The sequence below is a fragment of the Scardinius erythrophthalmus genome, assembly GCF_964197995.2.
Source record: "Scardinius erythrophthalmus genome assembly, chromosome: 9".
Taxonomy (NCBI): Eukaryota; Metazoa; Chordata; class Actinopteri; order Cypriniformes; family Leuciscidae; genus Scardinius; species Scardinius erythrophthalmus.
This window is the reverse complement of record NC_138229.1, coordinates 7,227,362-7,299,450: the sequence shown is the minus strand read 5'-3', so window position 1 is coordinate 7,299,450 and position 72,089 is coordinate 7,227,362. Positions and strand designations below refer to the sequence as shown.

Sequence of the window (72,089 nt, the reverse complement as noted above, 5' to 3'; positions counted from 1 at the left end):
TTGAATTATGTATGTTTGTTTTATATGATTTGTTTTGTAAGACTTTCTACACACAGTCATATAAAAATCATGTTCAGTATTTGGTTGTAAGATTTTATTTAGCATTTTTTGTATGATTAATTGAATAACAAATTTCTCCCTGTAATACATTTTTTTGATGGCCCTTAAAGGGTTAGTTCACCCAAAAATGGACAACATGAGGGTGAGTAATTACTGACAGAATTTTCATTTTTGGGTGAACTAACCCTTTAAGAACTGTTGGTTGGAATTTTACTTGATAGTGTCTTTTTGTGAATTATCCTTTTCTATGTGAATTCTTTTCTTTTCTTCTTGTTCTCTGTTTCTGTTCTCCATGACAATTTTCTTCTTTTCTTCTTCTCTCAATCTCTGGAAATCTTTTTCTTGTTGTAGTCTATTAAGTTCTGCTTGAACTTGATTGCGCTGTCGCTCTGCTTCATTGCGCTCTTGCTCTGCTCTTTCTCTTCCAGCTCTTTCCTTCGCAGAGTCATTCCCCATTTTCAGTGAGTCCTTCTATTGAAATACTGCTTTGATGATTTTTTTATGTGAGACTTAAAAGGAAAAAGACAAAGAGAATTTTTATCACAAAGTAAAATAATGTTTTTCACAAAATTCAAATTTATAGCACAAATGATTTTTGCTGTTGTTAATAATATATATTCATCGGATTCAGAAGCATGTGGTGATCTTCTAAAATGAAAAATGCTGATTAATACGGTATACATTTTATTTTATGTGTAAATAGCTTCTAGCTATGTGGAATAGAATTTATGTACATTATTAACTGGAAAACAGGCTAGAAAAACTAGAATAGTTTTGATATATTTTATTTGTGTACAATGTTTTTTAGCAACATTACTTTTATTTAAAACAATTTTTAAATAAATAGCAATGTTTTTTTTTTACATTGCTTCAAAAATAACTATAAAGTAACAAGAATATTTGCAGCTTTAATTTACTGCCAAATATGGTATGTGGAGCTTGTGACTCATTTACAAAATAACTATTAGAACCTAATTTTTAACAAAAAGAGAATAAATTGAAATAAATATGTACTAACAATGTAAGCAACATACCCAGTTCTCCTTGATACATTAGTGGTTTTCAGTGTCTTTGCCCCTTCAGATCTCAGCTGGAGTTTATAGACTGCTAGAACACTGCACCTTTATAGGGTGGTGTGGTGTTGCAATGCTGTGATTTGATAGATGATAGTTCAGACCAGCCAATTGGACTGCAATGTTAAAAGATTAGAAATTGTACCATATTTTCACAGAGAACTCATTTTTATTAATTTTATGTGTTTTGCATAAACACTGTTAAATCTTGAAGACTCAAAAACCTATTGTTAGATATCATACTGTAATGATTCCTGTCTTGTGTTCCCCTTGTCTTGTGTGGACTTTTGTTATTTCCTGTTCTGTGCCATGTTTTGTAGTCCTTTGTAGTTTTTCTTGTTTATTAGTCTCCCAGGTGTTTCTGATTAACCACACCCTCTTGTTATCTTGTTTAGCTTGTTTGCCTGTGTATATCTCTCTGCTTCAGTTGTTGTTTGTCGGTCGTTGTAGCTGTTTCAGGTCCTGAATTCTGTATTCTGTTGTCTACCTGGTTTTTCTGTTTTGTTTGATTAAAGTATGCTTGCATATGGATTCTCTCTCCGCTTCTTTCGTGCCTCATCGTAACAGAACGACCGACCAAAGATGAATCCAGCAGCATTAAGCGGGAATCTCCAGCCAAGTAGGTGGCCACGCCTGATTCTGATTCCCAGGATGGCCGCCGCCATGACGCCTGAGTGTCTCCAGCCAAGAAGGCAGCCACGCCTGATTCTTATCCCAAGGATGCCTGCCGCCACATCTGCAAAGCTTGAGTCTCTTCGCATCATGCCTGCAAAGCTTGAGTCTCTTCACGTCACGTCTGCCGATCCAGAGACTGTTCACGTCACTTCTGCCGATCCAGAGACTGTTCACGTCACTTCTGCCGATCCAGAGACTGTTCACGTCACTTCTGCCGATCCAGAGACTGTTCACGTCACGTCTGCCGATCCAGAGACTGTTCACGTCACGTCTGCCGATCCAGAGACTGTTCACGTCACGTCTGCCGATCCAGAGACTGTTCACGTCACTTCTGCCGATCCAGAGACTGTTCACGTCACGTCACGCCCGCCGCCGAGCCAGTGTTTCCGGACAAGATGGCCGCCGTCGAGCCTGTGTTTGTTCCAGTGTCTCCAGACAAGATGGCCACCGCTGAACCAGTGTCTCCGGACAAGATGGCCGCCGCCGAGCCAGTGTCTCCAGACAAGATGGCCGCCGCCGAGCCTGTGTGTGTTCCTGTTCCTGTGTCTGTTCCAGTGTCTCCAGACAAAATGGCCACCGCCGAGCCAAAGTCGGCTTAAAGCCCTCTTCACCGCTGGTCCTGCCCAGCTCAAAGCCCTCTTCGCCGATTAAAGTATGCTTGCATATGGATTCTCTCTCCGCTTCTTTCGTGCCTCATTGTAACACATACGGTCACATTTTTAGGGTCTTTTATGCATTTTGGGAAGAGTTGTCAATATATTTACCTCTGATCTTAGTCTGGTTGATTAAGGATTGCTACATGTAAATAGAGTTCCCTTTCGTGGTCACTCCGAGTTACGTCGGATGACGACGATTGTGGTTTCGCTTAGAAGCCTATCACCTTCGAGTATATAAAACGAGCCAATGGCAATGAAATGCCATGGGTCTGCGGAATTTGCATAGCGTATCTCCGCCCGCCGCAGGGGGTATATAAGGAAGTACGCCGGCAAAATGCAGATATGTTTTTTCGCTTCGGAGCCGAGAACTTCTCCACTCCTGCAAGCCAAAAATTCTGAGTTATTCTTCTCATCCCTTCGAGACGAGCGAACTCTCCGGTGTTGGTGTGACGGCGATTTCAGCGAGTGCTCACTACCCTGCTGATCTGTTCAGTGATCTAACAGATAGTGTGATTTCTCCCTGTTCGCTTCAACATCCGCAGAGTTTTTCCTCTCACAAAAAGAGCATTGCACGCGGCACGTCTTTTTAAAGATGCCTCGCCCGTGCACTTCTGGTTTTGGTGGCAATGTATTCTTTGCTGATGGGCACGATCTCTGCTTAGCGTGTTTGGGCGTTGATCACGCTAGAGCAGCGTTCGTGGATGACTCATGTTCTCACTGCGGGAACATGACCATCTCCATGCTGCGGTCGAGACTCAATGAGCTCACCAGAGCGAGAGTCCCCCTACCCACACCCCGATCTACTGACTCCCAGAGAGCTAGTACTTCGGCTGGTGGCCGGGGTGACCTGAGGGTGACTGTGTGGAGCACACCGCCGACACGTCCACGGTCCACACACCCCTCTTCAGCATCGGAACCCGCGAGTGTTCAGACGGAAGCCGCTGGTCCCTCTACGGAGGCCCCGCGTATTTCGTTTGGAGCTCCAGCAGAGGATGCAATGTCCATCACTGCATCACAAGGTGGGCATGAGTCCTCGGGAAGTGAGGATTCGGCTGTGTTGCCGCCCCCGGGCGTGCCAGCATTGCCCGAGTCTGATCCCGAGCTGACTGCCATGCTTTCCCGGGCAGCCGCAGCCATTGGGCTCGAGTGGTCCCCGCCACCCGACCCAGTGCGCTCGCGGCTGGATGATTGGTTTTTGGGAGCGGCCGCTGACACTCGTCGCCGCCCAACCCCAACACCATTCTTCCCGGAAGTGCATGAGGAAGTCACGCGGTCCTGGAAGGCTCCCATGTCTTCCCGTGATCGTTCGTCGGCTTTCTCCGCCTTTCCTCCCCTCGATAAGGCTGATGCTTGTGGGTACACTGGGATTCCCCCGGTGGAACGTTCTGTCGCGATGCAGCTGTGTCCGGCAAGCGCTTCATCGCGTGGTGATCCTAAGCACCAATCCAAAGCCTGTAGATTTTCGTCTACCATGGTGGCGAAGTCTTACAGAGCGGCGGGACAGGCAGCTGCCTCTTTGCATGCCATGGCCATCTTACAGGTCTACCAGGCCAAGATGCTCCGTGACATGCACGAGGGTAGGACAGACCCAGGGCTCTTTGATGAGCTGCGCGCCGCCACCGACCTCGCTCTCCGAGCGACGAAGGTGACCGCGCGCTCCCTGGGTCTGGTGATGTCCACAGCTGTGGTCCAGGAGCGACATCTTTGGCTGAACCTGGCCGATATGCGTGAGCCCGAGCGGACTCGTCTGCTTGACGCTCCCATATCCCAGGCCGGCCTTTTCGGCGGTGCCGTCGAGGACTTTGCCCAGCAGTTCTCGACTGCCCAGAAGCAGACTGAGGCCATTAAACACATTCTGCCCCGACGCTCCGCTGCTCAGCCGTCGGCTCAGAATCCTCAGCCTGCTCGCCGCCGAGGGCGCCCTCCTGCGGCTCCCGCCCCTCCCGCACGGCCCCAGCAGCAGCCTCCATCTGGGCCGCGTCGTGGAGGAAGCCGCAGGAAGGCGCCACAGCCCTCTCCAGCCCCGCAGCCCGCTAAAAGACGGGCCGCTCAGGATTGGCTTTCTTTTCTGTTCAGGAGGTGGTAGCAGGGCCACTCCTTCCCCCGGTGGAGAATCTTTTGTTCTCCACTCCTCGCTGCTCGTCCAACGGTGAGCAGCACCCTAATGTGGTTAAAGACAGAATTGAATTCCCCAATCCTGAGCCAACAGAGTCCGAGGGCCGCAGTGCGCGCCACCCTCGGGTCCCGCCACTTCCGCCCTCCTCTGTTCCAGAGGTGTGGGATGACAGCACGCGCCGCCCACGGGCCACGCTCCTCTCATTCCCCTCTGTCGCCAGACCCCTGCCAGAGCACGCCCCCGTGGGACGCGCGCCCTCCCCTGGCCTCCTCTGGCAGGACGCGGTTAATGACCGTGCCCCCGCACAGGGCCGCTATGCCACCCTCGCCGGTGCCGGTCATTCCGCCTCGCTGCCCCACCGACGGTACGTCTGTGGTTCGTATGACCCCGCTGGTGCACTTTCTGGAGGCCTGGCTAGAGCTTCCCAGACTGTCCCGCTGGGTCGCGAGAACCATCAGATTCGGCTACGCGATTCAGTTCGCGATATCTCCTCCCCGCTTCAGGGGAGTCCGCTTCACTATGGTCGGTGGCAATGCCCCTGTCATGAGAGCGGAGGTCGCCACCCTACTGGCGAAGGGTGCGATCGAGATTGTCCCTCCAGCCGAGATGAAGTCCGGCTTCTACAGCCCTTACTTCATTGTACCCAAGAAGTCCGGTGGGTTACGGCCAATCCTCGACCTGCGCGTCTTGAACCGCTCCCTTCACAGGCTGCCGTTCAAGATGCTAACGGCCAAACACATCATCCAGTGTGTGCGGCCGCAGGATTGGTTTGCAGCGATCGACCTGAAGGACGCCTACTTCCATGTCTCCATTTTACCTCGACACAGACCATTTCTACGGTTTGCTTTCGAGGGGCAGGCATACCAGTACGCGGTTCTCCCTTTCGGGCTAGCCCTGTCTCCTCGCGTCTTTACGAAGGTCGTCGAGGCAGCCCTTGTTCCCCTCCGGGAACACGGGGTTCGCATCCTGAACTATCTCGACGACTGGCTGATCCTAGCTCACTCTCGAGACCAGGTTTGCGAACACAGGGACCTAGTGCTCCGGCACCTAGCTCGTCTGGGCCTTCGGGTCAACTGGGAGAAGAGCAAACTCTGCCCCGCGCAGAGGATCTCTTTTCTCGGTATGGAGATCGACTCGGTCGCCATGTGCGCGCAGCTTACGAGCGAGCGCGCGCAGTCACTGCTGACTTGTCTTCGTCAGTTCGAGGGCAAGAGTGCGGTTCCACTGAAACTTTTTCAGAGGCTCCTGGGGCATATGGCATCCGCAGCCGCAGTAACGCCGCTGGGATTGCTTCATATGAGACCGCTTCAGCTTTGGCTCCGCGATCGAGTCCCGAGGTGGGCATGGCAACACGGCACGCTCAGAGTCCCAGTGACTCCAGCCTGCCGTCAGACCTTCACCCCGTGGTCGAACCTCAAGTTTCTACGGGCCGGAGTGCCCCTAGAACGAGTTTCCCGGCATGTTGTTGTGTCAACAGATGCCTCCACCACGGGCTGGGGCGCCATGTGCAATGGACATGCTGCCACGGGCTCCTGGACAGGACCTCAGCGCCTTTGGCATGTCAATTGCCTCGAGTTGCTGGCTGTACGTCTCGCCCTGCACCGCTTCCATGCGCTGCTCAAGGGTCAGCACGTACTAGTCCGTTCAGACAATACCGCGACAGTAGCGTACATCAACCACCAGGGTGGTCTACGCTCCCGCCGTATGTCGCAACTCGCTCGCCACCTCCTCATATGGAGTCAGAAGCATCTGAGGTCGCTTCGAGCCATTTATATCCCGGGACACCTGAACCAGGCGGCCGACGAGCTGTCTCGAGTTCGGCCTCTCGCTGGAGAATGGCGACTCCATCCCCAGTCGGTCCAGCTGATTTGGGATCAGTTCGGCGACGCACAGGTAGACCTGTTTGCCTCCCACGACTCGTCCCATTGCGACCTGTATTATTCCCTGACCGAGGGCACGCTCGGCACGGATGCACTGGCGCACAGCTGGCCGCGGGGCCTACGCAAGTATGCGTTTCCCCCAGTGAGCCTTCTTGCGCAGACCTTGCGCAAGATCAGGGAGGACGAGGAGCAGGTCATTTTGGTTGCCCCATATTGGCACAACCGGACCTGGTTCTCCGAACTAGTACTCCTCCCTGGCCAATTCCTCTGAGGAAGGACCTCCTTTCTCAGGGACGGGGCACCCTTTGGCACCCTCGTCCCGATCTTTGGAACCTCCACGTGTGGCTCCTGGACGGGACGAGGCAGGTTTGAGTACCCTACCACCTGCGGTGGTGGCTACCATCACTTCCGCTAGAGCATCGTCCACGAGACATGCCTATGCGTTGAAGTGGAACCTCTTCGTCAACTGGTGTTCTTCTAAACATCAAGAACCCACGAAATGCCCGATCAGTGTCGTGCTTTCCTTCCTGCAAGAAGGGTTGGATCCCTCCACCCTGAAAGTGTATGTTGCCGCCATTGCCGCACATCACGACGCAGTTGATGGTAAGTCTCTGGGAAAGCACGACCTGATCATCAGGTTCCTGAGGGGAGCGAGGAGACTGAATCCTCCTCGTCCTCCCCTCGTACCCTCTTGGGACCTCTCAGTGGTTCTAACTGCCCTGCAGAGTGCTCCATTTGAGCCTTTGCAATCAGTAGAGCTTAAGTTCCTGTCTATGAAGACAGCGCTCCTGGTTGCATTGGCCTCCATCAAGAGGGTAGGGGACCTGCAGGCATTTTCAGTTGACGAAGCGTGCCTGGAATTCGGGCCGGCTAATTCTCACGTGATCCTGAGACCCCGGCCTGGATATGTGCCCAAGGTTCCTACCACACCCTTTCGAGACCAGGTAGTGAACCTGCAAGCGCTGCCCTTGGAGGAGGCAGACCCAGCCTTGGCACTGCTCTGTCCAGTACGCGCCCTTCGTGCTTACGTAGACAGAACGCAGTGTTTCAGGACCTCAGACCAGCTCTTTGTCTGTTATGGTGGGAAGCTGAAGGGAAAGGCTCTCTCAAAGCAAAGGTTATCTCACTGGATAGTGGATACCATTGCTTTGGCATACCAGCAGCAAGGTCGTCAGTGCCCCCTTGGTGTGAAAGCCCACTCCACTCGTAGTGTGGCTTCCTCTTGGGCTCTAGCGCATGGCGCCTCGCTAACAGACATTTGCAGAGCTGCAGGCTGGGCGACACCCAACACATTCGCGAGATTCTATAATCTCCGAGTAGAGCCAGTTTCTACTCATGTACTCGCTCAAACCAGCCGGTACTAGATTCTGCTCATGTGTCTTCGCTTGCTCGCCATTCCTCTCCACGGACGGGATACGTGCGATTTCTTCTCAGGTGAGTCTGATAAGCTCTGAGTTTCCTCTAGCACCGGTGACATCAGCGCCTGACTTATGCCAATCTGCCATAACGCAGCTTTTGCGCTTGACTAGGTGCCTCCATGTGCATGGTCCCCCCTCTGGGCGACCCCCACATGTCTATTCCACTGTAAGTCTCTTTGAGCGTGTGTCTTTCCCTTGGCAAGCCACCTTGCCACCCCTGGGGTTTAAATATTCCACCTGCGGCTGGACACCTCAGCGATACTCCATATGCATCCCTCTGGGTCATATGTGTCTCTCAAGTCCCCCCCTTATGGTTGGGCATAATTGCATATTTCTCCTGAGATATGCTTCCCAGTGTACCTTGGTATTCCTGTGTTAAGTAGGACTCCTTCGTTAGTTCTAGTCTCACAACAGGGAGATCAGACTTACGCAGGGCACTGGATGACAGCCGAGGTGGCGTGATTAGACTGGAACCCCAATCGTCGTCATCCGACGTAACTCGGAGTGACCACGAAAGGGAACGTCTCGGTTACGTATGTAACCCTCGTTCCCTGAGTAGGGAACGGAGACGTTACGTCTTCCTGCCACTTCCGCTGTATCGCTGAAAAACGCCTGGGTCCAGTCTCGACTCCTCAGCGAAGACATATCTGCATTTTGCCGGCGTACTTCCTTATATACCCCCTGCGGCGGGCGGAGATACGCTATGCAAATTCCGCAGACCCATGGCATTTCATTGCCATTGGCTCGTTTTATATACTCGAAGGTGATAGGCTTCTAAGCGAAACCCCAATCGTCGTCATCCGACGTAACGTCTCCGTTCCCTACTCAGGGAAACGAGGGTTACATACGTAACCGAGACGTTATTGGTTCCATTTACTCTAGGGGTATTTATTGGCACACTAATTTTAACACAGTGTCTGTAAAATTAACTGTGCAGATTTTTCCTTAATCATGATACAAGAGCACTGATGTTTTAATGGCCAGTGAGTGTTGTATTTCCCAAGGGGTATATAAAATGCATGTTTAAACAAAACAGTTGATGGCAGGTAGTTTATAGACTACTACAAAATTGCTTTCATTTATTTAGTTAGTTGTTTTGCATTCATAATTGTCTTAAAGGCCTAAACATTTGGTTTAAGATAAAATAAAAGTCATGGGTAAAATAAAATGATTAAAGGGTCCCAATTATGGATTTTTGAAAATTACCTTTCATGTAGTGTGTAACATAGCTCTAAGTGAATGAAACCATCCTGCAAAGTTTTAAATTTGAAAGTGCACCGTATAGTTATTGTCTTTCAAAAGTAAGAGTCGACTCTGAGTCAATTACATGAATCGTTTTTCAAACGAGTCATAATCCGTTTCGTTGTGACGTCAAGATGAAACATTGACATATTTCCCGCCCACTTATTGCATGCAAAGACACCAGGGAAAACTTGAATCTCTAACATGCAGTTGATTCCTGTGGATACTGGACAGCATCATGTCGAGAATACTCTGTGCTCTATAATGTGAAGGTAAAGCCAGTTTTTTTCACAGCCCAAGGACGAGCATGTGAAGAATCAGTGGTTTAAAATTAATCTTTACCATGATACCACAGCAGTATAATCCTAAACTTTTGCTGTGTTCCCTTTATTTTACTGACAACTGCTTCTCAAATCTCGGGGTTCAATGCAGGATTCACAAAACGCTTTCTCTAGAAAGATGATGTTAAAAATACTTAGTTTTGAGTATTATATTGTGTTGGTCTCCTGCTAACTGGCTAACTCTAGTTATCACTGTCTTACTGAAATTCTTAATCAGTTTGTGGACCACTATTACCTAAAACTGTGTAGATTATCTGTCGTTCTCACTACTTTAAGTAGTGAGGAAAGATTAAGCATGGAGCAAGATCTGTTTTACCAATGTTTGTTACATCAGTCATTCACATCATATCACTCACTCTAGAGCTCGGTTAATGTATACATTGCATACAGTACATGTCATGCACTGTTATTGAAACAGTTTACACATGTTCACCGCAATATATTAGAAAAATACTCTGTAAATAAATTATTATAAGTAAAATAATCGGTTTGTTGATGGACATGCTCTTGTTAATGCTGATGGTGAGGAATTACAGTTGCAACATCTCATAATGTACCTCAAACTGAGTAGTGTATCACTGCGAAACGTCCTGCTCGAGTCGTCCTTGCGATGGAGGTTCGGGTGCAATATCTAGGCCTAGTTCTTCCAGTGTTTCATCATCGGACTTGCGCTCGGATTGATATGGTAAAATCTACGACATTTTTCATTACTGCCTTTAGTTTACGGTGTAGGAAGCCTCAGGACACGCAGAGCTGACGTTGTTATGGCAATGGGCGTTTTTGTTTTTCGACGCAAGCACTGTACACTGTAAACCAATCACAACAGACTGAGCTCTCTGGCCAATCAGAGCAGAGTAGCTCGCGGAAAGGAGGGATTTAGAGAGAGTGATTCATCTGACGAGTCGTTTGAGAATTATTGAAAATGTGGTGATGTGCAAATGTATATTATGAGGAAATTAAACAGTTTTTTTTACCTTTGATGCATGTAAACCTGTTGTAGGAGACTCCAAAACAACATTAGGAAACTTTAAAATAGCATAATAGGGGCACTTTAAAAAATGTGTGTGTGTGTGTGTGTGTGTGTGTGTGTGTGTGTGTGTGTGTGTGTGTGTGTGTGTGTGTGTGTGTGTGTGTGTGTTTGTACTTGCAACCAAAATTATTGACAACCCCCCCCAACCTATCCCCCCGCCCCCAAGATATTCTGGATACAGAACTGTGAAAAAAGCTTAAACTAAGGTCATCAATAAACCGTCAAAAAGTTTATCAATACAGATTTGAGTGATTCTGAGAACGTAAAGTTGTTATTGATGTCATATGAAAAAAAAATCTAATTAACTCTAAACGTGTATATACAAAATGATTAAACTCCAAAAGTGTAGGGAATCCTTTTCTCTTTCTAAACTCAAATAAATGTTGCCTGTCTGACACTCTTTACTGGAAACTTAGGCCATTCTTTGTGTGCATGCATAAGATTTTAGCTCACTGATGTTCTTTGGTTTCCATGCTGCCACTGCTTTCATCAAATCTCACCAAAGATTTCCAATGGAATTTAAATCTGGAGACTGAGCTGGGCACTCAAGATCATTCCAGGCCCAATCCCCGAACCAAGCTTTGATAGATTTGGATGTATCACTGTAAAAAAATAAATCCCGTAAAAAAAACGGTAAAAGTCTGGTAGGAGAGTTTCCAGATGATGCCGTTAAATTACAGCAAATAACCATTTCACAAAATTACATGCAAAAACATAAAAATAAAGAATTGACTTTACAGTCAAAATTATTTTACTGTTGTTAATGGCTTATTAATAGCTTATAAAAACAGATAAATTATATCAAATTACATTAAAAAACATTTAACTTTCAGGTTAAACTGTAAATTTAGGGTTTTATAAAGTTATTTTATAATAATGCTGTCTATCCACAGTAATTTTCTTTTAATATATAGTTTTTCTGTGAAAAATAACTAAGAAGTTATGCAATAAGTACATAAATTCAAATACAAAGTTTGTATATTTCATTTTTATTTTTTATTTTTACAGATTCAATTTCACAACTTTGACCAATCTCTAATTAAGTACTTAATAATAGCAACTTTACAGTCAATTTCTGTTAAATTAACTAAATGTATAAGTTCAGAATACCTGCACATTTACAATATTAGTTATTAAACATAAACACTGAACATCAATATACATGAATGATAAGAAATACAAGCTTAGTATATAATTTAGAACATGTAAAAAATCCACATTAAAATGCAATTGCTGCATACCTTTTTATTCTAATATAACTTATTATTTTATACATTTACAATTATATTTTATCCAGAGTGACTTACCAATTAAGAGAACAATAGAAGGAACAAGTGCAGTGACAAGTCCCAGTTAGTTTAGCACAGTACACATAGCAAGTTTTTTTTTTTTTTTTTTTTTTATTAAAACAAAAATGTAGTATTATTGGGTCAAGTGTTTATGAAAAAGATGGATCTTTAGCAGTTTCTTGAAAATGTGTTGAGTTGGGCAGGTCATCCCACCAGCAGGGAACAGTCCAGGTAAAGGTCAGAGAAAGACATTTTGTGTTTCTTTAGGATGATGGCACCACAAGCATGGCCGTAGCCAGCTATGAGGTCACCGAGGTCTGGACCTCGGTCATTTTTTTATATTCAAAAATAAAATGTCAAGCTCTCTGAATGATTAATTAGCCGTTTAAACCGCGTCATATGTGTGTTTGCAATTTATGTCGCTGCGAGAAGGTAGATCAGTGAACGGGGCTTGAGAGCGTGTTGTAAGCATAGACTATAAAAAATGCGGCAGAGCGCTTTATGTCACTTTATTATAATTTGTAAATAAAGCGCAAAAGAAACTACAAGCATGATGCAACAACATATAGTTGATGTCAATTTGTAATTCATGAAATGACCAAAAAGTGCCAATGAACTTTTTTTTTCTTTTACATTTCCGATAATGGAGCAAAAAAAAGACACCTTCTACTAAATAGCTACAGTGGCATGGGTCGTTGGGCGTGCGTGAGGTGCTTGAAACTCTGAAGCGTTCGACTCGAGTTCGAATCCGCCTTTTGCCGAACTCGCTCTTCTCCCTTTTCCCAATACACATGAGATGTAAAATGTATAGCCTAACATAAAGGTCTCTAGCGTTATATTTTGCCAACGAACTAATATCGAAACCGTGATATGGTTTTGTGCTTTTATAAAACAGCACAAGAATTTAAGTATCCTATAGGCATTATGTTTGTGCTGCGTTATTTAAAGAAAAGTGCGCACTTTGCTCACGCGATCAAAGAGTTTATTTCTTGCAAGTGAAGACATTAGGACAAAAGTATTGTAATTTTCCTATAGTGTAATGTAAAGTATACTTTTGAAATATTCATTTTCATTATAGGCTATATGGATTTTAAGTCATAGGAATAATTATCTAAATCATTATTATATTATTATTATACTAATTGTTTGGCATACTAAAACACCAGTTATAATGTAATGTAGACTGAAACTCCATATCATAACTAAAAAATATGTTTGAGCCCCCTTTAATGTCCAGGTACAAGTCAATGTTTTTTCTTTGTGCACAGTTCATGGGTTGAAGCCCGTTGAAGCTCTTAATTTTGAGCTCTCAAAGAGCACCAGATTGATGCATTTAACCTTAAAATGTACAAAATTTTCTTACGGGGGAGCATGCCCCCGAACCCCCCTAGAGGGACAGAGGTTTACCCAACATAGTTTTACAAAATCCTATGGGAAAGATCGATCATTTATGAACTTTACTCCAGCATAGTACAACAAAGTTCCTTTTAAGTCAGTAAACTAAAACTCTTAATGCAAAATTAAAATGTCCTTGGACAAACTATACATTTGGCCTACCTAAGGGGGGCATAAGACATTGATTGTGGCCAGGGGCCTCTGAATTCTTAATCCGGCCCTGCACCTCACCCCGGACCTCACTAATTTTCAAACCCTGGTTACGGCCTTGACCACAAGGTGCCGTCCACCTATGCAGATCTAAAGAGTGACTTGGAACATGTTTAGGCATGCAAGAATGGAGATTGTTCATTCCTTGCAACAGTTTTGTGTTTTTGTGTTTGTGAGAGCGAGTGTGTGTGTGTGCGCGCATGTGTGTGTTTGAGTGTGTGTGTGAGTGAGAGTGTGTGTGTGAGTGAGAGTGTGTGTTTTGTGTTGACTAAGTCACAGTCGATGACAGGGTTAATTTGTAAATTTTGTAATTGATTGAAGCGCTCACACTTCAGATCTTATCTGTTTTTTATGATGTTTTTGTTAGTGGTATGTTGGGAAATCAGGGGACCTCTGATTTTCCAATCACCCCAATAACAATCGGAAAGTTTGAACATTTTGAAATTTGATAGCAGGTCTGTCTCTGCTTGATAATTTGCATCATTGACTTGTGACTGTAGCCATTCATATGTGTATTGCAGTGTTTTCCCATGAGTTGGCAGTGTGTTGAGAATAGCATATGCTATGTGTGTCTCTGTTAGACCGTGATCATGGGATCAGCTTTACCATCCTATGTGTGTGAATCTATCTGGATCTGTTAGTGTGACGATGGACAGTAGATCTTTAGTGAAGTGACACTTTTGGACTCTACGTCATCTTTATCTTCTTGTTCAGCCTGGATAGACTTGATCTATTCCAGGTGATGATGTTGTGAGGGTGTAGTGATGGAGGTGTGTGTTCAGTGTTCATGTCTAGGAGATGAGTGGAATCTAATCTATAACAATTGTGTTGCAAATTTATTTCCTGTTCTATACTGGGAGGCCATATTTACGCAGTGATGTACTATTGTGAGATGTGAACAGCCTCTTGAAGTGTCTTTTCACCCATCTCCCGAGTCTCAGTTATGTTCTAACAATTCCGCTGTCCTGGCTCTGATCCAGGTGGTGTCCGGCCCGTCCTGGCATCTGTCCTCCGAGGAATTTGCAGAAGTAAACCTGAGACAGAAGCAAATGCAGAGAGAACCACAGTTAATTCTGATATTTTCAACAACTTAAAATTCAGACATGTTGAATTCTTTTACTTGCTCCATTATCATGTCCATTGCAATTTTAATTCCAGTTGTCACATGAAACCGAGTTTCATTGACCAAGTCTGAATTATTGCTGTTGTTTCAGTGCATTGTGTGACACCTGAAGCTGCTCTTGCAGTTCAGCCTTCACAGTCTGCTGTGTCTTATGAGCATTAGAAATTAATCTGAGTTTTTATCACTCGTAGTGTCATGAGTTCCAGTGAGTCAATGCTCATGGCTTTACTTCAAGTTGCTCTCATTACAGCCAGATCTGTGGGTTGCCTGTGTTAATGAAAAATTCATTGTTCTTGTGTCCATTCATTTAAAACTTGTTGATTTCATTTGAGTGTGTGTAAAAGCATTTCTAACAGCTGAATTGGGGGTAGGAAAGAGCAGATGTAATAAACCAGATAGCCCGGGGAGATAACAAACACCTAGGCACGAGAAAGAATCTTAGTCGAAGAATACAGGATGTCATATAGTAGGGTCCCAGGCCCCCTCCTGAGGAAAGCAGGAGGTCATTTAGACTGTAAATGAAGGCCTTTTGGCTTCTCAGGGACAAAGAACAGCATGACCTGCCCAGGGGGGGGGGGGGGGGGGGGTAGAACCAGTCCATACTAGATGTCTTTAAGGAAATTTACAGAGACTGGGAAAGGAGGAGTCAAGAATGTCAGAAACCTGTATAAAATGTCTCAGTTTTATTATGTCAGTAGGCTTTCTGTTTCACATCTGGGTGGCTGCGGTTGCGAAAAGATTCCTCAAAGAATAAAGCCTTTTCTTCTATATTACAATTTTGCCTTTTGAGTGTTGTCTTACACCTGTGATGCTGTTTTTCCAAGTGAGATAAAAATTGCTTTTACAGCTGGTGTCAAGAAGAGGGATCCTGTGCGGACGCTTCTTCTCCTGGTCCTGAGAACGGATTTGACGGGAAAGTGCACGACCTCGGCAGCAACAGGCGGCCGTCTCATACCTCGACGGTTTGAGATAGAAACTCAACAGATTACGAGAGAGAGAGGCAAAACCCCGCACTCAGGGCCAGTGAAAGAAAACTCCCACCAGGATTAAAAAATCCGCGACGATTGCGAGAAAAAAAAAAAAAACAGAAAAGCATCTCTGGGTAAGAAACGGCAAATTGTTTTATTGAAGTTTAAGTGTGGATTGATAATTGTGAGTGAACTGAACATGAACCAGGTTGGCTGAGCTTGCTTTTGGTACGAGTGTGAGGGTGATTCAGATAATCACAATTTTTGAGGGAGAAATCGATCTGACAGATTCGGACCGGTTTTCGGCCTCACTCAGCTCGTTAGTGGACGGGGATCCACCGTGATTCAGATAATCACAACTGTTATTGATTAATTAGTTTTACTCAAAGGCGCTAGTAACCCAATATTAATTTGATTAAGTGGACAGAGGAGCCACATCAAATTTAATTAAGTGAACGGAGGAGTCACGTCAAATCAGAATTAATCGAGCGCTAGAAAGTGCTTATAGGAAGTTTTTGAGTAAAACGTAATTACAAACCACCCGACCGATCTTGGGGTAAGGGAAAGATCGGGTCTGTTGAAGACGTTTGACAGATACTGTAAGGCACGTGTCGAATTGTGAAATCCAGAAAGTAGGTTCAGCCAAAATGGGATCATCAAACAGTAAAACAGATAATTTTTATACACCAATTTTCTGTCAAAGGAGAAATAATGATGGTGGTAAATGTAAATGTATTTCCCCGAGGCGGGAACCTTGAGTAAGATAAGACTCAATGTCGTAAAAGAATCAATAGAAAAGAACGAGGGAAAACAGAATGGTTGTTATGTGTGTGTTAAACATGTGTGTAAAGGACGCACACACGAATGCATACGCTGATTTACTTTCTGCTACCTGCAATGAAAAAAAAAACAAAACAAAAAAAACGGTTGGAAATCTTTATGTGTGGCTGATGAAACTTTGAGCAAAGCTATGACTGATGATTTGAGCAGTGTTGTGAATGATGAGCATATGAGATTGTACAAAGGTAGCCTACAGGGTTTTCTGAAATGCTAACTTATCCGTTACTAGTCAGAAAGGGTTGTTGAAGTTTGTTCATGAGTGTAAAACTGTGAACGGACAGTGAATTGTTGGATGGGAAAGAAGCAGATAAAAGAGAACAGAGTCGATGCAGAAGGAACTGATATGTAGGGAACGATAGAGTTCATGGAACTATTTATGAACGCCTGATTAAGTCAAATTAAGTTGAAATGGTACGAAAAGTGAGTTTTAGATGGAAATGGGGCGTTGAGTATGATTAACAGGGATTGGCATGATATAAGGATAAGGAATGTTTCATTAAGTAAAACGATTGTCTTTTGAACCTAAAGGGTCCAGCTATGCTGGGAGTACAGCAACAGCGCTTGCTTGTTCAAACCAGCTTCTGGATGTTAAATGTATACTTGTTTTGTAATCAGTGTTGTTGATGATAATATCAAATTAGAAAATGTCCAGAGATTGGATATTTTGTTGATATTAAGCCATTTAAGGAAATATATTGTTTTATAAAGGAAATTATGGGTTGGAGATAATTTCCCCAGACATGTGTGACTAAAGTTAATCAGAAACTTTGTGAAACCCATTTAGAATATTTAGATTTTCCGTGTCGCTTATGAAAATTAATGTTCTGCCAATAATAGTAATGTGAATGTGCTTTATTGTATTAATGTTATGAAAAGAGAACAGAGTATTGAAGAATAGATTGCCATATTTTTGTAACAAGAGTTGAAGGTGCAAGCGGCTAAGATAGCTGTCTGTGTAATTTAGAGACTGAGAAGATTTAGAGAATCTTGTGTTTTCTGTGAAACAGTAGAGATAAGTAGGACTGAATAATTATAATACAATTTTGTGATTTAAGTTGAATCTGCAAACTAACCATTTGATAGAAGAATAAGCTTTTAAAAACCAGTGTTGATGAAATTAATGACACGTTAAAGTTTTAATACTGTATGAAGAGTAACTGAACAGTCCTGATAAATAGTGAGATAAAAAAGAGCAAATGCTGTAAGCAGTTCTGCTCACGCTCTGAAGAGATTTGCAAATGATGTTTAGTAAAGGTTTGATTGTAATTAGAAAGATAAACAATAACTTAACTGGCTCCAAAGAAAGAAAGTGCCAAAATGACACAAATTTAAAGAAAAGTCTGTGTTAATATGGGTTAGAAAGTAGATCAATGTTAATATGATGAAGATTATAATTCGGCTATTGTAATTGAATTTGCAGCTGGGACAGTGGGGGAGAATGCAGAGAACTTATCAGTGGCTCTGTTTGCATTTCCTGAATACAACACAATGTTTCAGAAGTGCAAAATAGGGTGAAGCTGTTAGAAAGATAAAAGGCAGAATAACAGAGAGTGTTTTATTGCAGTCAGCTGGGTCATTCAGTGACTGTATGCGCACTGTATGACTGTAAAAGTAAATGAGGGAGAAATAAAGTTGATAGTTGGAACTTTTGAAAGTTGTAAGAAGATTGAAAGATTTAAGTGTAAGGAATTCCTTTTGAAAGGAAAGAACTATAAAAAGTACCGGTGGACGTAAAATTACAGATGAGCTAAATGAGTTGCAAAATATTTTAAAAGTACCGGTCACTAAAAGGATGATTGTGTTTTTGAATGAAATGCTTTGATAAGGTTTTAGATGATATGGAGAGACAAATCTAATGAATGATTTATAATGATAATCAAAAAAATGTATCACAAGCAGGGAGCAGCCTCAAAAGTGAATCATAGAAGCAGATTGATAAACTCCTAGAGAAAACATTGAAGTAAAATTGAAATGAAATTGTTATTAAGAACTAGAATAATTCGTATTATTTCTTTAAGATAAAATAAACAGAAGCAGTGTTACAGGATTAACAGTTGCTAAATGTAAAATGTGTAAAAGGCATTTGATTAAACAAAGGCTTGTTAATGTTGATTTTAAAAGATAAGATTGTGATTTGGCCAAAACAGGTTTGCTTATCTGAATCTGGCACGTGCTGTGACTGAAACTGCCACAGTTTCAGTGCAACAGAGACTCATTCGGAGTGGATATTATGTCTAAATTACAATACATGTAATTCATGGAAAAGATGCCTTAAGATGGGCTACAGTTGAAAAAGATGGTAGATAAAGTCTGAAGTTAAAAGTTTATGAGAATGCAGTGTACCAGTCCTGAATGCCTCAAGAGTCTCTCTCTCATTCAATATCAGCTGAAAACTGTTGTCTGAGGCTGTGTAAAGCACAGTGTTTCAGTTGAAAAGATTCATAGATGTGGAAAAGCTAAAACAAATCAGATTTGACAAATTTAGAGGACAATTTGTAAATGTTTTAAAAGTAAAACTGAATGATTTTAAAGAAGTCTTTAAAATAATAATGCAGACCTTAAATGATAGAAGTGACATTTTTGACCGCTTCTTTGTCTGATTTTAGCCTCCACCATAAAACAGGGCCGATGGCTCCGGCTACAGAAGTAACAGTACACTGAATGTCAATATTAAATGTTCCAAGTGGATATGATGGTTCTTGATTACCTCGATTAAAAAAAAAAAAAAAAAAAAAAAAAAAAATTTCATTACCACAAACTATGATAATTTTGCTCAAGTGAAGTAGAGCCATAACTCAGTGTGCAGGAGGCGTAGATCCCAAAGACGGGTAAGATTCTCTGATGGCCATAGATGGGAACAACCTAAGGCAGGGATTATCGCCGCCACTGGGGCACCTGCCCACCAGGTTCGGGAGGTGTTACCTACAAGAAGGGAGTGGTTGTGATGCTACTTGGGGCCAAGAGCATCAAAGAGGGGTCTGTTCCCTACAACTTCCACTCCAATATATATATATCAAAATGTTCCTTCACTTAAAAGAGCTTAATTATCATATAGAGACAATTACATCCAATCTCAGTAATATGTAAATAGAATCACAGAGCACAACCAACAACCATCTTGATTACGGGGACTTCGAATAGCTTGTCACCTTAAACATTTGACCGTTCTGTTTTAACAGAAGATCAAAGATGTGACATAAGGAACATGATGTTGGTTGCCTTATGGGCAAAGAAAAATGTTTGATATTGAACTAGTTTTTAACTCCTGAAGGTCATTAGACATGGTGGTGGCTAAAGATGAGAACAGCTTGTGATGAGTCAAGAGAAATTTCTGAAAAACGAAGGTTAGGTGAATTGAGTATTTAAACTAAAAATAACCTTAGAAAAAAGATCATAGCATAATGTATTTTAGATTATTGTAACGGTTCTAATTTGAGTCAAACATTTGTATTTTGACATTTGTGAACTATTAAGGATTGACTATGACTATGATTATTTTAGTTACAGTCCTAGGAGGCTGTTGAAAAGATTATTTGCTTATAATGAGAGAGAAAGAGACTGCTTGAGTGGAGGAAGAGGATGGTACTCTGTCTGTCTTTCTGTTATCAGTCAGCCAAAGAAAGCTGGAGCAAAGTAATAATTATGCACCAAAACAATCCAGCCGACTTTTCTAAAATCAGATGGATAATGAACAGACATGCTTTGAAACTGGTTAAGAGGCCATAAAAACATTAGATAAAAGATACAGGAAAATGTAAGGTTAAAATGTCATTTAAAATTTAAATCTTTTTAGAGAAAAGATATGAATAAGAAATATGAGCAGTTCATAGTCAGGGATGAGTGTGAGTGTTAATTCATGTTTGTACAGTATGTGTTAGTTTAGGACAACTATTCTGTCTGAATAGTGTGTATAAATTTGTCATTAACCTCTGGAAAGAGTGTTTTAGCATTATAGATGGGTTAAGGCGAATGACAAATTTGAAAAGTAAGCTGAGGATTGTGAGTCAATCTGATGAGAAGGCAACACAGAACAGGATGAGCTTTAAGTTGATTGATCATCGAGCTCTGTCTGTTAATTATTATTTTGGTCATTCATGATGTGCAGTAGATTTGAATTACTTTCTGGACAGGTTTAAGTATTGATAAATTAGAATTGTGAAGTCGTAGATAGCCGTCAGTCATGTGTTGAGAAAAAGTTATAAATTTGACAGCAACAAACACGTACAGTAGGCTAAGTAAATATCAGATTATCCAGAGAGCCCTTAACAGTTATGTATTGTAAAAAGGGGAAGATTGTTATTCGACTGACGTTGACGAAGTGTAGTGACGTTGACAAAGTGTACACGACCTGACCTGACCAATTGATGACCTGGAGAATGTTCGTAGATGACAGCTGATTAAGAGACCAAACAATAGGGTTTAGGGGCCATTGCCTTAAAACAATTTGATAAGAAGATGAAATTGTGGTTTTAAGTAATATTTTTTATTTCAGAGGCAGAGAAAGATGGGAAATTTGGCTGAAGGACAACGTTTGGGTTAGCAAACTTTATCCAAACAAATGTTACCAAATAAATATGAACAAATATTGCAGTTTTCTATAGCTCAAACATTAGAGCGTTAGCGCTTGTAACGCCTAAGTCATGGGTTCAATTTCCGAGGGAAAGCAAGAATTGATAAGAATGTAAATGTGTACCTTGAAATGTAAGTCGCTTGGATAAAAGCGTCTGATAAAAGTAAGAGAATTTTATTATATTAAATTTATGCACGAGATGGGTGTTGTGCATCAAGAGGAGGATGAATATGCTCATGGCGGGAACAAGAGAACGCACAGTAAAACAAGTGGTCAGATGAGTCCTTGAACTTTTAGTATGGATAATTTGTATTCAGGCCACAAACAAAGACATTTCGGCCTCACAGGTGGGAAAAACAGTAAATCCAGGGGGGGAGGACTAAACCCATTGTCTTCACAGCAGGCTGAGAGGTTATCTAGCTTTGACCTCATCGGTATATGAGGACAGTAAAAGTCCAGGAGGGGTTTATTTGAAGAACTTTATTTGTATTAACCAGCTAGATCTGGTTTACTAAGGGGTTCACATTTGCTGAAAGCCATCGCACAGGTGGGAAGATAAATGTTGGGAGGACATTGGGTTTAATTGTGTGCATTGTTTGTATTTTAAGTGTGCTAATAACAAGAATTGTTTTGACAGGAAACGCCGGAGCAGATGTGGCAGCACAGCAGACAAAAGAAAACTATGTGACAATAACCTCAACATTTGTTTTTCTTTACAGAAGATGCAGACTTTTGCGCATGGCATGAGCAAAGTGAAGAAACAGTGCCAAACCCTGTGTAATGCCTAACTTAAAATTTTCATTTTGCAGGATGTCAGGATGGATTGAACCAAACAGAACTGATTCTGTATTGTTTTGTTAACATGAACAACATGGGTTGAATGTTTTTTTCAGGGGAACAAGGACCCTGAGTGCTATTCAATGAGCAAGAAATTATCCGGTGATATGTTTCAGGTTGAAAATTTCACAGGTCACACCAAAGGGACGACACGACACGCGCTCACTAACAAAATCACTTAAGGCCTCCATTCGCAGGTGACAGTAGACAGTAAATGACTCATTCCAGTAGGGGTGCGATCGTGATCTAAGGGAAAATCTTGTAAGGATTTGAAAATGACTGAAGGATGTTAGACCTGGGTCCAAGCATCTGACCTAAACTATACCAACCAACATCAACAACCTCACACGCCAGCGCAAAGAATAAAGTAGGGGATCAATGATATGTGCTAGAAACAAATCTCCCCTGCCAACGTTGGAAAAAATCCTCTCTACGGCATGCAAAGTGTCATATTGGTGAAGATGGAACGTCCATGAGGCAACGAGATGATCAACATATCTGGAGAAAATGTTGACCAATTAATGGTTGAAGAAAAGTTTTGCGATTTTATTTGATTGAATCAAATTAGGGCTTAGTATTGATATACATGAAGGGTATAATTGTTCTTGAATTAAGACTTGAATTAATTCTATTCTTAAAGATTTAATAGTATAATGGGTTTGATTAGAAAACAGAAATGAATTTTTATTATTTTATTGGTTATCAGAGAATGATAAACAGGGGGGAGATGTTAATGAAAAATTCATTGTTCTTGTGTCCATTCATTTAAAACTTGTTGATTTCATTTGAGTGTGTGTAAAAGCATTTCTAACAGCTGAATTGGGGGTAGGAAAGAGCAGATGTAATAAACCAGATAGCCCGGGGAGATAACAAACACCTAGGCACGAGAAAGAATCTTAGTCGAAGAATACAGGATGTCATATAGTAGGGTCCCAGGCCCCCTCCTGAGGAAAGCAGGAGGTCATTTAGACTGTAAATGAAGGCCTTTTGGCTTCTCAGGGACAAAGAACAGCATGACCTGCCCAGGGGGGGGGGGGGGGGGGTAGAACCAGTCCATACTAGATGTCTTTAAGGAAATTTACAGAGACTGGGAAAGGAGGAGTCAAGAATGTCAGAAACCTGTATAAAATGTCTCAGTTTTATTATGTCAGTAGGCTTTCTGTTTCACATCTGGGTGGCTGCGGTTGCGAAAAGATTCCTCAAAGAATAAAGCCTTTTCTTCTATATTACAATTTTGCCTTTTGAGTGTTGTCTTACACCTGTGATGCTGTTTTTCCAAGTGAGATAAAAATTGCTTTTACACCTGCTTAGCATTTGCTATGGTGTTCACACATTTAGTTAGTGCAGATCTTTTGTGACCTGCAAAAGGCTGTGGTACTTCTGTCTGATGTTAGCTTTTCACACCCTCCTTGTCAATTTACTTATCTTATCAGATTCAATTCAGTTGGTGCACCCCAGTCAAGGATGATTTGGCGTGCTATTACCTGTGCCCCACTCCTAGCTGTGTTTTTTTAAAGGCAAAAAAATAAAAGCACACCCCTCTTGCACTGGGTAGTACACCGATGAAATATCACGCTTCTCCAATTAATGCTCTGCTTGGCGATTTTAATATAATGTATATTATAATTCGAGTTATAATACAATTATATTATATTTAAGAATATAAATTAAATTATTGTTTCTTGTCTCTGAAGAGTCTCTGGAGCGGCTTATTTGTTAAAGTGTTCGTTTTTCAAAAGACGATTTATTTTGGATTTGGCCCTGTAGGCGCAGCCGTACTGGTCAGTGCATTGTATGTGCAACACAGGTCAGGCTGAAAGCCAATGAGGGACTCTGTCGTTGTTAACACTCAATGAACCGCCAGCACATGCTAAACACATGGTCAAATCTCTACTTGTTCTCATGTCAATACATTTGAATATGAAAAGGCTTTTTGGCTCAGGGCTGATAACATTCGCTGTTTCTCTTTTTTCTTTTCTAGGTTTCAAATACCTTTTCTTCTCATTTAGTCTTTTTAAATGGTCATTTTAACGTTTGATTATTCTATTTACTCTTACTTTATATTTTTCCGTTTATAGATCAGGAAAACTATATCGCTTTGCAGTCCTTCTCCTAAGGATGCACGACACAATCTCGCCAGTCTGATTATCAAAACAGAGGTAATTGGCTAAATATCTGAGATTTGCCGTATTCACACGTACAAAATAACAAGACACTTACATAGCCCCCTTTGAAGGCCACCTCAGGAACTTAATTAAATTGTTTCACTTTAGTAGAGGTCATGACCACCATAAAAAGACATTAGTCAATCAACTTACTTTTCTTAAAATGGCTTTAGTTTAGTCAAGCCTGTGGTATAACCACGTACACGTATCTAAAGGAACATTTAAATTAGAACAGAGGTTATGGAACGCACCTGAATCCAGGTTAATCAAACAGCATTTGCTGATTCTGGACGGAAATAACTCGCCCCCCTCATTCAAGTACACTTGAACCTGATATCAGTATTAGTCGTCACTAATGTCTAGCGCAGGCTTGTGGAAATATACAAATCAGGTAATCTATTTTGGAAAATAATTGCAGAGCAATCCAGAATGAGTTCAAACGTGACAATATTTCGTTCTCTGAAGCCTTAAATATGAAAAGGTTTTTGTTTCAGGATTAATGAGATGCATTCGATGTTTCTGATTTTCAAATTCATTGTGAATCACATTATAGCCACCAAATTCAGCATAGACACAGGTGTTCAGTTCAGTTCAGGATTCAGTTTACACAGGATACATGGCCTAGAATACAACATCTACAACCTTTACCTAAGGGTTCCAAATACACCCACAGCAAAGCAATAGAATACAACATCTATATCACCTTTGCTTAAGTGTTTCAAATACATTTACAGTAAAGCAATCCTGTGTTTTAAGAATAAACTTTAAATTAGCCTATGTGCATGTTGTAGCACAAACAACCAAATTGTGTTCTATGTGCACGATGTGTTAAGCACAATTTCAAATTTGAAAAATCACAGAATTATTGCATACTTTTTAATCCCATCAGTGTTAAATTTTAAGCTTTTAAATGCAATATAGTCAAGATTAGTTTAGGTTTAGTATAGGATATTAATGTTTTCAATGTGGCTTTTGGGCCTACCAGTCAGCCAGTGACACAAAACAAGGGTTAAGGGTTTTGGACGCAGCGTGGCTTTAGCATTTAGCATTAGCCTTGGGCGCAGCATGGCTTAGCATTGACAATAGCATTAGCCTTGACATTTGAGTTTTAGCCTGTAAATCATATCATCCTGTTTTCCCAAAATGTTCTTTTCATAAACAATGCATTGATCTGCCTTTTTATTTATAAAATCACGTGTTTTCCGATCGTTTACAAACTTCGATTTTTCTTTCTGTTGTTTGCTCATTCTCATCACGTGTTGCTAGTGTTTAAACAAAGCCAATACAACAATGGGCTGAAAACATGCGGCTGATTTTAAAACTTTTAGGCTTTACTTTTTCAGCTTCAACTTCTTCATCGAGTTATTAATTATTTGGAAAATGTTATTCTCACTTTAGGTTTTGTTTCTTGTTGCTTAGGCAAAACAAGGAGATCTTTAAAATCTAATACACAAGGTTTTTCATTCTTCATCTGGCTGCCGAATCACGTTTCTAAAAAAGGGCTTTAATTTCGACCCGTAAACAATGCAAACATTTCTTCAACACTTCTATAAAGGGCAGAAAAAGTTTACTTACCATAGCGGTGGAAGAAAGAGAAGATGTTCAAACCTCTTGTTGATTTTAGAATCCCAAATACTTGCTGGAAAGGACGTTTCTCGTGAAACTGTTTTGATCTGTTTTGAGATCACGTCTCGAGGTCACCATTTTGTAAGGCCCGCTATATTGGTCCAATCTCGGTTCGCCAATACACGGGGAAGGTTATCACGTGTTCTGTCCTCACTCATGCAAAGTATTGGATGGTTAAATTTGTAATACATTAATTGTATTTACTCGTTAATTCATCTGACTCCATAAATGAAAGGTTTTAATAATATCTGTGCCTCACTAAAAGTGAGCGAATGTATGAATATTCCTTTTAACCATTAAAGGGACACTCCACCAATTTGCATTAAGCTTTGCATTGTTAGAAACCCAGTCATACTATTGAATGGTCGTGCAATACTCTCTCATTTTCCCCTGAGACGGGAGAAATCCGTTATTTACCTCTTACACTTCCTCCTACAATGACGCAAAAATCGTCCTTTTGCGTCATTGTAGGAGGAAGTGTAAGAGGGGGGGATTTCTGTTAAGACTACAGACCTACAGACACTCGTTCCTCATCTTTCCCAGGGGGCGGGACCCGCTCACGCTACAGACCTATTACAGATCAGTGGGTGGGACTTTACTCTCTGAAACTGAAAGCAATATCCTCCATCTTGTTTGAAGCTAAGCTAACAGGCGCTGTGGAGACAGATGTAAAGTTATGACAATAGCGGAGGAGAGTGCTCAATATGATATAGAAGAAGAGGATTTTGGAAGTCTGATGCTTGAATCAGGTGTTTGTGGCTACCTTTACAAGCCGCATTATAGCGAAGAGCAGCCGAGGCAGAAGACCTGCCTGCCGCGGACGAGGAGCCCGGACTGGCTCGAGTTAGGCTCGCGGACTGGTGGCGCCGGTGATCTCACTATGCAACTACGAACCGCTACGAACACAGAGATAGAGTCCGTCTGCGGCAAAGAATTTCAACGATGACTATTTCTCCTGGACGAAATCTCTGAATCAGACGAGGACACGGACGTTTGTGTTGAGAACTATCCTAGTTTCGCACCGCAAATGTTCTGACTGAACATCCAGGTACCATGCAATAATTCACCTTTTCGAAAGAAATGCAAACGAGGAGTAATGCACTAATGAGTTCGCCAACTAACTAGACATTTTGTGTGAAATGAATTTCAAGCTCTGGTGGTAGCTAGCCTTGTAGACGGAAGAGTGATTTCTCTTATAGGCAGATATGCGCTTTCTGGATTAGTGGGAGTGGCTTGCAGAGCTGTGCAATGTGGTGCATTGTGGGAGTTGTTGTCTTTCATACAAATGCGTCCTGAAGTTATTTTTTGTCTTTCCTCGGTCACGAAGGCACCAAATTCAAAATTTATTTTACAGTTCGACTACATATGACCCACTTTAAATAAAAACCAATGTTCAAATGGGTGGAATGCCCCTTTAAATGAACAATGTCAAAATCAGTTAGAATAATCAAATGTAACAATTTATTATGTCAGGTAAATGTATCATGCTAATTTCATAATCAATTCAAAGATAATCGATACAAAACATCAAATCCTCTGGAATTGAGAGAAGATGCAAACCCAACTTTAAGAAATACATGAGGCTGAGAGATCTCTCTCTCAGCCTCACGGGCCAATCTGAAGTACAGAAAAGGCCTCGATCTCCCTGCTGCTTTTCATTAAATAGTCAGACCTCTTTCACATGCAACATGTGCTAACAAAAGAAATTTGCATTCAGAGGTAGCACCTCTTGGGGGTGAGTGACCATTTGTCTTGAGAGACCACCTTCCTTTGTAAGTCAGCTATCCATAAACTCTTAAAACCTTATTACCTTGTGTTTTACTTATTCTGAAATGAGACATTTCACACTGTGACATTTTAAACGATACCAAACATGAAAATACTCTGTGATAATCATTCACATTAAACTATACATTTTCTTGGGTGAAATCAGGTGATCATCTGAGCATGAGAGAGAGGGGGTGAAGGGAGAGGGAAAGAGATGTAGATTCGGATGACTCGGAGGTGAGACTTTCGTCTTGATGGTGCATGAGAGCCAGTTCAAATGGTAATCTCCAGAGAGGTCCTTTTGTCCTCTCAGGGTCTGGTCAACCCAGAAACAGACTGTCCAGAATTTCCTAATTTGTGACCCTGGATCACAAAACCAGTCTTATGTCGCACGGGTATATTTGTGGCAATAGCCAACAAAACATTGTATGGGTCAAAATTATAGATTTTTCTTTTATGCCAAAAATCATTAGGATATTAAGTAAAGATGATGTTCCATTAAGATATTTTGTAAATTTCCCACCTTAAATATATAAAACATTTATTTTTGTGAATGGATGCAGCACAATCGCCAATAGAAATGGACAACTTTAAAGGCGATTTTCTCAATGTTTCGATTTTTCTGTACCCTCAGATTCCAGATTTCCAAATAGTTTTATCTCGGCCAAATATTGTCCTATCCTAACAAACCATACATCAATGGAAAGATTATGTATTCAGCTTTCAGATGATGTATAAATCTCAATTAAAAAAAAATTACACATAAGACTGGTTTTGTGGTCCAGGGTCACATTTATCAATTCCTACATCCTTAAAGTTTAAGTTAGAATCTATAATCATACCCAAGTATTTAAAATGCTCAAAAATATTTATTGCTTCTCCTTTAACTAAAATATCTGGTTGATGCCCATCAGTTCTTTTAATAGAAAATACATTCATACAGTTTTACTCACATTAAAAGTAAGATGAGAGCAAGTTAACCAATCTGAGACTTTGTTCAATGCAGCAGTAAGTTTGATTGCAGCTTGTTCTTTTGTCTTGAGTCAAACTTACGGTTGAAGCCAAACTCTGTCGGACAGTGGCCCTCCAAAAACTAATTAAACACACCTGATCCAGGTAATCAATGTCTTCAGGATTGCTAAAAACTTCCAGGCAGGTGTTTTGGAGCTGGTTGGAGCTACACTTTGCAGGACAGTAGACCCCAGGAGTGTAGTTTGACACATGTGACTGACTGACCGACAGCTGCTTTCTTGAAGTGCTCTTCTCCACTTTCGATCTCTTGGGTTTTATCTTGAAAAGGCATATGTCAAACAAGCAACAAACAACTTAAAGAAACAGACTCTACTAAATAACTCTTTTAATATCACTAATCAAGCATGTTATTAGTCCCTACACAGTACACAGGCATATACTTAAAGTATGCTTGAAGTTGTTACAATTTAGTACACAAGAGTACACTAAATACACTTAACATATCTGCTTCTTTCAAGTAAATGTAACATTGCTACTGAATTCGCCTTGAACCTTATTAATCTGACCATTAGACACTCAGAAGCATCATCTAGATCTGTGGACAGAATCTCGTTAGTTTATTTTTTTCAATTTCTCTTTAGAAATCTTTTAGGTATAATGTTTAGAAAATGTATTTCTCTTGTTGATATAAAAACCTATGTTTTGTTAATGTTCTTACTTTTTGACTTTTTGATAGTTATTCTTTCTGATTTGTTCCTAAATATTAAATCAGTTTGAGTTTGAGATGATGAGGTAACTTTTCTGGGGCTCTGAATTAACTGTGAGAGGTCAAACTGACTTACTACCTCATGAAGCTTTTTATTATTTGACTTCTCAATCCAATTTACCTTAAAGTCCCCATACAGAATTAACTCCTTATTTCTATCAAACCCTTTAAAAAAATATTAGATGATCATAAAACATACTACTTAATGAGGGAGGCCTATATACACCAATTACATTAAATGCCATGGATGGGGATAAAACAATTGTTACAGCAATGCATTCTATATTAAATGTATTAAATTAAATTTCCTTTATCTTATGCTGTCCTTGACATTAGTAGTCCCACCACCTTTTCCAAATTTTCGATCCTTTCTGAAGACTTTATATCCCGGGACGAGTATGTGGTGTTCGTGATGATTCTGTTAACCATGTTTCCGAAAAGCAAAGCAAATTAAAGGTTGAGTTTGCAAGTACCAGTTGTTCGTAACCAGTAAGTTGTAAGTTCGTAACCAGTTGTTCTGTTTTTGAAGCAATACTTCTGATATTTAAATGTCCCATAACAAGTAATCCTTTGGGCTTGAGCGTGGATCCCCTAAAACTTTTGCATGATTTGATGTTTTAAACATGAAAATTGCACTCCTTAATCTTGTTATGAGCACACAGTTTGAAATGACCTTGTCGTCTGCTAACTCAAACGGGATGTTGATCATCATGGTTGAAATTAGGTCCAGAATTGAATAAATGTATTGAGGCCTGTGCACTGTATGTGTTTATGAGAGGAGTGCTGCTGCCTGACTCTTTAGCATGTGTCTTGGCATTATGCTGTGTGAATTTCTTCAAGTTTTAGTATAAAAAGCTGTTGTATTTTATTGTACTGTGACTGTCATGGGCCGAGTATTCCCAAAAAAGTTTTTGCCAGCTGAACCCCTATAACAAAAATTATTAACTTATAATGCATAATATTAACATTTCATATCACAATGTATTTTATGTCTTTGCATATTTCTGATGTTCTTTTTCTAATACTTATGTCAGTGTATTTTTTATTTAACCTGGTCCTATCAGACTCTCGTACATTTATTTTGTACTCCCCATTGGATCTGCCCAGAGCCACTCTGGATCTGCCATAACCAATCGCTAACGTTTAGTCGTGACGAAACTTCAACTCAAACTAGCGCACGACCTCAACGTCATCGTTCTCAGCCGCTCCCTCTGTTCGCTGATTGGACCGGTAAAAATTGGCCGAAGAAAACCCACGAATATACCGCAAACCCAGACGACGTAATGAAGGAACATGAAAATTGAGCGGAAGTACATAGGAGGGCGGAGCCAGGCTACCTTTTATTAGATTTATTTTTTCTTTTCTTATAATAATTATGTATTTAATTAATTCACCATGGAGGGTGGGCTACAGAATATCATTACCTGTCAATCTGACATACAGAGTTGTAAAGGTTGTGCCATAGTCTATTTTTATTTTTCATACTTGTTTTTACTGCACTACATTGCAATATTTAGTTTTTCTGGAATTATATATTGCAATAAAAAAAGATTGATGTACATGAATTGTTCAGGAAATCAAATGTTAAATAACATTATAGCCTTGGCCCTTGGCTGTATGAATTAAATATTACTAATCTTTGTTAAAGCTACAAAAGTGATCTTCTCGTTGTCTTTTGTTGTTTGATTAACACGAATGACAGTCAGTCATAATGCGTAATGGCAATAAATTTGGACATTGTTTACAAGTCGCAGTCCATGTTCAGGACCTGGATTTTGCAAAACAGGCTTCAAACTAATTTACTAATTAATAAACTTCACAAAGGTTTAAAAAGTAAAATCATGAATTGACAATTAAGTTAAACAGTTAATATCTTTTTATTAATTCACAGAGTTGAGAAAATTACTTTTTAAAAAACAATATTACTACTAATACAAATAATTATCATTTTAAAACCCATAAGTAGAATTAATTATAATACAATTGCTGTTAACTTTTGAACAGTAGTAAATTGTACGGGAATTTGGAAAATTTCACATGCGCATTGCGGCAATACAGTATAAACTCTACCATAAGAAAAATCCATATTTCTTAATTTCAAAATGTTTTATGCCATACTAATACAACTTATAATTTCTTAAAACATAAAGGAAGTGCTTGAAATCATATATTGTTTTTATAGCATTTCATAGTATTTTACAAATATCAAAATGTTTGCATGATTTCACAAGACTAAACACAAAAATGAAGATTTTTTTTTACATTTATACTTTTTTCAGAAACTTTTATCCAATTTAAGCAATGCAATTTATATAGCATTTAAGCTATAAAAAAATGAAGAAGAAAAAAACACGCTAATTTCATGCATTCTCTGGAGCCATTATTACTGTGTTGCTAGCACCAGTTGAGCTACAGTACATGATTGTTGTGGATTCTTTGACATGGATACATTTGACATGTGGATTCTTTGACATTTGACATTGCAATTTGACATTGCATCATTGTTGAAAACACAAATATTAAAAGCATAAAATAACTCTTAAATTCATTATTCTTGATGTTAAATGATTATTGATTTACACGTGTTAAGTAACATCTTGTTAAGCAAATTTTCAATTTTCCTAAATCTTTTTGAACAATGCTGCCTTTTATTTTGTTTAGGACATCTCCTGTCCCTCAAGGCAAGCACTTCCATCCTTTTGATCAGATGTTTTCTGTTTGCTCTGTGACTGAAAGGCACTAAAAGCTTTCTTAATTTTCATCATTTTCAGGGCAACAGTTTGCATTCGCTTCTCTCTCTCCTCCATAATCCGGCGCTCTGTTTCAAGCAAATTTTCTCCTTTACCAATCTTTACCAGAATAAGAGCTTCTTGTTTCATTTTCTCGAGTCCAACAACCCGGTCCTCAAAGCCAGGACTTTTCTCTTCTTTCTCAGTTTTGATTAGGATTTCGAGATAATCGGCTGTGGAGAGAGATTTTGGATTCAATGCAATTTCATCCAGTCTTCTTAGGCAATCAGAGGACAGTTTGATCAACTTCCTTAGTTTTTCCTCAATTCCATGGAGTTCCTCTTCAAGTGCATAAAGTATTTGCTTAGAGTCCATAAACTTTCCTTTTGCCTTCATGAAGTTTTCTTTCAGCTCTTTAATAGTTTTTTTCTCTATTTTTGTTTCATACGTCCACATGAAATTTTCCTTAGAATGAGCAGAGTAATGGCAGTTTTCAGGGCAGATAATGCAGTGTCCAGCCTCCATCACAGCACAAGTTTGCACAGAATCTTCTGCAGGGAGGAAACAGTTGGAGTGACATGTGAAGAAGCAGGTGTTACAATTCATGGTAAAACAGTTTACAGGGGTTCTGATTGCTTTCATCACCTCTACATCTTGCTCAAAATCCTCATTTTGCTTCATGCTGTCACTCTCATTTTCCAAACATTGTTTGAATTTTTTTATTTCACTCATTTTAGAGAGACCTGCAGTTATTTGAGGGGTCAGACTTTTCATGGCTTTCTCAAGGCGCTCTCGTTCCTCCAAGACCTTTATAGTCATCGTCAGATCTTTACTTTCAATGGCCCCCAATGCCTTGAAAAAAGCCTTCATCTGTTTAAAGGTTTTGTCCCAGACAAGCTCGGTCAGTTTATCATCTTCATCATCGTTATCTTCTGAATCATTGTCAGAGGTTGTAGGCTCTTCTACTTTTTTGTCTGCATACACAGCTGAATTGTTGAAACTGAAATGGGTGGGTTGTCCATTTTTATTCTTTTGACAGGGCAGATCTGCTGCTTTGATGGCTTCTAGAACTGGGATGTTTTTACTGTCTGCAAATGTCACCAAAATTATGATGTTTTCTGCAATGTCTTTGCCAAAAATGGACAGGATTGAGTCAAAGATGTATCTCTGATTGGCACTCAGGCGGGCAAGAGAGGCCTGGACAACAAAGCAGACGGCATCAATGTGATCGATTCCCAAAGGGCTACAAAGAAAGCTTTTGACCTGCTCTGTAATCAGTTTATCATGTGCGATCCCTCTTGTATCCCCAAATCCGGGTGTATCTACGATTGTGAGGGAATAGGGAATTTGAAAGCCAGACTGATTGTACAGCTCAAAAGATGAGACATTATATGTCTGACTCTCAGCCTGTGAGCGATTGGTCACTTCATTGATTAGTTTGAAGCGATATGAATCCTGCCACTTTACGCCCAGGATGTAATTGACCATTACATTAACCAGCGTGGTTTTTCCTGCACCCGTTGGTCCCAAAAGAAGGATAACTTTGTTTTTCACATCCTCAACCTTTCTTCCGAAGACATACTGATTAAAACTAACAGTCTCTGCCATTTTTTTGTGTAGTGTCAGTGTATGTATTGATGGATTGCCCTTTTTTATTCGTGAAGATTGATTCAAGAACAACCCACTCCCATCCTTATTTGATTGTGTCCCCTTAAAACTGGCTGAAAACACAGTTTCAGTGCTGGAGAGACTCTCTCCATCCTTTCCACAGTTTGCAAACACTCGGATTGCGTAATCTGTGTCTTCTTTCAGTCCCCGAAGAGTGCACTCCCTGTTTGGAGATTTCAAAGACTTCCATGGCTTTTCATTTTCCTGATCCTTCGTGCATTCTCTGAATTCCAACACGTATCCAGTGACCAGAATATCTTCTCCCACAGATGTAGGAACATCCCAGGCTACAGTTGCAGACTCTGATTCTACTCGTTTCACTATCGGTGCTCCAGGAGGTGCACATGGACGAGTCCTGAAGAATGATGTTGTGTCACTAGTCAGACTTACTCCTGGACGACACACCGCCTTACAGTTGAAACGATATTCTTTATGCGGTTGTAACTGCTTGACTGTGACTTGATCAGAAACCCCATCAGTAAACACATCTGTCCATTCAGAGCTCTGTGCAGACTGATATGAAATGCAGTACGAGTTCACACAACTAACACCGTGGACAGGAGGTTTGATTTGCAGATGTATGCAGTCATGCTCCACACTCAAGAAGACTGGTTTTGGGGGTTTTGAGGGGAGCTCGTACTGTGAGCTTATGAGTCTCCCCCTTTCATAAACATGAATTGAAGAGGCAGTGATGAGTTCATCCGGGATTGATGCAATGCGGAATTCAATGTTCTTTCTTCCTTTATTGGCTTCTTTGAAATCTAAGAAGGACTGTATATTTTGCCTGGACAGTGTAGTTGCATTTCCTGAGGAAAACCATTTATCTGTCTTTTTTGAGGAGTCTTGATCATAACTTACTTGCTCTCCATTGTTACGCGATTGTTTTTTGAGGTAATTCTCCAGGTCTGAAAAGTACAGTTCCTTTTCATTTAAGGAGGAAAGTGCAAAAGCTATCACATAGTTATTGGATGCTTTCAAGACAACCTTGTCCAAGTCATTGCTGGATGAAAGAACAGGAACTTCTTGCATGATTTCGAGGTAAGATCTAATGACATTCATCTCTCGCTCTCGCTCATTGAGATACTTGTGTACCAGAGCACCCTGAAATGGTGATCTTTCTTTGTCATTAAGAGCATCAGCAAGTTCTTGTTCTTCTTTTCCTCCACCCCTTATGGATGGAAGAAGCCTGCAGAGATGTTTTTGAAAAACTATTTTGTACTCTGAGCAGAGGTCCTTAAATTTTCTGATTTTAGTTTTGATTTCAGGGAATTGAATGGCGACATTGTCTCTCATCAGGTCTTGACATTGAATGTCACAATTATCCAGTTCATCCATGATCCTTTGTGCACGTCGTACTAAGCTTACACTGATCTCCCTGACTAACTGAGCAGCTGTTGAATCTAGTTTTTTCAAAGGGTAAAGCCATGCGGTCATGGGCACAGCATTCTCTCCATGTTCTCCCAACAGTTTTGGCAGCTCTGAGTACACCTTGATCGCATCTACATAGGAAACTGGATTATTTTCCAAAGCAAAATCTCCATGAAAAGTGCAGCTGAATTTATTATTTTTCTCATTTTCTGATTGATTTATTTTCAAAGATGCTTCACCTTCAACTGATATTAAAGGTATATTTTTGATTGTTGCATGCAGGTGTCCTTGTATCTCTTGATGATTTTCATTGGATGAAACCTCGCGGTCAAAAATAAAGAACGCTTGAGCTCCATACAATAGAGCCGTAACAACATGTGTGGCCGAGCCCTCCTGAAATACATTGCTATGTTTTATGTTCCCTGCTCCAAGATGCTCCATAGTTAACTGCTCAAAACGTGCCGTTGTCCGATACTGTAAGGTGACTCGAGATTGATGTTTTGACTTCTTCTTGTCATTTAAATAGCCAGCTGAGCCTTTCACACTAACTAATCCACCCAGAAAACTGGCTTCAAGAGATGCAGAAATATTTAAAGCTTCTACTTTGTCTTCACTTGAGTCTGAGGCAATGATTTTGAAATCAGTGTTTGGCTGTGGCTGTACATTGATATTCTTCTGCAGCATCTCACCATCCCAAAGAGTTATTCCTTGGGAACAATTTATATATTGATAATTAGTTTCCCCAAAGGTAAAGCATAAAATCTAACAAAGTAATGAAATATACCATTTAGATTGTTTCCTCCCCAATGTGTTCATGTGCTTTTTATTACCTGGAATGAGGACATCTCTTCGGCAGTCATAAAGCATTCCCAGCTGAAAAGGTCGGCCAAGACAAGCCAGTTCAATGGTTTCAGAGTCAGACATCTTTCTAGTGGAAAAGTCTTGGATTATAATTTTGTTGTAGATGTTAAATAAAAAGATATACAACATATGACTGAATAGCTGCAAAACAGCATTCATTGAGCCATCTTCAATTATGGGTAAAATTATCTTGAGACAGTGCTGGTAAAAAGTTGCTGGCAGATTTAATATACACTCACCTAAAGGATTATTAGGAACACCATACTAATACTGTGTTTGACCCCCTTTCGCCTTCCGAACTGCCTTAATTCTATGTGGCATTGATTCAATAAGGTGCTGAAAGCATTCTTTAGAAATGTTGGCCCATATTGATAGGATAGCATCTTGCAGTTGATGGAGATTTGTGGGATGCACATCCAGGGCACGAAGCTCTTGTTCCACCACATCCCAAAGATGCTTTATTGGGTTGAGATCTGGTGACTGTGGGGGCCATTTAGGAGGGAGGAGGGGGGAGGGGGGAGGGGGGAGGGGGGGGGGTACCACCACATGCATGATAAAGGGATGGACATGGTCAGAAACAATGCTCAGGTAGGCCGTGGCATTTAAACGATGCCCAATTGGCACTAAGGGGCCTAAAGTGTGCCAAGAAAACATCCCCCACACCATTACACAACCACTACCAGCCTGCACAGTGGTAACAAGGCATAATGGATCCATGTTCTCATTCTTTTTACGCCAAATTCTGACTCATCAGAACAGAAATCGAGACTCATCAGACCAGGCAACATTTTTCCAGTCTTCAACTGTCCAATTTGGTGAGCTCGTGCAAATTGTAGCCTCTTTTTCCTATTTGTAGTGGAGATGAGTGGTACCCGGTGGGGTCTGCTGTTGTAGCCCATCCGCCTCAAGGTTGTGCGTGTTGTGGCTTCACAAATGCTTAGCTGCATACTTCGGTTGTAACGAGTGGTTATTTCAATAAAAGTTGCTCTTCTATCAGCTTGAATCAGTTGGCCCATTCTCCTCTGACCTCTAGCATCAACAAGGCATTTTCGCCCACAGGACTGCCGCATACTGGATGTTTTTCCCTTTTCACACCATTCTTTGTAAACCCTAGAAATGGTTGTGCATGAAAATCCCAGTAACTGAGCAGATTGTGAAATACTCAGACCGGCCCGTCTGGCACCAACAACCATGCCATGCTCAAAATTGCTTAAATCACCTTTCTTTCCCATTCTGACATTCAGTTTGGAGTTCAGGAGATTGTCTTGACCAGGACCACACCCCTAAATGCATTGAAGCAACTGCCATGTGATTGGTTGATTAGATCATTTCATTAATGAGAAATTGAACAGGTGTTCCTTATAATCCTTTAGGTGAGTGTACTTAGTGCTGTAACTAATGATTTTTTTCTCAGTCGATTAATTTATTTTTAATAACACAGATAAAATAAAATATCTATAATGTAATTATAAAATAACATGTACATTTTTTTTCTTAATTAATTGTATCATGAAATAAGATTTTGGTTATCCAACACCTATCCCAACCTGTTCACAATAGTTTTTGTTGCAAACATTTAATTGTATAATCTTAGTTATTTTTCCAGTTAATCTATTGTTAATTTTCTGAATATTTGATGAATCCTTTGGTCAATTTAACAATAAATAATTACCATAACTAATCTATGTATGAACCTGAGGGTATCTGAGCCGTTTGGGAACAGTGCTGCTTAATCGTCGAGAAATCTGAAAAAATGCTTCTATCATTATAACAGTTTAAAAATGTGCTCTAAAACAGAACTTTTGGATTCCTTAGGTCCGACCCTATTATTGTCTCTCTCAGGGATTGTGTTGATGTAAAATTCTGCTTTTTACCAACTCATTGGCGTAGGAAGATGATGCTTAGCGAGCTCAGCTATTTGTAACACACTTGTTTTAAATACTTCCACACAAGCTGAAGAAGATGGAAATTAAATTAGATGTGCTAAATCCGGCGTATTTACGTGAACTTCTATTGTACGTTCATTAAAATGCGCTGTCCCATCCAAAAAAAAAAAAACAACAAAAAAAAACAACCTAGTGTAGCTTTTTGAAAATTTCAAATTGTAAAAACTTAGTGTATTTATTAGTTGCCATATCAACACTATATAGAGAAAAACATTGTTTTAACCATAGCAAAAGTACATTTCATACTTATGTTAATTTTCCATCTCTATTATTGTTTAGTTTTTTTAAATTAGACAAATCTGATATTATTTTAATCTCGAATATGTTATTTAACAGTTGGTATGGTTATTTAATGTTTTGCTAACTAGCAGAAGACACTAGCAAGGTCTAAATCCCAGTTGTGCAGGTGGGGCATGTTGTAACACTGTGTTACAATGTGTGTCTATTAGAACTATGCTATTCTATTCTATACTTTTATTAATTCTATTGAGAAAACATGAGAAAAATGTGAATTAAGACTGAGAGTCAATGTTAAGAAATTATTAATTATTATATTTTGAACTATGTTGTATAGCTTTTTTTTCCAGTGTTCGTTGTCAAACTCAAAAATATATATATTTTTAATTATAAAAAAATGCCATTATGCTAACTTTTATAAGTTAATAATTGTATTTTATTGAGAAAATATTTTAGTTTGTCTTTTGTATTTTTTGTATTCTTTTTATTAGATCAGATAGCATTTTAAGCTCATGTTACAATGTTTCAATCATGTTACTATTGAACATGTTGTCACATTTCACTTCCATTCTTTCGGGGTTATATCAAGAAAGAAGTATACACTGTATTAATAAAACAAAACAATATATAAATACATATTGATAAAAGGTCCTTCAACCACACAATAACCAGCAGTTTCGTTCCGCTTGCATTACGTTTGCCATTTGATGTTGGACAATGTTGTGGTCGCGCCGGAGTCTCTTACATTATGAGCAACGCTTGCTACGCGCCTACATTTGAAATAACGAAATTTTGGTCGGCAGGAAAAATGGTCCAACGAACCGTTCGGTTCGAAAATGCGTACCGAGAACCAAACCGAAAGCCTCGTACCGAACGGTTCGATACGAATACGCGTATCGTTACACCACTAATATATATACATATATACATAAACACATACACACACACACACACACACACACACACACACACACACACACACACACACACTACCGGTCAAAATGTTTAGATCGGTAAGATTATTAATGTTTTAAAAAGAAGTATCTTTTGCTCACCAAGTCATATTGTCAAATATTATTACAATTTAAATCAGCTGTCTTCTATGTGAATATATAGTTAAGTCGTGTAATTTATTTCTGTGATGCAAAGCTGAATTTTCAGCATCATTACTCCAGTCTTTAGTGTCACATGATCCTTCAAAAATCATTCTAATATCATGATTTGATGCTCAAGAAACATTTATGATTATTATCCATGTTGAAAACAGTTTTTGACATTTTTATTTCATGATGAATGATGATGAATTTGATGATAAATTTATTTCATGATGAGTATAAAATAATAATAATAATAAAAATAATTCATTACATTTAATTAGTGCTTTTCTCAGCACTCAAAGCGCTTAACATAGTGAATCTCCTCAACCCCCACCAATGATATATTAAAAGTGTTAAATATGATTGTAACATTTAAATCAGTCTCATGTCATGAGTCAGGTCTCTTTAGATTTCTTCAGTCATTAAGAGTAGCATGTTAGATCATCTTTACATCATGCTGGTGAAAATGTATCAATTAGTGATAGTTTTTCATTAATCAAACCATGTAATGCTTGGATAATTCCTTAGTAAGGACTTTACAGAAGAGCTGCTCTCTCAGAAAAAAGTTACAAAAGCTGTCACTGGGTTGGTGCACATTCCAAAGGTACTAACAATTTATGTATAGGGGGACAACAGGGATAAAAGTGTCACAGTGTCTGGTTTGTGTTTCCCTGGGTAACCACTAGAGGTCCTCTTCCCCCACGGTGTCTTTCACTCATTCACTACATTTTCCATCATCCTGTTCTGTATTATTATTGATTCATTGCACGCAGCTGTTTCCCCACACCTTGTTAGTGTCTGTGTATATATACCCTGTCTGTGTCAGTGTTTGTCATGGAGTCCTTGTTGTTTATCACACCACAATTCTGATACCCTGCGTAGCCTGTATGTTCTTGTATTTGGATTGCCTAATGGATTACGACCTATTGCCTGGACTGGATGTATGATTACAGATTTCCCCAATAAAAATACTGCACTTGGATTATTCCCTGTCTCCTTGAGTGTGGTTCGTGACAAAAAGCTCATTTGAATTCTCCTCTAAACAACTAGATGGCACAAAAATGTTCTGCAGCACTTTCCAAAACATCCACTCTTCAAGATGCACGTTGAAATTTGGCTAATTCTTGACGTGGGCAGCAGCACACAGTTGATTCTGTGCTAATATGATCTAATATCTAATGTTTTTTTTTTATGTTGTAGATTTAAGTAGCAAATGAGAATTGTTAAAATTATTGTATATATTCTGAGACATACGTCTTAACTATTTTCAGTTTTGTTCAAGCTAATTAAACCAACAGTTTTTCAATAATGCAAGAATATGTAAAAGTATAGTATTTGTGGTAAAAGGCAACCCTGCGAATTAACATAATAAAAAAATAGCTGCCAGACTTTTCCATTTGTTGACATGACATGGTTAGATTCAGATTGTAAATTTCATATATCAAGTTGGGTGTCACCATACCAAATGAAACCATCATATTTAAAAATAATATATTAATCACATCATATTTAATGTTACTACTGTACATCTATATTGAATTATAACGGGATTTAATTCAGCGTGTTCAAAATATTTACCTTTTTAAATAATTGTATGGATTTTTAAAATAATTTTAATGACAGTATATTTATTAAACAAAACTGAATTCTTGTATTTATCAAAATAAACAGAAAATAGTGCAAACTTTGCTAAAATTATTTTTTCGAAAGAATATCGGGGGGCTGAAGCTACCCCAAAATGTTCCTAAACCCCCCTAATTCATATTTAGACGCAACAAATTATATATATCCAGCTACAAAAAATAGCCGAAAAGTCGGAAGTTGGACAGAATTAAAAAGACAACTCTCACGCATTCACCGTGAGACTCACACAATTGACACTTTTCACACGCTCTCACGCCACACATCCTTTTTCTAACACACAGAAAAAAACACGAACACTGTTGAAAGATACAGTAGTAAGCTACAACTTACCGAAATATATAGGTATTCCTCATACATAATATCGATCAATCAGTGTTTTTTATCAGCGTGAAGAGGTCAATAACATAGCTGGAGAAAAGAAGTTGAAAAGTTGAAAAGTTGAAAAGAAGAAAAAAACTAGAGAGTATTTTGCTAAATATGTGTTCTATATTACATATTTATTATATTTTTACTTATATCATTAAATAAAGTTGTTGTTATTATAATAAAAAAGCGCATTATATTTAATTTGAGTTATTTTTAACCTTAAATAATAGCCTACTACCAGCTGATAGGGCTGTCTGTATGTTTACAGCATTAGGTGAGTTGTTTTTTTCTTGAGAAAAATGAACGCCTATCTTGAGTACCTAATATTTATCCAAATGAGTCAATATTAAATCACAATAATTGAATTGAAATAATAAAAATGCGTAGCCTACCAGAAATTGTAGGCTGCATGCACCATCAAATTTACAAATAATTTTACACTTATGCTTTCCTAAAGCCTGAAATGGGCACTTTTTGTGACAGCAACCCTATCATTTTTGATCAAAGATGTGGCTTAACTTCAGAATTTGAATTAAAATCAGTATTCTTATGATTGCTCTGAAAATTTCTGACTAAGTTCAACAAACTTTAAATTACTTATTCATAAACTTAATATTTTTTTTTTATAAAAATGTAGGTGTGGCAGGGTTGAGACTAGGGTAACAGGGTTGAAGATAGTAACGGGGTTGAAGAGACAAATACAGGTAAACATATAGCCTACCTGTACATTTGTTTTTTACTCAAATTCACTGTAAGATTTTCTATAAACACAAGTTACAAATACCCTGGGGGCTAAGCCCCCCCTGTCTTTCAATCCTAGTGACGTCCCTGATATTAACTTTGACAAAGTTAAAGCTAAAGTATTTGTATAAATAATGTGTGCCTTTTGCCCCATGCTGGTGAGTATTTTACCCTTATCTTGCCACCTCGTACGTTTATAAGGATTTATTTATTTTCACACAAAATCTGTTGCTCCATAAATATTCAATACAAATATTTTTTTTCTGCACTCATACACTATGGAATAGTTAAAAGCACATTTTTTCTTAAGGTGTTCCTTTAGCCCCTTTGTACCCAAAATATATGCACTCTTAAGGGGTAAAAAGGTACAAAGGTGAACCTTTTGGAAAGTGATTGCTTTTGTTTCTGAGAGTGTATTTAAATATACACACTTTTTAAAGCATTTGAGCATTTTTCCCAAGCCAGAAAAGTTCCCTGCTTAGTTTCCAAAAGCCCAAGGAAAAAACAAAGCTTATTTGATACAGTTGACATCTACTAAGGCACAGTCACAATATGGTGTAAGTTGTTAGAAACTGCTATTAATTGACAATGATTTGAGAACAATACATTGTTTGAAATATAAATTATTATAATTTATATATAACAATCTTCCACAGCTTTTGTGTATTAACTTCTGGTATCATCTGCAATACACTTATGAAGCACACTATGAAATATTAATCTTTTGTTTTGGTCACAGATATTGTAATTCATTTAATTGTATATTACAGCCATAGACTGTAAAAAAAGATGGACGACGCCCCTTCGCTCTCTTCCATTGATGAGAACTGAAGCCGCCAGAGTCCCGATATGGCGCTGACATATTGGAACTTGAGTCTGCGCAGTAGCGATCTCGGGACCAGACCTGCGCAGTCGTGAGCAGGAAGTAAAGCCGCGAAATCAACGCTCCGCCCTCACTCTCGCAGAATGCACTCAGGGAGAGTGGATTCTGCACACTTTTTTACAAATTGATTGCAGTACGACAAGAGGCTTGTTAAAATATAGTAAATACAATCTCCTCAGTCTTCCGAAGATCCCGAAAAAAACGTCCGTTGGTGCTTCAGTGACTACTTCGCTCAGAGAACCTGTCAATCACAGCTGTCAATCATGACGTTGCACCATCGCATCACGTAACTAACTAAAAGCCAACTTATTTTTGAAACGGACACTTGAACTTACATCAGCGTGATAAAAATGACAGCAAATGAAATAAACCACCTTTGGAAAAAAGATATTTGAAGTGTAATTTAATTGTTTAGTTGGTCTCACGTCCCGTTGAATAACACGGGGAGGCGGGACTTATAACCTATACTAGGACCAGTCACCGGGGGGCGATCGAGACGTTTTGGCTTCACTTTTGAGGGCTTGTGCGGCACGCTTGATTACAGCATTTAAAACACACCGGACAGCTTGGCCTGACCTGACATTTACGAAAAATACTGGTGTCCCGGGAACATAGTTCGATGGTGTGGTTAAAATATTTATTATATATGTTACTTTTGTCTGAAAACCAGTATTTTTGTGTTCAGTTGTTTACCTAGCAGTCATTACAAATAATTATATCATCTGAAGTTTGGTTTGGAGGACAGAATTGACAAAATTTATTTTAATTTAAGCAACATACCTTTTTCCCCCACTGTATTACTCCAGAAAGATTTGTCCCCTTCAGGTTTAGACACTGTTCATTTACATTAAACACTGTGGTTTTATAGAGTGAATCAGGGCTACTCCTTGCAACACTGTCATTGGGCAGACAACAAGTCACATCCCATTCACATGAACTCACATCTCAAAATGCCATCAAAGAAATGGGATCCTTCATTATCAAATGTCACTCCAACTGGTATATCATTAAAAGAACCTCATTAGGAAATATGGTGTCTCAAAGTCCTTTGTAAACTTATCATGATGACTAAATTATGATTTTGATATGATACCTGACTAATTTACCATATCAATATCATGGCAAAAAAAAAAACGAAAACAGGACTTACAATTCACTGTTCTATAAATTAATAAAAATAAGTAAAAAACTTGCTTGCCCAGCATGTTCCTGCCCTGCTTTTTTATCATTCCCTCCTCTTTATTTTATATTAAAGTTGATAGAGAAAAATGGTTGAGATCCAAGGAATAGGCATAAATCAACCATTACTCGACCACATTAAAAGTATGGGATAATGCATCAGCCTTAATGTTATCAACCCCTCTGATTTGTTGAATATTTAAATTGTAAAGTTGTAAAATAAAACCACCTGCATCAAATAATGTTTAGGACTTTACAATAAATGCAAAAATGTCAGAGGATTATGATCCATCTGGGAACGCCACGCTCTCTCAGTTTAACTTCGTTCAATAGAGTGCCAGATTTCTATCGCGAAAACTTCTCGGTTACTAACGTAACCTCGGTTCCCTGAGATGAGGGAACGAGTATTGCGTAAGCTAGCTTACGCTACGGGGAAAACTCCTTTTCTCGAGAATACTGAAGCTAAATCTTTAAAATGCAGTGCAGCTGCACAGCATACACAGATGAGCGGAGAGAGCGGTCATTGGCTGTGCTGCAGCAACTGCACTAACCTATGGCGAGGCGGCTCAGACGCGCAAACCAATGAGGACACTTAGCGCCCTAGCAGGTCATAGCCCGCGGGAATGGGCGTGGCCAGTGGCTATAAAGCGCCCATTTCGAGCCATATTATCTAGGTTTAAACGACTGAAGGAATCCCCAGATAAAGCACAAAGCACGGCGGGTTACGCAATACTCGTTCCCTCATCTCAGGGAACCGAGGTTACGTTAGTAACCGAGAAGTTCCCTTTCGAGAGGTCTCTCGTATTGCGTAAGCTAGCTGAAACAAGGGTGGACATAAAAGGGGCCACACTCTACAATCTAATACATATGTATGAGAACTGTAGTTCGAGTTAAATCCAGACCGGATATATATCGGGCCCAAGTTCAAGGGGTTTTGTGCTTACACATTTTATGTTGAAAGAACCTTAGTATTTAAACTGGGAACTTCTAGGTTATAATACCTGATAAATGTGGACGGCGAGGCCCAGCCGGCCGCCGCACAAATATCTTCAATGGGTAATCCAGTCGACCAAGCCCATGACGAGGCCATGCCTCTCGTGGAATGAGCTCTGACGCCTAAGGGGCAAAGAAGGCCCTTAGACTCATCAGCCAGCGCGATAGCGTCAACTATCCAGCGCGGTAACCTCTGCTTTGAGACGCCAGTAAAAGAGAGGTTTTGAGCGAGAGATGTTTCAGGTCTGCAGACCGAAGCGGCTCGAACAGCCCTTTAAGGAAACGCACAATGAGATTGTTCTTTCCCAGTGAATGTCCGGCCACAAGAGCGTGATAAGCTGTTATGGCCGCCTCATATACTTTGAGCGTGGAGGGGGTTCGACCCGCATCCAGCAGCTCTTGTAAAAAAATGAGTACACTTGGTATCTCGCATGAGTATGTGTCCAGGTTCCGTGCTGTGCACCAGCTGGAGAACACTGTCCATTTTTGAGCGTAAAGGCGTCTGGTTGAGGGCGCTCTAGCCTCAGTGATGGTTTTTAGCACCCTATCCGGGAGGCACCCGGGTACCCGTTGAGGGGCCATACGTGAAGGGCCCACAAGTCGGGACGGGGATGCCAAATCTTCCCGTTCGCCTGAGTGAGGAGGTCTCTCCTCAGAGGAATCGGCCAAGGGGCTGTTTCTAGCAGCTGCGCCAACTCGGAGAACCATAGCTGGGTCTTCCAGAGAGGGGCTATTAGTAGCACTGCACACTTGCTTTCCCTGATCCTCTCGATGACCTGTGGCAACATCGCGATCGGGGGGAACGCATATAGGGAACGGCTCGGCCATTCGTGGGCGAGCGCGTCTTTGCTTTTTGAGAAGTGTCTTTTGCAACGAGCATTGTATTCCAAAGCGAAGAGGTCGACCTCTGTCTCGCCGAAGATGCTCCAGATTAACTGAGCCGTCTGGGGGTGAAGGGACCATTCCCCGGGGGGAATTTTGTCTCTGGATAACATATCTGCGCCCTGGTTCAGGATTCCTGGCACGTGCGCTGCCCTCAGTGAGCACAGGTTGTGCTGAGCCCATATGATGAGACTCTTGGCCATGGTGTGCAGGTTGTTTGACCTGAGACCGCCCTGACGATTTATGTAAGACACCACTGCCATGCTGTCTGACCGGACAAGGACATGGTGGCCTTTCAGGAATGGGAGAAAAGCTTTGAGTGATAGAGCGACTGCTCTCATCTCTAGACAGTTTATATGTAGGCGCTTCTCTGGGCTTGACCAAAGGCCAGAGACAGGCCTGCCCTCGTAAAGGGCTCCCCAACCTAGATTGGAGGCGTCTGTCGAGATCACTTTTCTCTTCGAAACCACACCCATACTCACGCCGGACTGCAACCAGTCGGCCACTTTCCAGGGAGTCAGAGCTTTTATTCAGCCGTGACTCGCTCTGATCAGTAAGTGGCCCGATCGCCACGCATGAGCTGGTACGAGGGGTTTTAGCCAACGCTGAAGAGGATGCATGTGCAGTAGTCCGAGCTGGAGTACTGATGATGCTTGCTGAGGCCATGAGACCTAACATCCTCTGAAATCTTTTGAGCGGAGCGATTCATTTTAATCTTGCTACTTATAAAACGTTAAAATATACATTTAGATTATATGGTATAACTAGTGTAGGAAATAGAAAATGTAAATTATATTATTGAATTTGAAAGAGTATTTTGTTCCAAATGTTGCACATTTTGCATGAAAATGTACATTTTAAATACAGAAATACATTGCCATTTTGCATATTAGATTTCAAATTGAATATCACTACCCATAAGTTGCCATACGCCTAGTGTGGGGTGTCTTAGATGCGCACATACCTTATTACCATATTAGGATGGGGAAAGTACTCAGTGTTCAAAATTTCTCTTCTGTTCCTAGCAGTCAAGTCTAGCTTCTACGAAAAGACCGTTTGCAAGGATATGCAGTTTCTGAAAAACAGGTTGTAGAAGTACAACAAACCAGTTTTTCAGAAACTGCATATCCTTGCCAACTGTCTTGTCTCTCCTTATCAGCCTATATTCAGTTATTTGCCATTGAATTTCCACTCAGCATTAGCAGACTGCATACAGAGACATGAATCATATGAAGTACAAGTATTGTAAAGTACAATAAAGTAAAGCACTGGACCTGTGATTGAGAAAACTAACTAACCCTTTCACCTCACCTACCCATCATCTCCATCCCCAGCTATCCAGATCCTGAAAGCAATTTAAGGTGATAGAGAAAAATGGTAGAGAGCAAAGGAATAGGCATATACAGATGGTGGCCAACCAGGGGTGCGTTTCCCGAAAGCATCGTTGGCCAACTATGGTCGCAAGTTCCGTCGTTACCAATAGAGTTCAATGGACATTGCGATGAACTTGCGACCATAGTTGGCCAACGATGCTTTCGGGAAACGCACCCCAGAATGAGACTTTTACCGCCGCCGTTCCCGCGGCGGCAAAATTGGGATGTGTATTTGCTGCCTTTTACCGCTGAGTGGCGCTGTAATCACAGACTTCAAAAGTGTCAGTTTATTCTCTTTATGACGTAATCTGCCGCGGCAGTAATCTGAGCTGAGGTCACAGATAAATTCAAGATAAATATTGTGGTTAAACGAATTCAAATTCATTAAATTTAAACAAAGTAGACACACGTTAACATTGTGTGCCCAGTTTTTCTATAATTTAGAAAGGCTATGTCAATAGGTTACTTACTTCGTGTTATTTTAATGTGTTTGTAGATTTATTAACTGAAACATAACAGTGAAATAAATTAAAATAATTTACCGTAAAATTAAAACATTTTCAGGACTTGCAGTTACCCGATGTTAGTCAGTTTAAGCATTCTTTGTTATATTCAGAATTAAATAGGCTTACATGTTGTTATGATTATCATTTGAATTCTTTAATAAATAATCAACCACAATGCCTATTAGCCTACTGCCGCAGCAAAAATAAACCAGTCGAATTTCAAAGTCGTTCGCGCACAGCAGCAACTGCGGCATTTTAAAAGGTAAGTTTCCTATCTGTTTATAAAAAAAAAAAATAAAAAAAATAAAAAAAAAATGTGGCGCAAGATCTTGTAAAAAAAAAATAAAAAAATTTTTTTTTTCATTATTTGAACAAAAATGAGACTGATTGAATATGTAAAAATATAAACAAACAAAGCAGAGAATAAAACAAACTTTTAGGGAAAGAATATGCCTATTATGCTACAACAGAATTGGTTAACATTAACGAAAGCAAAATATGTAAAAATACATTTCAAACAATATAAAACAAAACAAATTCGTGGCCGAGTGGTAGGCTATAACGTTCAAATCCCGAACAAACATGGGCTACTTTTTTATTATTAATGCAGAAAGATTTGATAGTTCTAAAATATTGCTACACCATAGCCTATTGTTTTTTTCTCATAGCCTATTTTAAATATTTTATATTTATAAAATAAAATTACCATTAATTTCCATTTTACATTAGGGACAATTTTTATCCAACAGAATAGCTGAATTAACATCTGCATAATAATAATAATAAATAAATAAATAAATAAACAAACACACAGCACATGTCTTGTAAAAACACTTTTTAAAAATTTTTTCGACACATAATTTCGAGACAGTAAATTGCCAATGTTAAAAAAAATATGACATATGACAAACTTTTAAAACAGAGAAAATAGTTTACCTAGGCTATTCAGACGATAGCTCTGTGGTCAATGCAATAACAATAGCCTCTCGAAGCTTCAAACGATCTGAGATCGAATCTCAGTATAGCCGACAGTGTTTATGTTTTTCCGTTCTTGATGCTTAAATATGCATCTGTTTATTAAAGTCAATCATCTTGTTTAATTATCAATTGTACATTACAACATCAATTTGCTACATTCCAGTTGAGCCGCTGCAAAGACGACACATCAGATGAAGGAAGACTGTCAGCCGATTGCACCAGAAAATGAAGATGATGAAGCTCGTCTTTAATCTGCTAAATTATTTTTGTGTGTGTGTGTGAATCATTCACGAGATTGAGATGACTGACAGTGATACCCGGCCATAGCAACGGAAGACATTTTTCAAAACAGATCGAACAAATCAGAAAAATACTTTCAATACAGTATTGCTTTCAATTAAAAAATAAACAATGAAAATGTAAAAGAAAAAGAAAATTAATTAAGTTTGAAAACCCATTGCACATTTCAAGGTATGAATAAAGTGTCGGGAAAGTTTATTTATTTAAACAGGGTTGCATCGATGCGATTTTATTCCCTTTGTGATGCAAAATAAGAAACACAGAATCTTAGGCCTATTCTTGCAACATTTTAAATTTCTATTGTCAAAGAAATTGCAGCTAAATTAAAAAATTAAAACGGTACAAAACGAAGAAAGTTCAAAGCAACATAAATTAAGAACAGGCGTTTTTCTTTGCCTTTCTGTATTTTTTTAGTAAGTTTGGTCTCCCTCACTGCGCGCGGCGGGTCTTTCTCGAAATTAAGCATTTCAGCGTAAAAAAAAACACCATACAGCTGATAATACTGTATATGTCGCTGTGTGTCATCCACACAAATCACGAAAGAAAAAAACTGTAACAAATAGCTTTTGTTCCTTCAAAGATACAACATGCCTTGCTGAATTCACCTCACAATAAAACGAGGTGGGTCGCGAATTAAAGAGCTCTGTATCTCCTAAATTGAAATTGTGTGTGGAAAACCTTTAAATACAATCAATAAAACTACAATATATAATTTAATAAGATATAGGGCCTACTGCACATAGGCTATGGACTTTTGGAGATTTTGAGATTAATCCTTAAAAGAATTTTGCCTTTGCTTGCTCAACAGGCTGGCTCCGACACTCTCCATATGAAAGAAGGAACATTAACACCTCTGTCCTGCACCCCCACGATAAAGCATCTATTGCCTTCTCCAAACCCCCCACAGGCTAGCTGAGTTTGCAAAACAAAACAAAGAGTTTGCCACTCGTCGTGGTGTGCCCAAACACTTAATTATAAACTTCAATATTTCATTCAAAACAATCTCAAGACGCTTTGTGACATTTTGAAAAGCCGTGGATGCATTACTGCCACTATGAACGCAACAGAATACTGGTTCTGATTTTATTGTTTGTCGTTTAAACGTCATATATATATATATATATATATTTTAACAGAACTGCTTTTGAAATTACCATTGGAATTATTATAGGCTACAGAAGTAAAGTCATTGTATAATATTTGCTCCTTAGTGTAAAATGGAAATGCATGGTGATTTTATTTTGTAAATAGACTATAAGCAAAAAAAAAAAAAACTATGTTTTAGAACTAGACAAATCTCTCTGCGTCAACAATAGACTATAAAATGCATTAATAGGCTAATATAAAAAAATCAGTAGTCCTAGTAAGTTCGGGATTCGAACCCGTGTCATCTAAATGATCGTAACGTAAGTTCAACCACTCGGCCACGATTCACTCGATGCGACATGGCCTAACGTTCCAGTGTGTGTTCGCTCGCAGAGCGAGAAGCGCTCTTCATTCAAATGAACGCGCCGCCGCGTTTGTCGAACACTAATTCAACATGCCAGAATAAAACCTGGCTTTAGAACAATGCATAGCGCCACTCGTCGTGGTGTGCCAAAATTTTTACAATCATTTAGTTGTAATTTATTTCAGTGTTAATGTTTGAGTTAAAAAATCCTCTACAAATTAAAGTAACACAAAGTCGGCTATAAGAGTCCTTTATAGGCTACTAAAAAGCAAAGGGCTTACAGTCTTAACATTTAGGCTACTTTGCTTAAATTCGATACATTTATTTTCAGTAGGGCCTAATAAATTTGTAGGGATGTAATTTCAGTATGCTTTACCAACGCTATGTATTCAATTAAAGTTCCAAGAGGTCTGGTATATTTCCTTCAGCTGACAAGTGCACAGCAAAAATCACAACTTGTGTTTGCTGCGAACGCAAGTTATTTAAGGTGTCTCAACTGTACACAGTCTACAGTGTGAATTCGTTACAAGGTTTCATTTAATTAAATTAATGTGCAGCAATTTGTACAAATAGAGTCTATAGGCATATACTGTTGTAGCCATTAAATAATCTCATTTAGTATCATATTTGTTAAAATATTCTAATGTTATTTTTTTCCATCTATGTTGAATCTGAAAAGTGAACAGCACGAGTAAGATAGGATGCATTATATCGAGAGATGGATATGGAGTGGGTCAGACATGATTTTGACCACTTCATTAAGTTTTGTTTAGTAGAAAACCTTTCTTTAAAGTGAATTTCGTTTTCTATAAATTGTATCTTAATTTTAATAAATTTTTCATTAACCCTTGCCTGGATTTAATAAGTAAGAGAAGCAAATATAACAGACACTAATCATGGAGGCGCCCGCGCGGTCACTTGCATTGCACGTCAGCTGGAGCGCATCTCATCCTCCTAACTTAACGAAACTCAGCGTATGCCTCACACAGACATGATAAATACATCAAATACACAAAGCTTGAAATGTCTTCAAACGAAATAATTCAAAACGAAAAGAAAAAGGCTACTCTCTGATTATGTTTTTATGTGCATTTCTCTCTAGGTGGGTTCACTACAAATATGGCGATCGTCAACTTCATCTTTGCAGTCGACACTGTCAGAAAACACTAGTTTATTGATAAAAATCAATGCACGCATCACCGGATAAATACACATCTTGCTTGTTGCTTGCACGCACACATATTATGTCGAAAAAACGAAATATTATGTTGAAATAACATTATTATTATTAATAATACATCTTTTAGAATATTTGATTAAATGCTGATTGTTGCGCTTGTTCAATTTAATTAAATTAAAACTTTAATTGTGATAAATAAAATAATTGAAAATTAAATATTTAGTGGCCAAGTTTTGCTAATTTATTATATAGGCTATTATATGCCTATTGCCTATATTAAGTAGGTCATATTAAGACAAGGCATATATTAAGTTATTTTAGCTGTTATGAGAAAAATAAATCTAAGGAAATCTAAAATCTAAATCTAAAAAAAAAAATCTAACGCCAATTCAACATGCCAGAATAAAACCTGATTTTTGAACAATGCGTAACGCCACTCGGCCTGGTGTGCCAAAACACTACATTTTAAACTTCAATGTTTAATTCAAAACAATCTCAAAACGCGTTGTGACATTTTTTTAAGCAGCCTAGCCTACATACATTAAGGGCATTGAAACCAGGATCTTAACTAAAACGCGTTCCGCGTAATCTCTCAAAAATTATGCCACACTACTCCATGTTTTTTTTTTTTTTAAGGACTGCTTTTGAAATCACTATAAATTACTATGCAATTGTATCGCTCACGAGAGCTCTTCATTTATCTATGCCTCAATAGAATAGTAAAAATATTCAGCGTCATTGCTCCTAATATCGTCTCTATTTTTTACTTTTGATTCTATTTTTTCAGTTCTAAAATTGATTCTATCTTTGGTTCTATTCTGTTGTAGCCTAATAGGCCTATTTATATATATGAAAAATATGCCTATTAGGCTTAGGGTTTTATATTTAACCCACTTACATTTTAAAATACGGCAATTGCTGCTGTTTTGCACAATGTCCCTTTGCGCCACCTGGCGGTCATTTCGGGAACGACTTTGAAATGCGGCTGGTTTATTTTTTGCGGCAGCTGGCGCGGCGGTAATAGGCATTCTGGTTGTCCACCATCTGTAAATCAACCATTACTCGACCACATTAAAAGTATGGGATAATGCATCAGCCTTAATGTTATCAACCCCTCTGATTTGTTGAATATTTAAATTGTAAAGTTGTCAAATAAAACCACCTGCATCAAAATGTTGATTAGGACTTTACAATAAATGCAAAAATGTCAGAGGATTATGATCCGCCTGTGAACGCCACGCTCTCTCAGTTTAACTTCGTTCAATAGAGTGCCAGATTTCTATCGCGAAAACTTCTCGGTTACTAACGTAACCTCGGTTCCGTGAGATGAGGGAACGAGTATTGCGTAAGCTAGCTTACGCTATGGAGAAAACTCCTTTTCTTGAGAATACTGAAGCTAAATCTTTAAAACGCAGTGCAGCTGCACAGCATACACAGATGAGTGGAGAGAGCGGTCATTGGCTGTGCTGCGGCAACTGCACGAAACCTATGGCGAGGCGGCTCAGGCGCGCGAACCAATGAGGACACTTAGCGCCCTAGCAGGACATAGCCCGCGGGAATGGGCGTGGCCAGAGGCTATAAAGCACCCATTTCGAGTCATATTATCTAGGTTTGAAGCAATCCCCAGATAAAGCACAAAGCACGGCGGGTTACGCAATACTCGTTCCCTCATCTCAGGGAACTGAGGTTACGTTAGTAACCGAGAAGTTCCCTTTCGAGAGGTCTCTCGTATTGCGTAAGCTAGCTTACGCTATGGGAACCCTTTTTGAAACGCTGTGCGTGCTTAACTTCGCTCATGTAATGGCCCGAAGCAAAAGCCTGAGGCTATAAGAGTAAAGTATGAACCCAAGCCGGTCAGTGACGGGCTTTAATAGGGAAACAAGGGTGAACATAAAAGGGGCCACACTGTACAATGTAATACATATGTATGAGAACTGTAAACTGAAAATGTACATTTTAAATACAGAAATACATTGCCATTTTGCATATTAGATTTCAAATTGAATATCACTACCCATAAGCTGCCATACGCCTAGTGCGGGGTATCTTAGATGTGCACATACCTTATTACCATATTAGGATGGGGAAAGTACTCAGTGTTCAAAATTTCTCTTCTGTTCCTAGCAGTCAAGTCTAGCTTCTACGAAAAGACCGTTTGCAAGGATATGCAGTTTCTGAAAAACAGGTTGTAGAAGTACTACAACCTGTTTTTCAGAAACTGCATATCCTTGCAAACTGTCTTTTCTCTCCTTATCAGCCTATATTCAGTTATTTGCCAGTGAATTTCCACTCAGCATTAGCAGAATGCATACAGAGACATGAATCATATGAAGTACAAGTATTGTAAAGTACGATAAAGTAAAGCACTGGACCTGTGATTGAGAAAACTAACTAACCCTTTCACCTCACCTACCCATCATCTCCATCCCCAGCTATCCAGATCCTGAAAGCAATTTAAGGTGATAAAGAAAAATGGTAGAGAGCAAAGGAATAGGCATATAAATCAACCATTACTCGACCACATTAAAAGTATGGGATAATGCATCAGCCTTAATGTTATCAACCCCTCTGATTTGTTGAATATTTAAATTGTAAAGTTGTAAAATAAAACCACCTGCATCAAATGTTGATTAGGACTTTACAATAAATACAACAATGTCAGAGGATTATGATCTGTCTGTGAACGCCACACTCTCTCAGTTTAACTTCGTTCAATAGAGTGCCAGATTTCTATAGCGAAAACTTCTCGGATAATGCATCAGCCTTAATGTTATCAACCCCTCTGATTTGTTGAATATTTAAATTGTAAAGTTGTAAAATAAAACCACCTGCATCAAATGTTGATTAGGACTTTACAATAAATGCAAAAATGTCAGAGGATTATGATCCGTCTGTGAACGCCACGCTCTCTCAGTTTAACTTCGTTCAATAGAGTGCCAGATTTCTATCGCGAAAACTTCTCGGTTACTAACGTAACCTCGGTTCCCTGAGATGAGGGAACGAGTATTGCGTAAGCTAGCTTACGCTATGGAGAAAACTCCTTTTCTTGAGAATACTGAAGCTAAATCTTTAAAACGCAGGGCAGCTGCACAGCATACACAGATGAGCGGAGAGAGCGGTCATTGGCTGTGCTGCGGTAACTGCACGAACCTATGGTGAGGCGGCTCAGGCGCGCGAACCAATGAGGACACTTAGCGCCCTAGCAGGACATAGCCCGCGTGAATGGGCGTGGCCAGAGGCTATAAAGCACCCATTTCGAGTCATATTATCTAGGTTTGAAGCAATCCCCAGATAAAGCACAAAGCACGGCGGGTTACGCAATACTCGTTCCCTCATCTCAGGGAACCGAGGTTAAGTTAGTAACCGAGAAGTTCCCTTTCGAGAGGTCTCTCGTATTGCGTAAGCTAGCTTACGCTATGGGAACCCTTTTTGAAACGCTGTGCGTGCTTAACTTCGCTCATGTAATGGCCCGAAGCAAAAGCCTGAGGCTATAAGAGTAAAGTATGAACCCAAGCCGGTCAGTGACGGGCTTTAATAGGGAAACAAGGGTAGGCATAAAAGGGGCCACACTTTACAATGTAATACATATGTATGAGAACTAAACTGAAAATGTACATTTTAAATACAGAAATAAATTGCCATTTTGCATATTAGATTTCAAATTGAATATCACTACCCATAAGTTGCCATACGCCTAGTGCGGGGTGTCTTAGATGCGCACATACCTTATTACCATATTAGGATGGGGAAAGTACTCAGTGTTCAAAATTTCTCTTCTGTTCCTAGCAGTCAAGTCTAGCTTCTACGAAAAGACCGTTTGCAAGGATATGCAGTTTCTGAAAAACAGGTTGTAGAAGTACTACAACCAGTTTTTCAGAAACTGCATATCCTTGCAAACTGTCTTGTCTCTCCTTATCAGCCTATATTCAGTTATTTGCCAGTGAATTTCCACTCAGCATTAGCAGACTGCATACAGAGACATGAATCATATGAAGTACAAGTATTGTAAAGTACGATAAAGTAAAGCACTGGACCTGTGATTGAGAAAACTAACTAACCCTTTCACCTCACCTACCCATCATCTCCATCCCCAGCTATCCAGATCCTGAAAGCAATTTAAGGTGATAAAGAAAAATGGTAGAGAGCAAAGGAATAGGCATATAAATCAACCATTACTCGACCACATTAAAAGTATGGGATAATGCATCAGCCTTAATGTTATCAACCCCTCTGATTTGTTGAATATTTAAATTGTAAAGTTGTAAAATAAAACCACCTGCATCAAATGTTGATTAGGACTTTACAATAAATGCAAAAATGTCAGAGGATTATGATCTGTCTGTGAACGCCACGCTCTCTCAGTTTAACTTTGTTCAATAGAGTGTCAGATTTCTATAGCGAAAACTTCTCGGTTACTAACGTAACCTCGGTTCCCTGAGAAGAGGGAACGAGTATTGCGTAAGCTATCTTACGCTACGGGGAAAACTCCTTTTCTCGAGAATACTGAAGCTAAATCTTTAAAATGCAGTGCAGCTGCACAGCATACACAGATGAGCGGAGAGAGCGGTCATTGGCTGTGCTGCGGCAACTGCACGAAACTATGGCGCGGCGGCTCAGGCGCGCGAACCAATGAGGACACTTAGCGCCGTAGCAGGACATAGCCCGCGGAAATGGGCGTGGCCAGAGGCTGTAAAGGACCCATTTCGGGTCATATTATCTAGGTTTGAAGCAATCCCCAGATAAAGCACAAAGCATGGCGGGTTTCGCAATACTTGTTCCCTCATCTCAGGGAACCGAGGTTACGTTAGTAACCGAGAAGTTCCCTTTCGAGAGGTCTCTCGTATTGCGTAAGCTAGCTTACGCTATGGGAACCCTTTTTGAAACGCCGTGCGTGCTTAACTTCGCTCATGTAATGGCACGAAGCAAAAGCCTGAGGCTATAAGAGTAAAGTATGAACCCAAGCCGGTCAGTGACGGGCTTTAATAGGGAAACAAGGGTGAACATAAAAGGGGCCACACTGTACAATGTAATACATATGTATGAGAACTGTAAACTGAAAATGTACATTTTAAATACAGTAATACATTGCCATTTTGTATATTAGATTTCAAATTGAATATCACTACCCATAAGTTGCCATACGCCTAGTGCGGGGTGTCTTAGATGCGCACATACCTTATTACCATATTAGGATGGGGAAAGTACTCAGTGTTCAAAATTTCTCTTCTGTTCCTAGCAGTCAAGTCTAGCTTCTACGAAAAGACAGTTTGCAAGGATATGCAGTTTCTGAAAAACAGATTGTAGAAGTACTACAACCTGTTTTTCAGAAACTGCATATCCTTGCAAACTGTCTTTTCTCTCATTATCATTCTAATCCGGGACCAGTTTGCGAAGGAAAGTCGCTGTTGTCGGATATACCGGAGTTTGCAAACGTTGCTGAACTACATCAAGAAAGCAACAATCTACCTGTAAGTTCAAACGTATCCCTGCAAAACGCAATATTTAATCCGAGTGACTGTACACATAAAGAACTTTTTAATAGAATGGCGGTTAAAAGGAAGTTTGAACTCTTTCAACCAGTAAATCAGACTAAAGCCTTGTGGGACAAACGACTCAAACCTAAAGGATTGCTTGGTGGACATTTGAATTTCAGAAGCATTGTGTCAAAAACTGAGCAACTTGAAGGTTTGCTGATAGACTCTAATTTAGATTTTCTTTTTATCTCAGAGTCATGGTTAACTGAATCATCACCAAGGACTGTTTTTGCTATACCTGGGTACCAAATTTTTAGGAAAGACAGAAAATTAGGGAGAGGAGGTGGAGTTCTTTTGTATGTTCGAAATCACTTTAAATGTGTAGAAGTGCATCCTAATTCCTCACAAGAACTTGAAAGCATTACTGTCTCTATTGTATTGTCCCCTCATATGTCGTTTATTGTTACAGGTATATACCGACCCCCAAATTCTAATAATATTTTTTATGACAAACTAAAATCCTTATTAAAGGAAATTGGTACTAAGACTGAACTAATTGTATTAGGTGATTTTAACATAAACTGGGCTGAGAAAGCAAGCAGGAAAAAACTTAAAAGTATATCAGATCAGTTTAATCTTGCTCAAATTATTCAAGGCCCAACTAGGATTACTCAATCATCACAAACACAAATAGATCTTATTTTTAGTAATAAGCCTGAGAGAATTACAAAATATTTTAATTTGATAACTGGTATGTCAGATCATAATCTGACCTTAATTGTTAGAAAATTGACAAAACAAAGATTCTTTTATAGACAAGAGGGTAAAAGTTATTTTAATGTTATACCTAAAACCTTAGTCGGTCCATTTGAGGATAAATTAAAGCACTTGGACTGGAATGATGTTCTGCAGTCTGATGATATAGAAAAGGCATCTAATATTATGATGACCAGAGTTAGTGAGACTAAAAATTAGTTTTGCAAAAAAATCTTACATCCACGTAAAAAATATAATCTGCCATGGTTAAATGAGAATCTTTGGAAGTTAATGAAGCAAAGAGATTTAGCATTGAAGGCAACTCTTAAATCCGGACTACCACATGATAGGAGAAAATTCCAAGAATTACGAAATAAAGTAGTAAAAGATCTAAGGCAGGCTAAAGCTGATTACTTTATTAAATTAATCAATGACTCTAAGGGAAATAGTAAATTGATTTGGGAAAATATTAATAGCATTACAAAGAAGGAGCGTAAATCTGTTCAAAATTGGGTAATAAACGAACAATCAAAAGTGATAGAAGATAAAGGAGAAATAGCTACAATCTTTAATTCATTCTTTGTAGACTCAGTACAGTGTCTAGCCAGAAATTTTGGTCTAAGACCAAGAGTACTTACATCAGCTAATTATGATTTCCCTGTTTTCACAATCAAAAATGTCTCAGAATATACAGTAATGAAAACACTTGATTGTTTGAAAGGGACCAAGTCTAAGGATGTTTTTGATTTTGATGCAAAATTCTTGAAAAATTATAACTTAATACTATCTAAGCCTTTAACTCATTTGATAAATTTGTCAATAACAAAATCCTATTTTCCTTCATCCTGGAAGGCTGCAGTAGTGACTCCAATTTTAAAAACAGGTGATAGAACTCTTATATCAAATTATAGACCCATTAGTATACTTCCAATAGTTTCTAAAATTACCGAAAAGGTTGTTTATGATCAGCTAGTCTCTCATTTAAATGAAGGTGAATTTACCTTGCACCCGATGCAGTTTGGCTTCCGAAAGCATCACTCGACAGAAACAGCAAATTGTTTTTTTGTGGAACGAATCAAAAGTCTACTTGATAAAGGCGGTGTCGTTGGAGCTGTGTTTTTAGATTTTAAGAAGGCATTTGATACCGTTAATCACAACGTTTTATTATCGAAACTTTCTAAATTTAATTTATCTGTTAATACCATGACCTGGATGGAATCCTATTTGAATAACAGAAAACAATGTACAAGAGTGGGTGATAAGTGTTCCTCGTTTGCAAACTGTATTTCAGGGGTCCCTCAAGGGTCTATTTTAGGACCTCTTTTATTTTGTATATATATAAATGACCTCCCTCAAACATGTCCAGATGTTAACATCCAAATGTATGCTGATGACACTGTGATTTTTACCCATGCAAGATCTAAAGAACACGCTGCAGCCAAACTGACAGCTTCGATGAGTAAGGTGTCGGATTGGCTGGCAAATTCATGTTTGACCCTAAATCTAAGTAAAACAGTTTGCATGTATTTTAGAGCGAGGATTAATAATTCAGTTAATCCTGATATTTTAATTAACGGTGAAGTCATTACATCTGTGACACATGTTAAATATTTAGGCATCATAATTGACACAAATTTGACCTTCAAAAAACAAGTTAGTAAGGTCATCAAGACTGTTAAATTTAATCTAAACAATTTTAAGAGTATTAGACATAATTTGTCACTGTCTGCTGCAAAACTTTTTGTACACACAATGATCTTTCCCCATTTGTCTTACTGTATAACAACCTGGTCAAAGGCAGGAGCGACTACGCTCAAGCCTATGTATTCACTTTATAAACAAATTTTAAAAGTATTAGACAAAAAACCTAAGGATTATCATCATTGTAATATTCTGAAAAAATATAATCTTCTCAATTTTGATAATTTCTTATTTTATTCGGATGTATGTCTAATGTTTAAAGTTATTCATGATCTTGCACCCCCTCCTCTTAGAGGATGCATAGTTTTATCTGGCAGTGGCAGTGCCAGTAGAACTAGAGCATCAACTAGGGGTGATTTGGTACCGCATTTTAGAAAGACAACCTTTGGTCAATCCGTCTTCTCTGTCAAAGTAGTGGAGAAGTGGAATTCAATACCCACAAATATTAGAAACTCAGGAAGTTTTGCAGTATTTAAAGCCAGCCTCAAAATTTGGCTAAAATCAGCACAAGAGTGTCACCACTAATGATTGCATTGTATTTTCTGTATTTGGTGTATACATCAAATCGTTCTTATCAATTTTGAATAATATGTACTTTTGTAAATTTATGTAGTATATTTGTTGTTTAGTGGTTGTTTTAAGTCTTTTGTTTTGTCTACCTGCCCAGGGACAACAGATGCAAATTAGCTGTTAGCTAACTCTGGTGCAATTGTCTGAATTGTGCGCTGTCCCTGCCAAATAAACAAACAAATAAAATAAAATAAATCAGCCTATATTCAGTTATTTGCCAGTGAATTTCCACTCAGCATTAGCAGACTGCATACAGAGGCATGAATCATATGAAGTACAAGTATTGTAAAGTACGATAAAGTAAAGCACTGGACCTGTGATTGAGAAAACTAACTAACCCTTTCACCTCACCTACCCATCATCTCCATCCCCAGCTATCCAGATCCTGAAAGCAATTTAAGGTGATAAAGAAAAATGGTAGAGAGCAAAGGAATAGGCATATAAATCAACCATTACTCGACCACATTAAAAGTATGGGATAATGCATCAGCCTTAATGTTATCAACCCCTCTGATTTGTTGAATATTTAAATTGTAAAGTTGTAAAATAAAACCACCTGCATCAAATGTTGATTAGGACTTTACAATAAATGCAACAATGTCAGAGGATTATGATCTGTCTGTGAACGCCACGCTCTCTCAGTTTAACTTCGTTCAATAGAGTGTCAGATTTCTATAGCGAAAACTTCTCAGTTACTAACGTAACCTCGGTTCCCTGAGATGAGGGAACGAGTATTGCGTAAGCTATCTTACGCTACGGGGAAAACTCCTTTTCTCGAGAATACTGAAGCTAAATCTTTAAAATGCAGTGCAGCTGCACAGCATACACAGATGAGCGGAGAGAGCGTTCATTGGCTGTGCTGCGGCAACTGCACAAACTGCAGGAAGATGCTCCAGATTAACTCTCGACCGCTCTCATCTCTAGACAAGTTTATATGTAGGCGCTTCTCTGGGCTTGACCAAAGGCCAGAGACAGGCCTGCCCTAGTAAAGGGCTCCCCTACCTAGATTGGAGGCGTCTGTCGAGATCACTTTTCTCTTCGAAACCACACCAATACTCACGCCGGACTGCAACCAGTCGGCCGCTTTCCAGGGAGTCAGAGCTTTTATTCAGCCGTGACTCGCTCTGATCAGTAAGTGGCCCGATCGCCACGCATGAGCTGGTACGAGGGGTTTTAGCCAACGCTGAAGAGGATGCATGTGCAGTAGTCCGAGCTGGAGTACTGATGATGCTTGCTGAGGCCATGAGACCTAACATCCTCTGAAATCTTTTGAGCGGAGCGATTCATTTTAATCTTGCTACTTATAAAACGTTAAAATATACATTTAGATTATATGGTATAACTAGTGTAGGAAATAGAAAATGTAAATTATATTATTGAATTTGAAAGAGTATTTTGTTCCAAATGTTGCACATTTTGCATGGAAATGTACATTTTAAATACAGAAATACATTGCCATTTTGCATATTAGATTTCAAATTGAATATCACTACCCATAAGTTGCCATACGCCTAGTGTGGGGTGTCTTAGATGCGCACATACCTTATTACCATATTAGGATGGGGAAAGTACTCAGTGTTCAAAATTTCTCTTCTGTTCCTAGCAGTCAAGTCTAGCTTCTACGAAAAGACCGTTTGCAAGGATATGCAGTTTCTGAAAAACAGGTTGTAGAAGTACTACAACCAGTTTTTCAGAAACTGCATATCCTTGCAAACTGTCTTGTCTCTCCTTATCAGCCTATATTCAGTTATTTGCCAGTGAATTTCAACTCAGCATTAGCAGACTGCATACAGAGACATGAATCATATGAAGTACAAGTATTGTAAAGTACAATAAAGTAAAGCACTGGACCTGTGATTGAGAAAACTAACTATCCCTTTCACCTCAACTACCCATCATCTCCATCCCCAGCTATCCAGATCCTGAAAGCAATGTAAGGTGATAGAGAAAAATGGTAGAGAGCAAAGGAATAGGCATATAAATCAACCATTACTCGACCACATTAAAAGTATGGGATAATGCATCAGACTTAATGTTATCAACCCCTCTGATTTGTTGAATATTTAAATTGTAAAGTTGTCAAATAAAACCACCTGCATCAAATGTTGATTAGGACTTTACATTAAATGCAAAAATGTCAGAGGATTATGATCCGTCTGTGAACGCCACGCTCTCTCAGTTTAACTTCGTTCAATAGAGTGCCAGATTTCTATCGCGAAAACTTCTCGGTTACTAACGTAACCTCGGTTCCCTGAGATGAGGGAACGAGTATTGCGTAAGCTAGCTTACGCTATGGAGAAAACTCCTTTTCTTGAGAATACTGAAGCTAAATCTTTAAAACGCAGTGCAGCTGCACAGCATACACAGATGAGCGGAGAGAGCGGTCATTGGCTGTGCTGCGGCAACTGCACGAAACTATGGCGCGGCGGCTCAGGCGCGCGAACCAATGAGGACACTTAGCGCCCTAGCAGGACATAGCCCGCGGAAATGGGCGTGGCCAGAGGCTGTAAAGCACCCATTACGGGTCATATTATCCAGGTTTGAAGCAACCCCCAGATAAAGCACAAAGCACGGCGGGTTTCGCAATACTCGTTCCCTCATCTCAGGGAACCGAGGTTACGTTAGTAACCGAGAAGTTCCCTTTCGAGAGGTCTCTCGTATTGCGTAAGCTAGCTTACGCTATGGGAACCCTTTTTGAAACGCCGTGCGTGCTTAACTTCGCTCATGTAATGGCCCGAAGCAAAAGCCTGAGGCTATAAGAGTAAAGTATGAACCCAAGCCGGTCAGTGACGGGCTTTAATAGGGAAACAAGGGTGAACATAAAAGGGGCCACACTGTACAATGTAATACATATGTATGAGAACTGTAAACTGAAAATGTACATTTTAAATACAGTAATACATTGCCATTTTGTATATTAGATTTCAAATTGAATATCACTACCCATAAGTTGCCATACGCCTAGTGCGGGGTGTCTTAGATGCGCACATACCTTATTACCATATTAGGATGGGGAAAGTACTCAGTGTTCAAAATTTCTCTTCTGTTCCTAGCAGTCAAGTCTAGCTTCTACGAAAAGACAGTTTGCAAGGATATGCAGTTTCTGAAAAACAGGTTGTAGAAGTACTACAACCTGTTTTTCAGAAACTGCATATCCTTGCAAACTGTCTTGTCTCTCCCTATCAGCCTATATTCAGTTATTTGCCAGTTAATTTCCACTCAGCATTAGCAGACTGCATACAGAGACATGAATCATATGAAGTACAAGTATTGTAAAGTACGATAAAGTAAAGCACTGGACCTGTGATTGAGAAAACTAACTAACCCTTTCACCTCACCTACCCATCATCTCCATCCCCAGCTATCCAGATCCTGAAAGCAATTTAAGGTGATAAAGAGAAATGGTAGAGAGCAAAGGAATAGGCATATAAATCAACCATTACTCGACCACATTAAAAGTATGGGATAATGCATCAGCCTTAATGTTATCAACCCCTCTGATTTGTTGAATATTTAAATTGTAAAGTTGTAAAATAAAACCACCTGCATCAAATGTTGATTAGGACTTCACAATAAATGCAACAATGTCAGAGGATTATGATCTGTCTGTGAACGCCACGCTCTCTCAGTTTAACTTCGTTCAATAGAGTGTCAGATTTCTATAGCGAAAACTTCTCGGTTACTAACGTAACCTCGGTTCCCTGAGATGAGGGAACGAGTATTGCGTAAGCTATCTTACGCTACGGGGAAAACTCCTTTTCTCGAGAATACTGAAGCTAAATCTTTAAAATGCAGTGCAGCTGCACAGCATACACAGATGAGCGGAGAGAGCGTTCATTGGCTGTGCTGCGGCAACTGCACAAACTGCAGGAAGATGCTCCAGATTAACCCTCGACCGCTCTCATCTCTAGACAAGTTTATATGTAGGCGCTTCTCTGGGCTTGACCAAAGGCCAGAGACAGGCCTGCCCTAGTAAAGGGCTCCCCTACCTAGATTGGAGGCGTCTGTCGAGATCACTTTTCTCTTCGAAACCACACCCATACTCACGCCGGACTGCAACCAGTCGGCCGCTTTCCAGGGAGTCAGAGCTTTTATTCAGCCGTGACTCGCTCTGATCAGTAAGTGGCCCGATCGCCACGCATGAGCTGGTACGAGGGGTTTTAGCCAACGCTGAAGAGGATGCATGTGCAGTAGTCCGAGCTGGAGTACTGATGATGCTTGCTGAGGCCATGAGACCTAACATCCTCTGAAATCTTTTGAGCGGAGCGATTCATTTTAATCTTGCTACTTATAAAACGTTAAAATATACATTTAGATTATATGGTATAACTAGTGTAGGAAATACAGGGTTTCCGCTGGGCATTAAAAAGCATTAAAAGTCATTAAATGAATTTTGCGATAATTAAGGCCTTAAATGGCATTAAAAAGCATTAAATTGTAATCCTACAGGCATTAAAATCGTTTTGAAGAAATTCTTATATTATCAATTTATTTGAATGTAGCCTTCATAATTAATAAATTTTATTTGCTGTCGCAAAATATGTATGTTAGTGTGATTAAAAACATGCGGAACCAGTTTGGTGATTGACTCCGGCCGGAGCAAAATTGCTGTGATGCTGAGATGACGCGGGCATTTTGAACAGCAGGAACAACAGGAATAAAACTAGACCAAAAAATGGGAAAGTGCAAGGAAGACAAACAATTTAGGACATGGTTGCAGCCCGTTGGTGGCCAAATAAAGAAGGATTTTGCAGCGTTTGTAAAAAGGTATTTAAGTTGGGTAGTTACAATGGGAATCAACGCCGTAAAATCTCAAATGCGGTCTTGACAGCCACAAATCGACGAAAAGGGCAGACAGCAATTACCTACGTGCAGCATTCGTTAATTTTTGTCATCCTTTGGGTAGCATTACATTATATGATCCCGCTCTTATTCATGTAAATGCTTTTAAACGCGCTGTCTGTGAATGTCCTGACACGCACTGGGAGAAAGACGCGCGTCAGTATCCTGCGCACAGACTGCGCACCAGAAAACGGTTCTCTTTCACGCTTGAACCGATTAGGCCAAAATGTCTGTTTTGTCGAGAATCCTCATAACATAAGAGCATTCTTAAATTAGTGAAATAAAGTCTTTAATGAACGCAAAGAGTTGTGAGAGAATGAGGCGCGTGTTAGATCCGTGTTTCTGTCTGCTGCGGCGGCTGGTCTTAAAGGGACAGCAGCCAATTAAGCTTTCTGTCAGTAAAGATAATCACAGAACAAAGGGAACAGAGCAAATTACTCACTGCTATTGACTAAATAACTCTTTTAGCTTTAATAAGCATTAGTATATTTAATCTATAATTTATGCCGTGCAGACTGTTTGATAACTTTATTCAATTTCTGTATACGTCCTATGTTAGACAGGAAGGGCAAAGGTAAATATTACATTTATTATGGATTTATGTGAGGATTGTTTAAGTTCACTTAAATTAAAAGTTGTCATTTTTTTTGTAAGCCTAATGTTACATTTTTTTTTTATAGCTTTCAATTACACTGGAATGTTGGATGGCTATAATTCATGTTTAAAATTAGGGGGGAGAAATAATTTTTATCCAGACATCAATAGTTGTATTAGTATCAGTGAGACTGGCCTTTATGGTGTCTCTACATTCATTTGTAGATTAACTGTGAAATTATTACATTATAAAATATATAAACTAAACCTATACAAATGTAGGTGTTTTTTTTTAATTGCGGGAAAAATGTATGACTAATCGAGTAAAAATTTTTTAATCGATTGACAGCACTAATATATATATATATATATATATATATATATATATATATATATATATATATATATATATATATATATATATATATATATATATAGTCATGGGTCGTGTATGGCATTAAAAATGAAAAAAAAATGGCATTAAAAAGGCATTAAAAAAGCATTAAATTTAAATTGAAGATCCCTGCAGAAACCCTGAAATAGAAAATGTAAATTATATTATTGAATTTGAAAGAGTATTTTGTTCCAAATGTTGCACATTTTGCATGGAAATGTACATTTTAAATACAGAAATACATTGCCATTTTGCATATTAGATTTCAAATTGAATATCACTACCCATAAGTTGCCATACGCCTAGTGTGGGGTGTCTTAGATGCGCACATACCTTATTACCATATTAGGATGGGGAAAGTACTCAGTGTTCAAAATTTCTCTTCTGTTCCTAGCAGTCAAGTCTAGCTTCTACAAAAAGACCGTTTGCAAGGATATGCAGTTTCTGAAAAACAGGTTGTAGAAGTACTACAACCAGTTTTTCAGAAACTGCATATCCTTGCAAACTGTCTTGTCTCTCCCTATCAGCCTATATTCAGTTATTTGCCAGTGAATTTCCACTCAGCATTAGCAGACTACATACAGAGACATGAATCATATGAAGTACAAGTATTGTAAAGTACAATAAAGTAAAGCACTGGACCTGTGATTGAGAAAACTAACTAACCCTTTCACCTCAACTACCCATCATCTCCATCCCCAGCTATCCAGATCCTGAAAGCAATTTAAGGTGATAGAGAAAAATGGTAGAGAGCAAAGGAATAGGCATATAAATCAACCATTACTCGACCACATTAAAAGTATGGGATAATGCATCAGCCTTAATGTTATCAACCCCTCTGATTTGTTGAATATTTAAATTGTAAAGTTGTAAAATAAAACCACCTGCATCAAATGTTGATTAGGACTTTACAATAAATGCAAAAATGTCAGAGGATTATGATCCGTCTGTGAACACCACACTCTCTCAGTTTAACTTCGTTCAAAAGAGTGCCAGATTTCAATAGCGAAAACGTCTCAGGTTACGTATGTAACCCTGGTTCCCTGAAAGGGAACGAGATGCTGCGTCAAGACGCGGTGGGAACGCCCTGCGTGATTGCGTCGTAGGGCTGTCAACGAATATTCTAAATTCGAATATATATTCGAATAGTTTTAAAAAACAGAAATTCGAATGTGAAAATTAATATTCGAATGTGGAAAAACGCCCGCGGTAGCAGAGGCGCGGCTGTCAGCTTTGCGAGTGGGCGCGCTGCCTGAGGGGTCAGGGACAGGTAACAGGAAGAAACGTTAACGGTAAACAGAAACATTACTAAAGAGTACTGACTAAATAGATATTGCGCAGCATGAATAAGGTAGGTTAGATACAGCAGTTTCATGCACTGCAGGCTTCCACTGGTTTGATTATTTACCGTTTCATGTCAAGGAAAAGTTAAATTTTTACCACAGCACAGCTCGCTCGGAGCGTTCAATGTCGGATTCGCGTCTAGTTGGACTCTTAAACATTTTGAATTTGCGCGTCAAAAGCAAAAGTTTGATGCTCGGAGAGCGTGACGCCTCATTCGCGCCACAAGACCTCCAGACGCGCGTAAACGCGTCTTTACATTGACTTAACATTGAAATCACTCGCGCCAGCAGACGCTCTATTCGCGTTTGGTGTGTGAACGCAGCGGGTGAGGGCGAGAGAGAGAAAGAGTGCTTGCGAGTGAGCGAGCAAGAGTGAGTGAGGTCTGCGGTCTTGGCCATTAGGGGATTTACTTGTTTGTTTTTGTGTATGTAATACGTTGTCAAATATGTTTAAAGGTCCCGTTTTATGCCCCTTTTCACAAGATGTAAAATAAGTCTCTGATGTCCCCAGAGTGTGTATGTGAAGTTTGAGCTCAAAATACCCAACAGATCATTTTTTACAGCATGTTTAAATTTACATTTTTGGGGGCTCAGAAAAACGACCTGTTTCAGTGTGTGCCCTTTAAATGCAAATGAGGTGCTGCTGGACGACACAGGGGGCGGAGCTTCATGAGCTCGCGCTCAGTCTCTCAGGACAATTTCGTCTCACGGAATGATGATAATATCAGAAACTCTCAGTAACGGCGTTCATTTCGAGTCGGACAATAATGCCTACAGAGTCAGAGTGCTGTATAGAGATGAAACAGGTATGGTTTAGTAGTTTAATTACGGTTATTATAACGTATTTGTCATCTGCTTGTAGGCTATGTATCCATTATTTATTAATAGCCTACAAGTCTGCTGTCTGAATGATGATCAAACATGTACTGATGAGTTTAAGAAAGTTTATTGTACATCACACAAAAGATGAAGCGTCAGTTTTACTTCAGAAAATCACCGTAAGAGCTGAGTAAACACAGTAGCCTAAGTTATAAGAAGTGCGCAAGTAGCCAGTAGAGTTGAGGGAGCATTCCTGTGGGCGGAGGTTAGTCAAGAAACGGTTCTGGTGATGTCACTAATGCAGGATGTAGAGGGGTGTAGTCCAATCGAGCCGTTTTTTTTAGTCAACTTCTGTTAAATAAAATATCTTGCTTGGCATTGAACTTTGAGCTTTATAATTTTACAGATATTATTTATGCTCTAACAGCAACATTACACAATAACTAAAGTTTGAAACATGAGATCACGCAGAACGGGACCTTTAAACTTAAATAAACTACCTATACAAGTAGTTATGTCTCTTTGTATTAATTTGTCCTGTTATTGACGTAATGTACGTCATTGACAAAATGCGCAACCAGATGTTCGAATAGTTCGAATATTCGTGTGTTTTTTAGAGGGAATATTCGAACGTAATTTTTGAGCAATTTTGACAGCCCTATTGCGTCGTGAAGCACGTGTATAATCAGTCCAATGGAAAGACGAGACGTCATAGGTGGGTGACGTCATCGACCAGGAAACTATAAATCACCCCTGAGACAGACCGCGTTAGCTTCTGATAAGCCTGAAGCAAGTCGATCAGGGCATACAGGAAGTATGGCAGGGCGACGCAGCGTCGCGTTCCCTTTCAGGGAACCAGGGTTACGTACGTAACCTGAGACGTTCCCTTTCAAGGGAACTCGAGCTGCGTCGAGACGCGGTGGGAACCCCATACCCACTACGCCATAATGACAAATGCCTGTTCTGTATGAAGTTCATGTGCACACTAAGAAGCAAGCAACCTAGCCCCAGGAGTGGAGCCTAGGTCCAAGTCATAAAATCTAACAAATGTATGTGGCTAGGACCAGCCTGCCGCATCACAAATGTCATAGAGAAAACTCCCGATAATAAAGCCTTAGAGGCATTATTGCCATACTCCTCGTAGAATGGGCCCGGACAGCCAAAGGTAAAGGCTGCCCAGCCGCTTCATAAGCAAGTGAGATACACTCGACTACACACTTGCTCATTTTTCCTGATCTGGGGTATTAAAAGACAGAAGGCAGGCCTGCAGCAGTAAATGACCCGCAAATTTAGTAGGGACCTTAGGAATACAACCCGGCCTAGGGTGAAGAAAGGCTGTCACCATACCAGGTGCAATCCAAGTACAGGCCTCCTGTACTACTACGAAGAAGAAATAAGGATCTCTCCTCAGAGATAACCCAGCAAAGAAACGTTTATTACAGAAATCAAGTACTTTACCAACAGGGCAGATAACAAGATTCAGAAGGCATTCTCTGCACCAGGCAGAGAACCGTTTTCATTTCAATGCATATTTTAGTCTTCTCATGGAGGGAGCTCTAGACTAGAGTACGGTCTTCCACGACCTCGGTAGAGACCTGAAACAATGAGCTGGGCCCCCTCAGAGGCCAAGCCCGCAGTATCCACAACTCCAGATGAGGGTGAAATATTGTGTCTCCTGATTGGGACGGCAAGTCCCTCCTGATCGGAATCTCCATGGGAGAGCCATCTAGAAGGGACACTAGGTCCAAGGATATACTTGGGCCGGCTAGTACGGGGCTACTAATAATGGATGAGCCCCTACGAACCCTCCAGAACTCCCGGGAGCAATGATATCGGGGAAATGCGTACAGGTGTAGCCTCGGCCCCACCTGCACCATCGCATCCAGTCTGAGAGGAGCTTGGTGCGTGAGAGAGAACCACATGGAACAATGAGTTGTATCTGATGATGTGAAAAAGTCGACTTGAGCTTGACTGAATTTCTCCAAAAGGAGCTTCACCACCTCGGGGTGAAGTCTCCACTCCCCGGGCCTCAGTCCTTGCCTCGACAAGATATCTGCTCCCAGATTATGATGCCCTGGAACATATACTGCCCTGAGTGACAGCAATTTCCCCTGGGCCCATAGGATGATCTGGTAGGCCTGCCTGCATAGGTGACGTGACCTCAGACCCCCCAGATGGTTGAAATAGGAGACCACCAATGTGTTGTCCGTGCGGACAAGCACATGGTGACCTCTCAGGTCTGGCAGGAAATATTTGAGAGCTCGAAATACCGCCATCATTTCTAGCTGATTTATGTGCCAAGAAAGCTGAAGGTCCTGCCATAGACCTTTCACTGAGTGAGGGAAGCGTCTGTCGAAAGCGTTACGCGTCGACAAGGAGCCCCCAACACTGGGCCCTGGGCGAGGAACCAAGGTTTCTTCCACATGACCAAAGCACGAAGGCATTGCCGCGTGACCTTGATCATGCGAAACGGATTTCCCCTCGGAGAAAACCACTTGGTCCTGAGCCACCACTGCAGAGGTCTCATGTACAGAAGGCCAAAAGTAATTACGTTGGACGCAGCTGCCATGAGCCCCAACAGTTTCTGAAACTGTTTGTCAGTGAGTGACTGGCCTAGTTTTATCCCCTTTACGGCTGTGAGAATTGCAGAAATACGAGCAGGCGACAGACGTGCTTGTATAAATGTCGAATCCCATAAAACACCCAGAAAAGTGGTCCTCGGAGGTGGGAGGAGCACACTTTTCTTGGCGTTAGGCCGCAACCCCAACCCTTGTAAGACAGAACGACATCTCAATGCCGAACTGCCATCTGCTCGGACTGAGCTAAAATCAACCAATCGTCGAGATAATTTAATACGCGAATGCCCTGGAGTCTCAGAGGAGCCAGAGCTGTATCCACTCATTTTGTAAAGGTGCGGGGTGATAAAACTAGGCTGAAGGGAAGAACCCGATACTGGTATGCTTCGCCCACATCCTCTTTCGGAACAATTAAGTAACGGCTGTAAAACCCTGACCGTCTGCTGGGAGGAGGAACCCCTTCTATAGCTCTTTTTGCAGAAGTGTCAGTACTTCCTGCTCCATAACCAGAGCCTGCTCGGGGTCCACCACTGTGGGGAGGACCTCTAGAAATCTGGGCGGATGAGAACCGAACTGAATTCTGAAACCCTTTTCTATAGTGTGCAGGACCCACTGAGAAATATGTGGCAGTAGTATCCACCAGAGGTGTGGACTCGAGTCATGTGACTTGGACTCGAGTCAGACTCGAGTCATGAATTTGATGACTTCAGACTCGACTCGACAAAATGTACAAAGACTTGCAACTCGACTTGGACTTTAACATCAATGACTCGTGACTTCACTTGGACTTGCGCCTTTTGACTCGAGAAGACTTGCTACTTCCCATGAAAACTGGGGGAAAAAATGTCCACATGGCCGCGCCGCTCTCAGTTTATCTGCATCTGTGAAAAAAATGTGCACCACCTGTATGTATGCAGCGAGCGCGCGCGCTGCCTGCACGACATCCAATCACTGTAGTCCCACGTTGTTTTGATTCGACAGCAACGCCCGTTTCACATTCACACATACTCCGTTTGCAGTGCGTATGCGCCAGAGGGTGCGTATTTTTTTTCCGTTCCCATGTTAACAGGTTAGAGCTTTCACACTGCACGCGGTTGCAGTCCGTCGATCCGTTCCAGGTGCGGTGCGTATACAGCAGTGCCGCGATCGTTTCCGCACCGAGTCTATTTCTGCTGTGCTGCACATGTGCTGCACGCGCTGAATTAAAGTGACAGCGCATGTTTCGCGGTCAACATGAACACAGATTGACCTAAAAATGTAGTAATTTCACCATAAATGCGATTAATTAAATAAAATGTAGTAATCTCACCATAAATGTATTTAATTAAATACTATTTTCACTTTAAGACCAGGGTAAAGCAAGGAAAACTACAATTTACCTCAACAAGGCGACATAATGAACAAATCTTGTCTCATTCGTGGAGGTGGAAAAACATGTTCCTTGTGACATGCAAGATTTATTGTATTAATTTAAATATAAAATAAAAGGCATGAGAGTCGGCTGTTTTTTTATATAAGTAGCCTAGGCTACATGGTTAAATATTTGACCAATTGCTTTAGGAACTTAATATAAGTAGAAGTAATGCATTGAATAATAGGCCTACGTTGTTTAAATTGTGT

The 72,089-nt window shown here is 39.9% G+C and overlaps 1 protein-coding gene across 1 annotated transcript; it reads right to left on the bottom strand.

The window, feature by feature from the left end:
* Positions 1-31,549: 31,549 nt before the first annotated feature.
* LOC308696476 (uncharacterized protein) lies at positions 31,550-43,377 on the bottom strand. The gene is made up of 3 exons (XM_081375225.1): positions 43,340-43,377; positions 35,615-35,712; positions 31,550-35,491 (listed from the first exon to the last, which is right to left on the bottom strand). Exons 2-3 carry the CDS (start codon positions 35,706-35,708, stop codon positions 31,677-31,679), a joined length of 3,909 nt encoding a protein of 1,302 aa, XP_081231351.1. The 5' UTR covers positions 35,709-35,712; positions 43,340-43,377; the 3' UTR covers positions 31,550-31,676.
* Between the last annotated feature and the right edge of the window lie 28,712 nt (positions 43,378-72,089).

Coding starts and splice junctions, on each gene's coding strand:
- LOC308696476 (XM_081375225.1), bottom strand. CDS start 35,708: ATGTCTGACTCTGAAACCATTGAACTGGCTTGTCTTGGCCGACCTTTT. Junction 35,492..35,614: donor AAGAGATGTCCTCATTCCAG/GTAATAAAAAGC, acceptor ATTGTTCCCAAG/GAATAACTCTTTGGGATGGT.